The sequence below is a fragment of the Alnus glutinosa genome, chromosome 1, assembly GCF_958979055.1.
Source record: "Alnus glutinosa chromosome 1, dhAlnGlut1.1, whole genome shotgun sequence".
NCBI classification, from domain to species: Eukaryota; Viridiplantae; Streptophyta; class Magnoliopsida; order Fagales; family Betulaceae; genus Alnus; species Alnus glutinosa.
In genome coordinates, this window is record NC_084886.1 from 14,569,119 (window position 1) to 14,640,015 (window position 70,897).

Sequence of the window (70,897 nt, forward strand, 5' to 3'; positions counted from 1 at the left end):
GGCTAGGACTGATCCGAGAGGCTCCTTCTCGGCTAGGACTGATCCGAGAGTTTTTTCCTGCAAAAGAAACAACATCAACGGGTTCCCGGTCCCTAGACCGGGGACACTCCGATGCTTAAGTCAGCTTTATTCATTTATTCTGAATATACTTATTCCCAAAATCTGGGAAATTTTCTGTCTAGTCTGAATTAAAAATAAAAGTCTAGTTCTTTGCAAATATAAATACTAAAAAATAAAAGCAAGCCTGAAATTCCCGAGAGTCCTTTTTATGGGATCACGGGCAGATACTGTTGTTGCCTCGGCTCTCTATGCTGTGGGCTTCTGCTTCTTCGGTCCTCTCTTCTTTCTATGTCATCTCGGGGAGCATTCTCTTGATGCCTCTCGTCTAGCTGAGGACGGTCTCGGGGATAGTAATCCCGTGGCTGTTGATCTCGGGGCTGATAGTCCTGATGATTCCGAGGCCTGTTATTTCCTTGATGGTTCCGTCGCTCTCCCAAGAACCGAACCAACTTGCCATTCTTTATGAATTCTTCTATTAACAACCTTAGGGTTACGCACCCCTCGGTATAATGACCTGCTTGTTTATGGAAATCACAATACTTCCCTGCATTCCTATAAGGAGGATTACCTGGTATCTTTTGCGGTTCCCGAAACGCCGGATCTCTCTTGATCTCCATGAGGACTTCTGATATCTCGGCATTGAGAGGTGTAAAGTTGTAATCTTTGAACTTCTTTACCTGCCTCTGCTCTTCCCAATCAGCTTTCTTGAGTTCTTTCCTTTTCTTTTCTGGGGCTGTCTCTCGGGGTAGTCTAGAACTGGCCATAGACTTCAGCGTCTCTTCCTGATTGATGAATTCTTCTACCTTATCCATGAGGCCCTGCAAGGTACTCGGTTGCTTCCGGATCAACTTCTTCATCAAAGGCTCCTCGGGTGAAATTCCCTGATAAATGGAAGCAAAAATCATATCCTCGGTCGGATCTTCGACCGTAGCCTTCTCTCGGTTGAACCGAGCCATAAACTCCTTAAGACTCTCATTGCCCTGCTGGTGCAATGATAGCAAATATCCCGAAGGCTTCTTCCTTGTCCGGAAAGTCAAGAACTCCGTTAGGAATATCTTGGACAATTCCTTGAACTGATCAACGGAATTCGGGGGCAGCTTCCTGAACCAGTCTCGGGCATTCCCCGAAAGAGTAAGAGGGAAGGCCCGACATGCTACTTCATCGGGTGTCCCGTGAAGGTCTAGATGAGCTTTGAAATTCTCTAGGTGATCCAAGGGATCTCTGTCTCCTGCATAACTTAGAATTTGGGGTACCTTAAACTTCTCAGGAAGCCGATAGTCTGCTACCCGTTTGGTGAAAGGTGAGTCTGTACCCATCAAAAGCTTGTCCACCATTACGGATCTGCTTTTGTCCTTTCTTTCCATCTCCATGTACGTGCACCTTCTCTCCAGCTCGGCAATAACTCTGCTCAGATCTCATTGACGGTCATCCTCCCTCCGAGGATTAATGTTGCTATTGTGATCTTCTTCCTCACGCTCATCCCTGTTCATCTCGGGATTGGGCTGTCTCGTCCTCATGCGTAACAATTCTGCATTTAAGTCTTCAATCTGGGCTTCCAACGCTGCTATGCGATCTTGATCTCCACCCCCCGGGGGAGGGTTCGGTGGAGGCTGCAAATTATTCTGAATAGCCGGTTCCTGTGGGGCCACGGGCTGTCGATTGGTCTGGCTTCCGGAACGTGTGTTCATCACCATGCTGGATCTTCTTTTTCTTTTATGAGGAACGAATAATCGTTTCCCACAGACGGCGCCAAACTGTTGGTACAGTTTCCGGTATGGTGTGAATCTGCACGTTCCTTTGATGTTCTTCACGCTTCTAAATAACTCTGCAAAACAACAAAACCTAGGGACCCTTCCGGGGGTCCCGTTCCGATGCCTAAATTAGCTTATGTAAGAAAAATAATGCTCTGTGTATTAAAACTGAGTCTTTGTTTATACCTGGGGTATAGGCCTATTTATAGGCATAGAGGTGGAGTCAAACCTGGATTAGGACTCCTGCTCCTTATTGATCTAGAACTGCTGTCCGAGTTCTAATTGGACTTCAATCCTTTACTAGACTTCTAATTGGATATCTTCTTAGACTTCCAATCTGATATCTTCTTAGACTTCTGATCTGATATCTTCTTAGACTTCTGATCTGATATCTTCTTAGACTTCTGATATGATCATTATCCTTATCTGTTTGGACCTATTTGACTTTTGAATCTTCTCTTTGGATTGGGTTGAGTGAGATTTATCCCCAACAGAACTCAAACAAACATATATAATCGAATAAGGGGCCATCCGCCCAGTTCTAGCCGCAGGAGACCAAGAAATGGAGAAAGACCTAGAAACACGAAATTTTCTAGCACTCTTTCAAAAATGGGGAGCGTGTAACTACTAACAATTATTTAAAGAGAGATAAAAGAAATAGAAGAAACACAGATTTTAGGTGATTTGGTTTATGGCCTATATCCAAAAGTCAAAACCTTTTGTTGACTACATTTTTCCTTGATATATTTAATTGTATACAAGACTAATCTATTTATAGAAAAAGAATCTAAACATTACAAGTATCTTCTATTTCTACACTAACAATAATTTATCACTTTGTAACTCTTGTTTCTTGAATATATATAATTTTTGTCTCTTGAATGCTTGTAACTCTTGTCTCTTGAATTCTTATAACTCTTATCTCTATAGAGTGCAATTTTATTTTTTTTCCTTTAACCTTAATTTGCATTTCTCTACTTTTGTTTGTTTGTAACTCTCTATTAGAAATTGTCTCTATAAGGAATTGTCTCATTAACGTTGAGATTATTAGCGATAAATTATAAGTTGGCGCTAATAGTCAACTCTAATGACGTGTCATTAGCTGTGACACTGATGGGTCAACGCTATTGACCCTATATAATATATATATTGAAATAAAAATACTTTAAGGACAACATTTGGTATCTAATGACCCTTCATAATAAAATAAAATAAAATAATAGCCTAATAAAAACATATGTTTCTATTGTGCGAAAGAAAAAGCATTTGAAATGGGGAATAACTTCAATTCGGTCCTGACTGAAAGTTGGATTTTTTTGCCTGCCAATGAGAATTTGACACGTAAGCTTAAAACAAAAAAGGCGCAATTCTGCCAATGAGATGCAATACACCCGATTAGCTTCAATTCTGCTATAGCCTCCTCATATTCTCCAGTTCTTCTCTCCCTGACTCCTCATCTGAGACGAACGCTCCCTCCACCCAAGATGAACACTGCCGCCACCCACGCCGGGAATTCTGAGAAAGACCGATCATTGGAGAGAGAGAGCCACTGTGAGAGAGAGGATGCAGATCGAGAGAGAGATTGAAACTGAGAGACCAAAAATGCAGAAGAAGAAGAAGAAGAAGATGGTTCCGGCCAAGAGGATGGTTTTTGAGGTAAATCCAGCCATTTCTCATGATCTTCAACAGACGATGATTTGGGGCGGACGGACGAATTTGGGGCGGATGAGATTTGGGGCTGATTAGGGATGGACAGACGGAATTTGAGGTGGATTAGGGGTGCCCACGCCAGGACTTCGGCGGCGTGCTCCAATTCTGGCGGACATGCGGTAATTTTGGGTGGATTTGGGGCGAACGGGATTCAGGCAGATTGGGCAGTGGCTTTTCTTTTCTTTGTTTAGAACGTAAGCTACTTCATAAGCGGGAATCAGAATGGGAGAGAGGGATTGGGTGCTTCACCAATATTTCATTTTTTTGTCTTTAGATGATGTGTCAAGTGACTATTGGTGGGCAGAAACCCACTACTTTTTGTCAAGACCGTATAGAAGGGGCATTCTTTGAAATGACCTAGTCAACTGACAAACACATTAAATTGTAATTTGAAAATTTTAAGGATTTATCAGATATTCTGATGTCTCCAACTCTGCCCCCAATGAAACTGCCAATCAACAGTTGTTGCCTCCACCCATGTGCCTCTCACTGCATTTGTATTTATTAAAACAATTAATAGTACTGTATATTCAATTTGTACTCACATTATTAATTTTCAACTTGGGAGTTTTTGTATACTTCACCTGTTGCCCACTTTACCATATATACGTACGTCATTCGTTAGTTGCACCCATTTGATTCCTTCTAGAACATCGCGTCACCATTGGTTAACTAAAAGAAGAGGTACTTATGATTGGATAAATATAATTACCCAGTAAACACAGTCAGCAGAAGCATCTAAATAAAACGAGGGATGATTCTTCAAAACCTAAATATATATACAACTTTATGTGTGTGTGTGTGTGTGTGTGTGTGTGTGTGTGTGTGTGTGTGTGTGTGTGTGTGTGTGTGTGTGTGTGTGTGAGATAAGGTGGTTCTCCACTTTATTTTATTGAGATATGATTTTTTGTCAACTTTTTACATAACTAAAAACACAACTATCTTATGTTTCGAAAAATTATAGGATAGTTGTGATATTTTTTTATTTATTTTTTTTCAAAAATCATATGATTCTCTGCCACATAGAATAGTTGTGCTTTTAGTTTTATGAAAAGTTAGCAAGGAATAATATCTTTATTTTATTTTTTAAAAAAAAAAAAAAAAAACTCTAAAATTAGTGAGGGACCATCTTACCACATAAATAATATGGTAAAAAATTGTATATTTAAGCGATGGAGAATCATATCTCAAATAAAATATACTCAAATCTATTAGACAACTAGTATTAATTAACTTCTTTTAAATTTTATTTAAATTTATAGAATTCTATTCAAATAAACTTTATAATAGCTTTCTTTATTCTTTATCTACAATAGTTTTTTTTACTCTGAAATACAATTTTTTAGATTTAGAGATATATTAGAATATTGCTATGGCGTAAATGAGTTTTGGTGAGAGATGGAGAATGAAAAAGAAACAAATAAAGAGAGAGAGAGAGATGCATATGCACTATTCACAAATGCATTTTGCATTTGATTTGCATAATCAGATGGAGGGACTTTTTAGTAAATTAGTTGGTCATTTTAGCACAAAGGTGAAAATGATTGAGCCAATTAAAATGCTTTAAGTCAACTACTAACTTAGACCAAGACATGGTTGTTTGAGTTGGACTTGAAAAGTTGAGTATCAAATGCGAACTAATTAAGAAGGGGCATGTTAACCATGCAGCATCAGAGAACTTAGAGAAGTGGGCAATTTTTTAAACTATACATATATTGGGATGAATAAACTATATTCTTTTGTAAAGTAGAAAAAAGATAAACAAATGAATACTGCTATATATATATATATATATACTTCATACAATGAATGTATCAAAATGTAATACATGTTATGATTCTCCTTATAGCGCGACAACTAATTAATTATATATGCCCAGATCTTCTAGACACCATCAACGGTGACATGCATGCAGTCCACTACCATTGCAGCAAGAAATGCTTCAAAAAAGTATACATTAGCCACCGACAAGTACCTCCTTAATGACGGAAACATTCTTCAAATAAAATAAAAAAAGAAGGCTTTCTTTCAGCTTTATGATGATTTCTAAAACGTTCGGGTTGATGTGATTGTGATGTGAACAAAAAGCTTGAACCGTGTGGAAAATTTGGACGAACAGTCGGGGAAGTTTCTTTGGCCGAGCCCTCAACCTTTGACTGCAGAACCAAACCACGTACCTTTTTGAAAGAAAATAAAAAAACACTCACAGAGTCACAGTGCCTTTCTTACCTAAGTGCCTTTCTTTTCCTACATATTGTCAACACGCAAGTGTCGATGATGTCGGCTCTGCTTTTAGTGTGTTATCTTTTAGGATTTCGTACGTAGACTTATCTGCAAAGATGTATCTGATTGGGGCCCAGTACTGGACTTTCTTTTAAAATTGAAGAAAATTTGTATTTGGATGAATGTTGTTCAAACCGGAGTAGCGTGGGAGACAGAAAAGATGTGTGAATAATTTAAATGACAGTTTTTGAGTTGAATTTGAATATTGTTTTCACTTATGGTATGAGTTATGAGGTTTGACTTTGTATTTAGATGATTTAAAATTAAAGAAATTTTGTCATGAAGTTTCCTTTAAAATTGGAGAAAATTTGTATTTGGATGATTTTTGTTCAAACTCGAGTAGTTGGGGAGACAGAAAAGATGTGTGAATGCTTTAAAGGTCAGTTTAGGCGTTGAATTCGGATATTATTTTGATTCATTGTGCGAATTACGAAGTTTGATGTTGTGAAAAATTTGTATTTGGATGATTTAAAATTGAGGAAAATTTGTATTTGGATGATTTTTGTTCACACTGGAGTAGCGGGGGAGAAAGAAAAGATGTGTGAATACTTTAAAGGTCCGTTTAGGTATTGAATTCGATTATTATTTTAATTCATTGCGCGAATTAAGAAGTTTGACTTTATAAGATAAAATTTAAAAAATTTAAATAAAATATGATTTATTTTTTAAAAAAATTAGAATATTATTCTACTTTTTATTCGAACCAAACATACCATAGGCTAGGATATTGGGCATATCAGTGTCGAAAAATCATTTTCGAATTTCGACCAAAATAGCCAGTAAAATCGGGTAATTATCCGACATTTTTTCGTGGAAGCCTAATTTCAAAATCTTCAGATAAATCGGATAAGACAGGTAATTCGGTAATTATTTGGTCAAAAATCGGTAATGGTGTTTTGGGCGAGGGCGGGCTGGGAGAAAAATGAGCTAAAAAAGATTTAGAAAAAAAAAAAAAATCAAGACCCTAACAAAGTGATAAACATATAAATATATATATATATAAGACGAGCGGTTGGGTGAGCCAGCGAGGGCAACATTGCAGATAGGCATGGACGAAGGGAGGGAGATGGCAAATCTAATGTTAGGTTAGTTGAGGGAAATGGCAAATCGATGAATTGTTTGTTTAGCAGGTTTGGGTGGGTGGGTGGGTGGGGGGGGAATTGAGTGAGTACTATATATAGAGTACCTAAACAACATTGTTTTACTCATTATCAAAACGGCGACGGTTTGGTAACAAGTTAAACGACGTCATCTAGAGACTGACAGGTCGGTAATCGACAAAAAACTTTTTTACCGATTACCAAACAACTAAATTTTTGAAAAAAAATTATTTATTCTGATTTTTTTTTTTTAATTATTATTATTATACGGTAGGCTGTCAAAAGCAATTCGATGGCAGTCAATAAATTTTGAGTGTGCGGTAATCGAATAATTTGCCCATCACAAGAATGGTTAACATAGGCTCCGTTTGAAATTCCTCTTTCCCTCCTCTTTCCTTATTTTTATTTCTCCCAAAAAACATCAACTTCAAAACATTCTTAACTTTTTTCATTTTTTTATATCACATTAACACTTTTTTTTTATTACTTTTTAAATAAAAAACTCACTACAATACAATTTTTTTTTCACTTTTCCATATAAGTTATTTCAACTTTATATCATATTAATCATATATTTAATCATTCAAAAAAAAAAATTAAGGGAAAGAGAATTTTCAAACGGGGTCAAATCTACGTTATGAATGCAAGTGGTTAGGGGTGTAAACCCGGAGTGGATTCCCGGGTATTGGGTATAAATCAGGAACTGGCTCCGGGATCCCTGGTTTTTTCATTTTCAACACCTGACCGCGGACCCAGGTACCTCGATTAATCGGGGTACCCCCCCAGGTAAAACCGATTATCTGGGCCGGGTGGTATTTAAAAAAATAAAAAAATAAAAAATTAGGCTTATTTTTAGTATTGGACCTACTTTTTTGAACCTCATTTAAACTTTTTTTAGGCTTTATTTAAAAGTTTTAGCCCATTTTTTTAAGGTATTGGACCTAATTCAATCAAGAAATTTCAATTACTATAACAAGAGAAAAATTTTCTCATTTGTGCTGCAGATTTGAACGTAAAAACTTCACATCCATACATAATTACATATTAAAAACATAAAAGTTCATAAACATATGACATATTAAAAAAGTTCAAACCCAAAAGTCCATAAACATACTAAAAAGGTTCATAACCAAAAGCCCATAAAGAATTAAACATATTGAAAAAGTTCAAACCTGAAAGTCCATAAACAAATTAAAAAAATTCATAACCAAAAGTCCATAAACATATTAAAAAAGTTCAAACCCAAAAGTCCATAAACATATTAAAAAGGCTCATAACCAAAAGTTCATAAACATATATTAAACATATCCTAGCATAGTTCGGTTTCTGGCTTTTTGTAGCTCTGCTCTCAATCATCTTTAACTACAACTGAAGAAAAAAAATGAATTAATTAAATGAATAAATAACTAAAATGAATTAATAATAATGAAAACTAAAATGAATTTATAAACATTTACCATGTTCATCAAATATTTCAATAAAATTCTTATTGTCCAAGTCTTCATTACCCTTTAACCTGTCTTGTATGAAAATCAAGGCCTCAACTGTCAATGGAGATAATAAACTCCTAAAGGGGTCCAATATACGTCCACCATTTCTGAATGTAGACTCAGATGCAATTGTAGAAATATGAATAACCAATATATCACGGGCTATCTCTGCGAGGATAGGATATTTGGGTGCATTAACCCTCCACCAAAGTAAGAAGTCAAATTCAATTGTTGATGCTTCACACCCATCCAAAAAATAACGATCCACCTCCGACATACACTTCGAGTTGTTCTATTCCTCAAGGTGTTGGATGAAACCCTTTATATATTTCGTCTCTGTGAGTGTATCTTTATCATCATCAACACTAACATCCATAAAAATAACAATTGAACTTTCCACACCCGCATCAAAGTTAGACAATCGCCTCTCATATAACTTGTTGTATTGCTCCCACAAACGGTTCAAGAGGTCTTTCACATTTGTCTCGATTTGTTTCGCCCACTCAAGGCTACTGCATTTTACCAAGTAATATTGTAATGCCTTCAACTTGGTAAGCGAGTCAAGAACATGAGCAACATACAACAATAAGTTAACATTTTTCATAGTCCCCCAATACTTTTCATAAATTTTTTTCATATCCCAACTCACTGCATTAAGGATAGGATTACAACTCATACACCCATCAGATAATGGCTTTATAATAATACAAAGTTGAATGAAATATGCATTGGAGGTGACATGAATTGAACTAGAAAACTTCAATGTGACTTCATAAAAAGGTTTTAAAAAAGTCACAAATTCCCTAGCATTTTCCCACTCGTCATAGCTAGGAACAACAAAATGATTACTATCTTCCTCCCCAAGTCGAATAAAAGCTTTTTGGTACTTTTCAGCCACACTCAACATTAAGTATGTAGAATTCCATCTTGTTTGAACATCTAGAGACACTGTCTAAAAAGGTTTAAAAAAAGTCACAAATTCCCTTGGAGGTGACATGAATTGAACTAGAAAACTTCAATGTGACTTCATAAAAAGGTTTAAAAAAAGTCACAAATTCCCTAGCATTTTCCCACTCGTCATAGCTAGGAACAACAAAAGGATTACTATCTTCCTCCCCAAGTCGAATAAAAGCTTTTTGGTACTTTTCAGCCACACTCAACATTAAGTATGTAGAATTCCATCTTGTTTGAACATCTAGAGACACTGTCTTCGTACATTGAATTTTTTCACACTTTATGCATTCTTTAAACTTTGCCATTCGATATCTGCGGTGAAGACCTCACAAATTTCACTGTGTTCCTAATATTAGAAACACAATCACCCAATCATTTTAAGCCTTCATTTACAATAAGATTTAATATATGAGCAACACACCTCATGTGAAGGAATTCATCTCCTAAAATAGAATCTCTTTTGTCCTTCAACTTCCTTCTCATATAATCAATCGCCACACCATTGGCTGTCGCATTATCAGCTATAATAGTGAACACTGATTCAATCTCCGATTCTATCAATGTATTCTCCAACATTCTTTCAATATTTTCATTCGTATGACTTGAAATCAAGTTAAACTTAATTACTTTCTTATGCATTCTCCAATTAGAATCTATGTAGCTAACGGTAACAACCATGCAATTCAAATTTTGAAGAGATGTCCATATATCAGTAGTGATGCAAATTCTTTTGCCCTTTAAGGAAGCCTTCAATTTAAGTTTTTCTTCCTTATAAAGTTTCATGCAATCTTTTTGTAGAGTAATGCGACATGGTAAATTGAACCTTGGTTCAATTCCATTCATCAATTCTTTAAACCCACAACTCTCCACATGCCTAAAGACAGTTCCTCCTTAATGAAATATTGAACAATTAACTTCCTTATTTTAATCAGATCATACTTTCACAAATGCCAGTTGGTTGGTATTGCAACTACTACTCTCTGACATTTTTTTAAATGAGTGTTCTAAGAGAGATTAACATTTTGGTACATTGGATTTTTCCGAATTTCTAAGTGGAGAGGTTGGACAGTTAGAGATAAGGTGGGTCATTAAAGCCGGAGTGCCATATTTTCGGTGACACCCTAACATCCAATTGCAATAATTGCAGGTTGTCTTAGGGTTTTCCTTGTCAATTGGTTCCACTTTTTGTAAAGTGCAACCATACTTTTGACCGATTCACAACTTGTGATTTTCTTTTTTAAGGATCCAATTCTGTTTGCAATGAAGGCGAGGAGGTTTCAACATTTGTAGTTGAAGGCTTGTCATGTGACTCATTGATATTTTTCATAATAGGCATAGTTGGAGCATAAAAACAGTTTTACATTTAATAGTACTGACCAAACAATTAATAGCCATAATAATATAAAACAATATTGCTCAAACCCAAAAGCCTACACGATAGAGTATGCATATACTTATGAAGTTAAGGCACAAACAAATACAAATCACAGCAGGATAAAAAAGAAAATTGTAGAGGAAAATAAGTGAAAGGTTAGACACATTTTTAGAAAGGTGTCAGCATAAAATCTAGCCTCCTTCAACAATCAATCCACCTATTCATATAAGAAGACATTTGCACATTTGACCAAACTTATGTCAAACTAAATAATTGACAAAGAGAATCCTCTGACAAGGGGCATAATAAGCTCAAAATTCTCACAGACATAACAGGAATACACAAACTTCACGACAAGAACCCAAACAAACACAAACTTATCTCAATGTTTAGCCACATTGATTCTCATCCAAACAAACACCCATCATCAATATTAAATTGACATCGACAATATCGTCTATATTGATTCTCATAAGCTACAAATAAATGAAACAACAAAATTTGATCTGTGTAACCAAGTTTAGAAAAAGAATTGAAAAAAGAAAGATGCTAAAAACGAAAAAATGCACATCATACAAAACCTGATCTATATTACAAAATATTACAAGGCTACTAGGCTAGTCGTGAGTCGTCAAATAATTATCGAAGGACTATTAAAATTGGGAAATAATGAAATATCATACTTAAAAAAAATTAGAGAAAAAAACCTTAGAGAAGACTGGAGAAGAGTGATTTGGCGAAGTCGGCAACGAGTGGCAAAGGAGAACTGGAGGAGTGATTCGGTGAAGTAAGCGAACGAGCGAACATGAAGAGTCAAGAGTGAGCGCCGAGCGGCTGTGGGCCGAACCATCGTTGGCTGAACATCGTGAAGCCGTGAAGGAGACGATTTCTGCAGGAGCTTCAATGGGCTGAATGAGGCAACGAGTGGGAGGCACTTGGAGCGGCTCAGCGGCGGCACAATATGCACATAGGGAGTTAGGGTAAAACGTAAAAGACTAAAAGTAAGGAGTTAGGGCAACAGCTACTAAAAAGACGAAAAAACCCATTCATAAGCCATGTGCAATTTTAGGGTAAAAGGGTAGGGGTAAATTTTTTTATTTTTTTTCATTAACTAAGCTACCTGGAGCCGGGTGTCCGGGTATAACCAGGATTTTCTAACATCAATACTCGGCTCTGGTCCCCAGGTACTAGCTGGGCTTTTCGGTTTTCAAGTTTTCTGGAGCCGGTTATACCCGGTCCGGATTTATACCCCTACAAGTGGTCAAGAAATTCAAAGGTGGCTTGGGATTGATGAGATTAAAAGTCAAAGGCCTATAAAATCATTTTCTAAACTCCTAACCCCTAGCCCTACCTTTGATTGTTTTCTCTTTTGACAACTCGTGTTTCTTGATGATTGGCTTTGTCTTCTTACTATAATTTAGCTGTTACAATTGTTAATGTAGTACAAACATATTCAACACATATTATTTTGTTTGTTTTTCCAAAAAAAAAATCTCTCCAAAAGCACACTGTCACCCTTCGGGTAGATCAATTATCAACCAACAATATTGATCATGATATGTTGCTGATTGCTTGGCGTACAATTAAAACCATAATACTTAAGATCTTGATAATGCTACAATGAGACACCCCCTAGTCTATATAAAAAGATTAATACTATTTCTTTTTTTTTTTTTAACAGCGCATGTACAATCTTAATGATGTCACCCTCTATTTCCACTTGGTAATATCTAATTCCCTAGCAAAAACTGTCTCCCTTAAAACTGCGGTAGATTAATGCTATTTAATAGATCGATGTACGATTGCCACATAAATTAGGATGATGTTGTACTAAAAATCAGTCATTAAATAAGCATTTAAAAAGATTTAGAATTAATTTTCAACACCTCATCATCCTAATTATATGACAATTACTCTACTAAATAACAAGACTATTATAGAATTTGGCATCATACATTTTGCCTCATCCATCATGGTCGCCCACCATCTTGACATGCGAATATGCAAAGCCCCCTATCATTCATCATAGAGAGCCAACCATTCTGCAATTTCGTTTTTGTATTAGCCCGCGGTCCCCATACGTGTCTGTTACATAAAAAATAAATAAATAAAAGCGCACAATAATCGAGGAGCTTCAACAATTTTCTCGACAATCTTCTCGTATGAACCCGAGAGAAATTCACCAACTACGTAGTCTGAGCTCAGACTCGACCATTAAAAAAGTAAAAGCTGAGCACCATTTTCATTGAATTCGGAAGCCTTTCGTGTTCCCCACAACACCACCCTCATTAAAACCCACCTGGGTTTCTTCTCTACTGCTCCTTTCGCCTTTCTCTTCAGCAATTGGAAAGTGGGTTTTCTGATTCTCTCTTGTTGAGCTCTTTAAGACTCATCCTTCCGAACAACTTCATTTATGCTATCTTTTCTACTTTATCTGTCTGAGTTTTTGTATATATTCAAGATCTAAGCAAACCCATTTGTTTGTATTTTCCTTAAATCATCTTGTCATGGATCTTGTAAGCAAAAGCTACACGATCCATGACTCACAAGCTCTTTCTCCAATCACAAGTTCCGGAAGCTCTATCCTTCGGCCTACCATGCATTCCTCGGACACCAGTTTCCCCATTATAGCCATTGCCGTGATAGGAATCCTGGCCACAGCTTTCTTGCTTGTTGGCTACTACGTCTTTGTCATCAAATGCTGCCTCAGCTGGCATCGTATTGATCTTCTGCGACGGTTTTCGCTCTCGAGACGCCGGGAAGAGCCTCTGATTGTCTACTCCCCGGGGATAGAGACTCGAGGGCTCGACGAGTCTGTGATCCGATCAATCCCAATAATGCAGTTCAAGAAAGAAGGCAACAGAGACTTCGGCGAAAGAAGCTTTTGCGAATGTGCCGTTTGCTTGAACGAATTTCAAGAGGACGAGAAGCTGAGAATAATACCAAGCTGTAGCCATGTATTTCACATCGATTGCATCGACGTTTGGCTTCAAAGCAATGCTAATTGCCCGCTTTGTAGAACAAGCATTTCTGCCATTTCCCGGTTCCAAACTGATCTGGTATTTGCTCCGAGCTCTACCCCTGAAGATCCGACACCGTATACGGATAATCTCATTGGCGGCGATGACGACTTCGTGGTGATTGAATTGGGTAACGATTATTCTCCCAATCAAACATTGCTTGGATTAACCCAACAAAGATCAGTGAATTCAAGAGAAACATCGACGATTTCCATTAGTCCTTCGCCGAGGAAGTTTGAGCAGAAGAAGTCAAGGAAGTTTGATAAGGTTACAAGCATGGGTGACGAATGCATTGATACTAGAGGCAAAGATGATCTTTTTGCCATCCAACCCATCAGGAGGTCTTTCTCGATGGACTCATCCACGGACCGGCAGCTCTACTTAGCCATTCAAGAGGTTTTAAGGCAAAACAGGCAAGTCAATGACAATGAGGTCAGCCCCATTGAAGGCTGCAGTAGTAGAGTGCGAAGATCATTTTTCTCTTTTGGCCATGGTAGTAGATCCAGAAGTTCCATTCTACCAGTTTCTTTGCAGCCATAGAACGTACCTCTTTGCTTTTTGTTTTTTGTTTCTTTTGGCATTTCGTTAGTGTATTTTTTTTTTTTTTTTTTTTTTGTGATTTAATTTAGAGATTTCGGATGTATTATTGAGAGGATATAGTATTTTTTTTCTTTAAAAATTAGAAACATATTCAACGGAAATTTGAAAGAAAGTAGCTTTATTTGATGATTATTTGAGATTGTGATGGCATGGGGATAGGCCCGTTATGTGCTCCAAATGACTTACAGCCATGATTATGAGCATCATTGCTGAAATCACCACCTTTTTTTAAGTACTTTTTTCAGTTTAATTATTTTTCTACTTTGATTCAATTTAAATTTCGGTCATTTTCTACTGACTTGACACCAACTATTTAATGAAAAAAAAAAAATCTACAACTTAAAATCGGTTCACTCTATTCCTCATGTCTCTTTCTAAAAAAAAGAGTGATTGAAAGACAGACCCAAAAATACCAAGGTCAATGTTCTAGCATTTTTCATTTTAAAAAGCTTGTTGAATAAAAAAAGTTGAAAAACAAATGTTTAAATTACCAAATGCCAACCCAAAGGGTCAAAAAGGTGAAATGACCCAAAAAAAAAAAAAAAAAGATTGCCGAACAGGGAGCTCATTTTCAAGCTTCTTAAAACGAAATTTTGGACTTTTTATTAGAGTAAAAATAAAAAATAAGAATATTTTTACTAAACGGACAACTTCTTGTTTAAATAAAATACTTTTGATGTATTAAAAATAATTTAAGCTTCTTTACGCAATCTGGGTCTTTAGATAAACAAAGAAAAAAGAGAAGATGACAAAGAATGACAATGTTGGAGCATTGGGCGGGGGAGAAATTAAAAGGGAGAGGCCCGCCATTGCCGTTGCCATTGACCAAACTATAACTAGCGAGGAGCATCCGAGGGATAGAATAAAGTTTTCCATTGATTGGGGAGGAGGAAAAGAAAGGTCCTTTTCCATTGAAACAATCATACAGGCTACACCTAGGCCACCAACTTCTTGTTTCAATAATGTTGTTGTTACGGAGGAATAATTGTTTGGTCGACATACACGGTTGGTAATGCTTCTTGATCAATAACCCATTATTTTTCAGCGGCCAATATTAATCATCGATCTATTTATCGATGATTAAAAACATAATCATATCTAATTTAGGTACGTACGTACTCCTATTCCAAATTTTTTGTAATTATATATAGTAGAAAGGTAATGAACAATTCTTTTTAGGCTGGCCATTGACTTATTTTATGTGATTGGCTTATAATTCGAATCATGGAAATTACCTCTTATTACTATAAGTCTATGTCTTCTCAATTATTAAAATGTATCTACGCTTAAGTCTTTTATTTATTTATTTATTGTTTCTCTTATATTGATTTCAAATTCGTAGTTTCGAAAGTATACCCTAGCCTTAAAGTCATCTTAGTAGTTAATTCTTAGACCGATGACTTAAGTCTATAGATGGTGATTGGTGCGTGGCCTTCGGTTAGTTGGCTTTGGTGGCCTTGCTGATTGGTTCTTGAATGAATGACACCTAAGATGGACCAAGATTTTAGATAACCATCATCAGCTTCATTCTCTTTCCAACATTTTTAGGGTTTTATATTTTTACTTTTTCTTTGGCGAGGCATTAATTTCTTCCTCCTTGTGCAGCTGTTCCAGGGAAAAGGGATCTCTTCTCTCCTCAGTCACTTCTCTTTTCTCTAGCTCATCTTTGTTAGAGAATATATTCTCCAATTATGATTAAATATGGTATGAGAATATATGAGATTGATTTGATTATTATTAGATTTGATGGTAGATTTGATTACCATATTTATCTACAACAATTCTCATATAAATAGGAGTCTCATGTACTTAATGGAAATGAGAAAACCTTCAATCCGGACCATCTGTAAAATAACATTTATACAACCTCTAATAAGAATTTGACACATCATTTAAAAGATACTAAATATACTAGCTAGAGCCTAAAGCACCGGGTCATCACTCTTTTTATTTTCTTCTATCCTTAGTGAAACCAACCCACCTCTCCGAGCCAATGCCGCCGCTGGAATCCACAGAGTCACGCCGAAGTACGCCGAGGTCCACAGTCGGAATCCGCTCGGTTTCAATCATAATCACTTATGTAAATGTGGGCTAAAAGAATTTCCTAATTTCTATTGGTATTCTCCTATACACAATCTATCAATAATAAGGACAGAAATTAATAGTTCCACATATTCAAATTAAGCAATTGAGAAACCAGTTAACAAGAAGATGATTCTCAACTCAAAAGAATACAAATAAACAAATCCGATTCACAAAAAGCAATTAACTTAGATCACATATTTCTGCTTTGAGTTAATAAAACCCGGCCAAAAACCCACAGCACAAGAACGCCACAAACTGCCAACAACCAAACCTTCAAAAAAAAATTTGCCCAACTAGCCACAAGACTAACTTAAACGATCACAGCTAGCATAGCACAAGAAAAATGACATAAAGAAATTCGTTCAAAATGAAAAATTCAAAACCATTAGCCGCTCAAGCTTCATATATGGAAATTGCATGCATCAGATCAACCGTCTGGACGACAGATGTTATGGTCCGAATGCGCCAAGCCTTGATATGAAAATTGCTTGCAGCAAAAGTGCAACCGTCCGGATGCTAGGGCAACACCGTCTAGACGCAACTCAATTCAGGAAAGAATTTCAACGAATTTTGGAAAGCCAATTGCTCAGTTGCTCGTCCGGACGCCTTATGTCTACTGTCTTGGCGGGGCCTAGATATTTCAAGTCAGACGCTCATTTGAACCTGTAGCCTATAAATAGAGGCCCCTAGGCTTAAGAATTGTAAGAATTCGATATTGAATTTTGTAGTGCTTAGAGAGTTATATTTTGTAGTTATTGTGCTGAGTTAGTCTTTCTCAAAACCATTGCCAAGTGTTGTTGCTGTGCTGAATTGAAGTCTATCTTAGGGGTTGGCCCTAAGGTAAATGATTCCATTGAAGACCCCTTCAAGTAGGTGACTTGATTGAGAGGCGTTCGTGTTGGGTTACACGTCAGAGTTTAAGGTACGACCACTGCATTAGGTTATGTGAGTGCTACTTCTTTGTAACTAGCTTTGTCTTCTGAATAATGGATATCCTGGGTTTGGCTGCCCTGAAGTGGTTTTTCTCTTAGTTGAGTTTCCACTTCGTCAACAAAATATCTGTCTCTTTATTTTCCGCATTTTGATATTTTGTTGCATACTATTGCACACACTTGTTAAATTAGAAAGTCGTCTAAAGTTTTGGGTTCATGATGTGTCTCAAGAGGGATAATGATGAAGGAATGAGCTTCAGTACTCACTTCCTTGTCATTGGACAAACTTGTATCTATTGGGGGCTCAATTAGCTCTATGTGCTCAACTTGCTCATCTTTTTGTTCCTCCTCATTATCATCCACAATTTCCTCACTCTTAAGTATGGCGGGGACGGTAGACTTAGGGCGTCCGGATGGACAACTGTGCGAACGACTTTTCAAATTCGCTGAAATTCTTTCCTAATTTGAGCTGCGTCCGGACAGTGTTGCCCTAGCGTCCGGACGGTCGCACTTTAGCTGCACACAATTTCTATATATGAAGCTTGACCGTCTAGACCATGAAGACAGACGTCCGGACGATTGAACTTTGAATGCACGACTTGCCTTATAAATGAGCGTGTCCGGATGGGAATACACATCGTTCCGACGGTTGCAGCTGTCTTCCTATATCTGTGTTTTGGAAATAAATCCCATAGCTAATCGAACACTGAACGGCGTTCAGACGTGCTGCTGAGACGTTTGGACGGATGCAAGCTGGAACAGTTCAAAGCTTCTCGACACAAAGGAAGGTCCAAACGGAAAGTTTTTGTCGTCTGGACGGATGATACTTGGACAGTTGAGCGTTCGGACGGTATAACACATCGTCTGGACGGTTGCAAGGGAACTAAACTAACTTCTTTGAATTCTGCACAGAGTCTCCTTGAAGCTCAAACTGAAGTGTCGACTCCGAATAAAACAACATCCCTGTATAATAAGCATCATTACATAGAGGTGATTTTGTCCAACAGAATGTAGCCAATTACATACCAACAGGTTTCGTGTCAGAGTAATAGGAATGATCACTGCATTGGGGTATGTGAGTGTTACTTTCTATGTACTAGCTTTGTCTTTTGAATAGTGAAAATCCTGAGTTTGGCTTCCCCGGAGTGGTTTTCCTTTTAACTGAGTTTCCACTTCGTCAACAAAATATTTGTCTCTTTTAAATTCTCCAATTTAAATATTTTGTTGCACACTATCACACACTTGGTAAATTAGAAGTCAATTTTATTTTTCAATTAGTATTAGAGCTTGGTACACTCCGTTTAAAAGATTTATTTCATGAGTGTGATCCTTATTAGAGTTGAGGAGAGAGAGAGTTTTTAGTTATTTTCTTAGTTTTAGTTTTTGGTGCATTTCTTTGATGTACTCTTTCCCTTATGTTTTCCAGAGAGCTTAGATTTAGTGTATTCTAGTTCTATAACTCACTTTAATTTTGTTTTTATTCAAGTAAATGTTGAATTTAGTTGATGCAATTGTTCTAAATATTTTCCAGCAACTTCTTTCTTCTTCTTTTTCTTATTTGTTTCATTTTATGTTTGATACAACCATGGAATCCAAAAATTCCAGAGAGTTTAGCTAGTTTCTTTAATGCTTTTCTTTAGATTTTCCTTTCCTTAATTCTTGGGCTTTCGTGTCATTAGTTCTTAGATTAGTTCTTTTATTAAATTAAGTTGTTTTACCTAATTTTAGTTTGAATTGTAGTCTTTAAACCTCTTAGGGAAATGGGTTCTTCTTCTTCTATAAGAGAATCTCATATCTCCCTAAGTAACTAAACTAGTTATAGGGTTTTGATGAAACTCTTTCCAATTGCCATGGTTTGATTGTGTTATTCTTGGGTTTCCATACATGTGTGATGATTACATAGCCTAGATATGGTTATGTAAACAAGCACCTGTTGTTTGTACTTCCCCTTCAACTTCGAGAACTCTACATATTGAAGTTGATAGGTTGTCTGCACATCTTCTTCATCGCTGTTCTCATAGTAGTAAGATTGCGAGTCCTCCTTTTCTTCATATAAGGCCACGAAGGCCAAGATTTTTTCTTCCTCAGGAGTTTCTTCTTCCTTCTCGGACTCATCGCTAAGAGTAGCATTAAAGGCTTTCCCTTTTAGTTTCTTCAAATTTGCACACTCAATCTTGATGTGCCCGAAGTCTGAACATTCAAAGCATTGGGGACCCCTTGGATCCTTTTTCTCAGCTTATTTTGGCTCAGCTGTGTGGGGAGCCTTCTTTAATCTGTCAGAGAATTTCTTCTTGAATTTATTATTTTTCATAAATCACTCGGAGTTCTTTGCTAACATTGCCACTGCATCTTCATCAATGCTGGTCGCATGCTTATATTGCAATGTGCATCCGGACGGGTTAGTGAGCCGTCCGGACGAGGACCCCACAAGTTTTAAAACCCTAGCCCCGCATCTCAAGCATACCCCACTCGTTTTTCTCTTAAAATTTTGTCTTTTTGTGCTCTTTTATCATGGGTTAGTACAAAATCTCGACTTATTTTGTCCTCTTGTGCTTATTTCTCTCCATTCTAGGTATCTTTTTCACTCCTCTTTATTCTTTTCAGTATTTTGCTAACTGTTAGAATATTGACTCTTTTGGGAATATGTTTTGAGAATATGAATTGCATATTTGTGATATCTGCTGTGTTGGGACTTTGTGTTTCGGTATCATTTTGGATTGTATTGTGATATTTGCTTATTGTAACTTTTGGAAAAGTCATGTTTACTGCCGTTATAACGCCGAATTTTCTTTTGAAACTAATAAGAATCTAATCTTTTTGTGATTTTTTTTGTATGATTGTAACTTTGGATAATTTTGGGAGAAATTTTCCTTTTTTCATTCTTTTGGAAGTTTTGGAAGTGTTTTCGAAATGGGTCGTGACTTGTGAAGAATCACTCATCGAAAGTGCTAAATTTATCATCGCTTACCCAAAAAAAGACGTTACTATAATTATTCTATCGTCCCTTTTACGTTGGAAATGAAAAGATCTAAAAAAAAAAAAAAAAAACTCAATTATATAGAAAGTCGCGTAAAACCATGTTGGAAACTAGGTAGAGTCGGGGGTGTAGACGTGAAATATTATGTATACAAAGATTTTAAAGTCAATATACATATGAGAAAGTCGAATAGTTTCGTGCTACCTTTTCTAATTCTATTTCGCAAGGCAAATAAAACCTCCATATAATTTTTCTTGATATTAAGCTCTAGGAATAAGAATATGCAATCTGTATAGAATAGATTGCCAAAAGCATGGAATTTTTGCTGTATTATAATAACATTTTTTGTGTGGTGTTTTGTCATGCAGTCTTTGTTCAAGAACATGTGCTATGGGAAGGCTCATGAGGTTTTGTGATTGGTGGGTCGCAAGGGCGAGCGATGATCAAAGCCGACAATAGGTTCTAAAACAGTTGAGATTCACAAAGTTTTGGTTTATTACTCTAAAGTTTTTAGAGGCAAAGTCCTTCATGCCTCTTCATATACTTTTTGATGAGATGAGGGTTTAGGGTGTCTCAGGAAAGAATGTAGACCGGTAGGTTTAGGATTTTTAGATGAACAAATGAGGTGCTTTTCTCACCATAGGAGGAACTTGTGAGATACATTTTTGAGGTTTACAAGCTTCTTGAGTGGCAAACTAGTGATTTCCTGGTATCTCGAGTTGTGATTTTTCGGGGTCTTTGTTTGTAATATTAGTTCTAGTTCATCTAAAGAGTTGGTGGATGAAGAATTGATGGAGAGAACGCCAAGGAAAAGTGATGAAAAAGATATGGAATACTGAAAGGGCAAAAAAAAAAAAAAAAAAGCACGCCAGATCCATCCGGTTCACCTTCGCGCTTGTTGTCACCATTACAGATTGGGCGTGATTTTCGGCGCCGTCGTCGTAAGTATGCAACAACCCCTCATAGGTTAGGCCCTTCTCCCCGTCGATGAAATCGCCATAGGTCCGGAACACCTCGTCAAGAATGGCGTTGTGTTGGGTTATAGGATAAGGGCAACAAGGAGGACGCGTGTGAAGGAGAGAGGAGAGAGAGATGGTTTTTTTTTTATTAAAATAATAGGTTGGGAATCTATGGTAAGAGCACTAGCAGCAGTTACCCTATATTGGTTCCCTTCCCTATATTTAGAAAAAATTTCATGAAAAAATCAAAAAACCTCCCACAACAGATGCCCTATATTTATATGGGTATTTGATGAATGCCAAATATTGTATATTTGGACCTCTTAATTTGCATTAGTTAGACCTTTAGTTTTGTTATTTTTTGATTTTTTTGGTTAGTTTTGGTGTTTCAGTGTTTTGCAGGACTTTGAGATAAAATGCAGTCTTTTCTGTGGGACTTGCAAAGAAACAAGAGAAGGAATTGTTAGAGCCATCAAAGTACAGGTGTTAGGGTTGACGTGGCAGCATCTTTGGAGAATCAAGCACCTGAAAGGCGTACAAGGGCTCAAGCATCGATGTCGATCAATCGACCAAAATGTTTGATCGAGTGCATTTTCGATCGATCGACCAAGAAATTCGATCAAGCGCATTGTCGATCGATCGAGCGACAATCAGGGCTGATGTGGCGTGCACGAATTCCAATGCTCTGACGACTGTTGACAAGCCTATTAGGGTTTTCTAGGGTTAGAGGCGCCATTTTGTAAAAGTTTGCCTAAACCCTAGCATTCTTTTCTCATATTAGGGTTTAGAGAGGTAGATGTGTCATTTTGTAAAAGTTAGGTTTAACTTAATTTTCTGCTATAAATACGCCATGCTAGGCACCACTTAGAGCATCAATTTTTCTCTTCAGAGCACTTGTCTTAGCTTTTTTCTTTTGTAAGTTACTTTGTTCTTAGTTCTTTTAATTTAAATTTTTCCATTCTTATTTATTTTCTTTGTTATTTAATTCATCGCTTTAATTTAAAGTTATTTAATTTTCAGTTGTTCTTCTTTCTTTCTTTCTTTCTTTTTTTATTTTTTATTTTATTTTATTTATTACTTAAGGGTATATGAGTGCTACTGCTTTGTTGTAACGACTCACCCCCAATGACACAATATTGTCTGTTTTGGGCTCCCCAAACCAGACTTCCCAATAGGTCACCTATCCTGGGATTGCTCTCGCAGAAACACGCTTAATTGCGGAGTTCTGATAGGTTCATGGCCATCCCGGCTTTAAAACGCGTTGTGTCATAAATGGTGCATTTATACATATAAGCACATCCTCATTCCCAGGCGATGTGGGACGTCACATTTGTAACTAGCTTTGTCTTCTGAATAGTGGATATCCTGGGTCTTGCTGCCCCGAAGTGGTTTTTCTCTTAATTGAATTTCCACTTTGTTAACAAAATATTTGCATCATTTAAATTTCGCTTTTACAATATTTTGTTACACATTATACATACGCAAATTAGAAGTCACTTTAGTTTTCAATTTGTATAAGAGCTTGGTATACTCTGAGAAGATTAAATTCTTAATTGTGATTTTGTTTGACTTCTAATTTTTTTTTTTTTTAATGTCTATCAATTTTGATTTGATGGAAAAAGGTGAACTCCAAAGGATGTGTGTCGAATTGTTTAAACAATTTGAATATTTTAAAAATTCTACCATTGATCATTTACAAAGACTTAAAAATTTTGAAATTGAAAAAGATGTGTTTATCGGAAAAATTAAGTCTTTGGAAGATGCTCTAATGAATTCAAAACTTCCTTGGAACAAACCTTTTGATTCTAGCTTTATTTTACCACTTAAATCACATACATCAAAATGAATTCATTCAAGTAAATTCGAAGATGATCTATTAACACTTGGAAACGGTTTTCTAGTTAATTTTGTTTTAACACAAATTTCACAGTTGTGTCTATTATCATGCAAATTAGAAGGTGACAAACCTAATTTAACTATACGATTAACAGAATCATAATTCACATGACCTAATCTAGCATGCCATAATGAAAAAGAGTCAACAATATAAACAACTCTTAGGCATACTAATACGTCTAGCATAAAAACTATAATATTCTATATCATGAAAACATCACCCAATTTAAACAATGTTATGCATGCTCATGATTGTCTTTTCATTCATTGTGAGGCTTATCCTCCCTTTCATTCTTATGAGGTTAACCCTCTCTTTTCATTCTTATGAGGCTTACTTTTCCTTTTATTATTATGTTCATGCTTTATGCTGTACAATTCAAACTCTATACTCCTATTATTTGCAAATCATGCTTTCTTCAAATACGATAAACTAATCAACATGTAATTTTGTCATTCTATGTTGCATAATTTAAATCCCAACCGCAGCTCACATTAAAACACTCTAAATCAATTCAACACATTTCATTCATACATCATTTCATAACATCATTGATATATTTGAACATAATCGAAACTATTCAAATCAACCAAAACAAATATATTCAACATACAATTGGTTCGGATTTACAAAACAATTTACATATTTTGCAATTCTAATATACATAAAAATAATAGTTTCTCCATGAGTAAAATATCACCTTGGCTGCACTGGACTCATGACTCCAACATTTTTCCCGTGTCCTAGTTACTTGAACTCTACATTGGAGAACACGTTGAAGTCTCCAATCAAGACACGGTCTTGCAAACAATGGTAACGTTAGACTACACCATTGAACTCTATTCTCTATGACATATAGACTACCCGTAGTGTCTAAAAGCTTCAGCGTTGAAGACGCCCGGACGCTAGGTTAAGCTTCTCCAATTTCTATTCAGAGTTGGATTTTAGTCGACACTTATTTGGGAAGTTGTCTGCAAGATGTCAGAATGACATGGCAACTTGTCCGGACGATATCCAGCATCCCAGAATATTCTAGATGTAACGACCTACCTTTTACAAAAAGGCGTAAGTAAAAATTTCGATTTTCACGTATCGTTATGACATCAACAACGACGTCATTAGAGTATAAATTGACAGTGGAATACATTTTTCTTTTACAATAACACATCAAAGTTGACTGAATAACTTCAATATGTAAAATAATAACCATTTGTTCTGATATAATAAAATACATCCAAATAACAACATACGTACCACATGCGGCACAAACATTCCATAACCATTGTATATAACATCTACATACTAAGGTCTCGTCCATAACCTAGAAGCTCCTGCCTTCATTCCTACAAAACTTGCATGTGATTGTGGTCATGTTTTCGGTCAAGATTCCAATTTTCAATTTTCTAAGAAACAATCTGAGCATAAATTCCCTTGGCTATTACCAAATCTTTCTTCTATCTATGTTGTGCCATGACTCTATTTTATTTGTTATATAGGAGAATGGGGTTTGCCTTCGCCTCCAATGATTTTCATTGTTATGATCACATCATTGATTTTTTGTGTGACTATTATTACACGTTCGTTGTGGGCGGGGTGCGCTTATCTGATCTGAGAACTTTGTCTCTGCTCATGTACTGGCATATGGTGGGCTTGGTGAAGGGAAGTGTAGATTTGTTAGAGGTGGGTGAGTCAGTGGTGGGTTTGGGTGCCGACGGCACAGTAGCGTGGGGTGAGCGGATTGCATGGGTGGTTGGCTGCGGCGCTGGCACGGTGGTGCTGTTGGGGGATTTTTTTTATTTTGTTTTTTGAATGGAAGTTGTCTTGGGTGTTTGGAAGTTGGTAGGTTTTATGATTTGCTTTGGCGAGGTGTGGAAGATGATGGCGGTGGCTTTTGGCGAAATCCGGCAACGACGTTGGGCTGAGAGGAGGTGGTGGTTCTTTAGGGCTGATTGGGCTCTTGAATGAAAAAACTAGAAAGTCTTTTTTTTTTTTTTTCATAAGATTCGATGCCCTCATATGTGTTTATTGTATTTAGTCTTCTTAGATGATGTGTTAACTCCTTATTTAAAACTGTAAAACATCACTTTTACGACACATCCTTATAGAAAGGGGCTCTCATTGTAAATATATCAAGGAGTAAAAGCAAAATGTAGTTCTTTGAAATTTATCTTGTGGACATAGATCATATACTGAGCCATGTAAAATTCGTTGTGTTTATTTCTTTTATTTCTGTTTTGTCTTTATTTTTCTATTTGTTTATTTTTTTCAATCTTCATCTTTCTGGGTCTTCCCCCCCCCCCCCCCCCTCCTTTTCTCTACTTTTCGTTCCCCTAGCCTCCAAAAATTGCAGCACCAGCTCCACCCCCCTCTCTAGCCACCGCTTCCCCCTTTGCTACTCCGCATTATGCCTCCCTTGGAACTGATTTGGAGTCCATATCTTGGTCCTTTATAGCTAGATTTGCCCTCCTCCATCAGTCTTGGCCACCCACATGCCTCTCCTACATCTTCCTCGGCCTCTCCGCTTTTATCTACCGCCCTCTGCGTTTCCTCATGCCACCCTTTGTGTGGCTGCCAATGCCCCTCGTCACTGCCCTATGCCGCTAGTGTTGTTGTGTTTTAGCTTTTTGCTTTAGTTATGTTATTTATTTATATTTAGAGACCAGTGGTGTAATTATTCCTAATATTAAAATCTAAAAGTTGAGGTCTTCAAAACTAAATGAGCCAGAACATAAGAGATGAAATGTACCAAAAAGAGGGCATTTTACTAGGTGTAGACTTAATTAGTTTAGTGTTAATTTATGCTCTTTCTTTTTGAATATTTGTATTTATACTTTCCATTAATCTAAAAAACATATTACAAATATTTTGAAATGAAATTATATTAAAAATCCCCACAAGACTGTATTTCCTTAATTTCGTCCAAAAAATGAAGCTATATTGCCCAAAAAATAGTACTATTATTGAACTCACGTGGTTCTATCGCAAAGCTAGTTGTTGAAGTATCAAAAATATTTGCAAGCAATGTGGGAGACGTTTTCATTAATTTGAGGGGTCATCTCAAGAATAATTTCTTATAATTCCCTCAATTTTGTCAAACATTCATATATACCATATATGAATCTGCCCACACTTCCAAATAGGCAAATCTAGCCTCAATCTAAAAAAAAGTCAATCCTGAGAGAGCCATATGGGATAACATGTGCTCAAACGTATGGGCAAGGAAAACATATATGTCAGACGCTTTACAGATGTGTGTGGTATGAAGGGTGTTAGAAATATTCTATACAGCGGAATAAATCAAGATATGCATAATTTAAACTATGGACAAAAAAATTAGGATGCGGCTGTGGATAAGCTAAAGAAAATGATGGGCTTCGTTGAGATAGTCGGAGATAGGTTGGGTGAGGTGTTGGCTATATTATCGGCTCCAAAATATTATATCACTGATTTGGTTATAGTTGAAGCTTCAGCAGCTCTGAGGGTTGCTTGTTTTTGCCTTGAATTGGGAGTGCAAAGGGTAGAACTGGAAGGTAATACTTTTTAGATGGTGTAAGCGTTACAACAAGATGGCAAGAATTTGAGTTTGTATGGCAACCTCATTGAAGATGCTCGTGATGCTTTAAGAGGTCTACATAAATGGCACCGGCTTGTGAATTAAGCTCTTTTGTTTAATGAGGAAGTTGTCTTTATTAAGGATTTTTCACCGTGTATTTTGGATATTGTGTTTTTTGAGCACGATTCTTAAGCTTGATTCTTTTTTTCTTTTTTTTTTAAAAAAATAATAATAATTAAAAATAAAAAATTTGAGAAAAAAGAAAGAAAAATGCAATGCGCTTGTACAGAACATTTGTGTTTTTCTTTTTCCTAACCAATGCAAAGGGAGGGAGTAAGGGTTAAGGGTTGTAAAATGTAAAGCATGGTTTGTTGTTACCATATCATACTTTTTTCTTGGGAAGTTCCATAAAACCCAACTTCTGTGATTTTTAAATGATGAAAACATTGTATGGGGTTGTACTCTGCTAATGTGGCAACTCTCCAGGAAAGTCTGTTGTTAAGTGTAAGTGGGTTTACAAAATTAAGACTTGTTCTGATGGTACCGTTGACAGATACAAGGTTCGATGTTTTATTCATGAGTATGGTGTGGATTATGAGGAGACCTTTGCTCCAGTTGCTCATCTATCTTCTGTGTGTGCTCTATTGACAATTGCAGCCTCTCAATATTGGTCACTTTCTCAAATGGATGTAAAAAATACATTCCTTAATGGCGATCTAAGTGAGGAAGTCTATATGCAGTTATTTCCTGGACTCTCACTACAAAAAAAGGAAAGAAAAAAAAGCATTTATGGATGGTTTTTCTGAAACCGTCTATAAAAAATTTATTATGGACTGTTTTTTCCCCAGCCAAAATCACAACCATTCGTTTCTTTTGACAACCAAAAAATTTCCCAACCAAAAAAATAAAGGAATATGGGAGGTAGATGTTTTATTGGGTCTGAAAGCCAACAAGAACAACGATGATGACGGCGACAAATTTCACTCGCCCATTAATGCCGCCACCGACAACGACGTCTCTGGGGTCTACAGTTTGAGCGAGAGCATGTCAACTACAACCACCAAGAGAGACAAAGATGAGGAGGTCTGTTATGTGCATTCCTCCAGATCTGCCATCATCAAACAGATCATCCCCAGATATCGGTGCATTCCTTCCTGAACAACAGCATCGACGCGTCCCTAGTGGAAATCCTGGAAGCGGCAGGCTCAGCACTCACGACGTCCCGCACAAGGTTGAGGAGTACAACGCCGGCGATCATGCCACCGGCCATCCCGTCAAGAGGCCGCAGGCGACGCTGTCACGTTACTCCGTTGGCCGTCGACGCTGTCCTCTCCGTCGTCGACCAGGCCAAGCCTGATCTGATGTAACTACAGTGGCATGGGTTTGCTCAGAAAGAGAAAAACATAATTATCTAAAACATTTCGGGAAAAGAAATAAATAATTAAAAAAAAAAAGAAAAAGAAATATTAGTTAATGATATATATATAAAAGAAATACATCGAGACAAAAAAAGAAAAAAAAAAAGAAAAGAAAAGAAAAGAAAAAGAAGGACGGTTTGCCCAAACTGTCCAGAAATCCATTTCGTAACTTTTTATTTAGGACAGTTTTAAACCGTTTGAAATTGTTTCCAGATGATTTTTCTCAATTTTTGGACGGTTTAAAACTGTCCAGAATTTGCCCTTTTTTTTTTTTTTTTTGGTAGTGTCTCTTCTCCTTCGAACAAGGTCTGTCGTCTTTGTTGAGTTCTCTATGGCCTAAAACAAGCTCCTCGAGAATAGTTTGCTAAATTTAGTGTCATTGCCTCTAGCCTTGGTTATTCCATTAGCTCTTATGACTCTGCTTTGTTTTTTCGTCGCACGGATCGAGGCATCATTCTTCTTTTGTTATATGTTGATAACATGATTATCACTGGCAATGATTCCATTGTTATCCTGGAGCTCAAACTGTGTCTCAGTTTGCATTTTGAAGATGAAGGATCTTGGCACTCTCACCTATTTTCTTGGTCTTGAGATTTCTTCTTCTTGTGATAATTACTATTTGACACAAGCAAAGTATATCTCCGATCTACTTTCGCGGGCCAATCTCACAGACTGTAAAACCATCGACACACCAACTGAGCTCAATGTTTGCCTTAATCTCCATGATGGTGAGTCTCTTTGTGATTTCACTCTGTATCAGCATTTGGCTGGCAATCTTGTCTATCTTACTGTTAGTAGGCCTGATATCTCATATGTTGTCCATAAAGTGAGTCAGTTCATGGCTGCTCCCTGCTCCACTCACTTTTCTGCCGTCCTTGGCATCCTTCACTACCTCAAGGAGACATTATTTCATGGGCTCCACTTCTTTTCTCAGTTCTCTCTTCAGTTACATGCTTTTATTGATGTAGATTGGGTTGATGATTCTACAAACCGTCACTCCACTACTGATTATTGTTCCCTACTTGGCACCTCTCTTATTTCTTGGCAAAGTAAGAAACAGTCTATTTCTGCTCGATCTAACACCGAGGTAAAATATCATGCTTTAGCTGACACCACTTCAGAGCTCCTTTGGTTACGATGACTTCTACAAAATATGGGTGTACAACCAGTTGCAACTGCAATTATTTGGTTATAACCGCAACTGTGACTGGGGTACCCGGTTATTCCCATTTTAATAACCGCAACCGGTAGACCGGTTATGATTTTTACCAACCGCCGGTTATCTAGTTATTAAAAGCCGGTTATTAAAAGCCGGTTATTAATCAGATAATCGGTTTTCATATATTGTTAACTTTTTTGGGTTTTTTTTTTACTCCAATATTTGGCCTTGCAGAGGCAAGGCTCCTCGCTGAAGCCCTACAAGAACTTCCTCCTCGCTGAAGCACCACAAGAACTTCCTGTTCTTTGGCCATTGCGAGATCTGCCAGAGAGACCCAACGAGAATGAGACTCATCCAGCATGTGAAAGCCATAAAACCATTGGCCAAGCTTCCACCATTTAACGCACACTCGGCGCTTTGAAATCTTGCAACGTTGAAGTGCTTCAATGATATCATCGCCCTTGCCAATTATGATTTTAACATACCACATCATATATTCTATAATTCCCAAAACTTGCAAAATCCAAATTAGGATCCGGCTCATCCAAAGCCAAAGCTAGCAATAGTGAATCACATAACAAGATCTACTCAGGGATTGAAGCACAGATAATATATATATATATTTTAAAAAAACCGGTTACCGGTTATTTGATTATTAACTGGTTTTTTTAAATGCTATAACCGGTAACCACAACCGGTTATCCGGTTATTTTTTGTTTCCCCGGTTAGTGATTGTTGACGGCTATTAACGGTTACTGGTTATTTCCGATTAATAACCGTCCCGCTTGTACACTCCTAGTTGTGATGGTTTCTACAAGATATGGGTATCTCTTTTCCCTCAACTATTTTTGTCTACTGTGACAATATAAGTGCTATTCAGATTAACCATAATGACGTTTTTCATGAATGGACTAAACATATTGAAATTGATTGTCACTTTGTCCGTTATTATCTCATATTCAGGGCTCTCTACAGCTTCATTCTGTTTCGTCTCATGATCAACTTGCGGACCTCTTCACAAAGTCTCATCCTCCAGGGTGGTTCCACGATCTTGTGTCCAACCTCAAGATGGTCTATTGCACTCCATCTTGAGTTTAAGGGGGGCTATTAGATTATATGTTATATTATATTACGTGTATGTATATACCTTGTCCCACATTGGTTATTTGTATGTATATTTGTGATACTAGCCTATATATGTATAAACCCTCTCATGTACAGTATTATGTGTGATTCAATATACAATAAAGTATTATATGTGTCTTTTGAACATGTAAGAAACACGTTTTTTTTTTTTTTTTTAATCAGATGTTGAGTGACACATAACACTTATAGAGACTAAGTTGGAAATTTTTTCCTACAATCTAGTTTCTAGAAAATTTATGTCCCTATAAAAAATAAAAAAGGTGTAAATTTTGACTTGAGCCTCTCATATATGTTTTTTTTCTTCATTTTAATTCCTTGCCGCTATTATGATCCTACGGGGGTATCCCATAATAGTTTAGTGCAATTTAATAATACTTATATAAGTCCTTTGATATTTTTTCCTCATAAGTTGATTTTCAATGGAAAGTTGGATTTGAGAGTTGTATCATTTAGAATTAGAATCAACCACCATGTTATGGGGTTCGAATCATGGTAGAGCCGACCTATAAGATAAAGTAGGTCATAATGAGACATCGAATTTAAAAACATGGTGGTATGTTATAATCCTAAATATTCTATATCGATTTAGTGTAATTTTAACCGTGCAATCTTAAATAATAGTTACTTAAATTGCCGGTAATTTAGACAACTAATTACCATATATTCCAATCCAAACAAGCAAACATCATGATGCACGATCCAAACAAGCAAAAAAGCATATTGTGTCAAAACAATGTTGTGTCTGGATAAGAATCACAAATATAAAATAAATAAATAAATAAATATTTTTTCTGGGCCTAGATAAGAATTACATACTTTAAGCCTAGTGATGCGTGGACACTTGGAAAGATTATAATTAAACAGACAGCACTCCTTCGAGCTCTGGCAGTGGCAAAGGTTCCAACCTTCACCTTCAAAGTCTTTCCAGCCTTCTCAAACAGAACCAGAAACCCTTCGAAAGATGAAGATAATGGTGGCCGTAAAGCGAGTTGTCGACTACGCCGTGAAAATCAGAGTCAAGGCCGACAAAGTAAGCAATACACACAAACACATGCTTTTCTAACTTTCACTATTTTTTGTTTCCTTTTCTTGTGATTCCTACACTCGTGATATTCGGAGAATATTTCGTTTCATTTCTCAGACGGGCGTGGAGACCCAGAACGTGAAGATGTCGATGAACCCCTTCTGCGAGATAGCGCTCGAGGAGGCTCTGCGGATCAAGGAGTCGGGCCTGGCCTCGGAGGTCGTGGCAGTCAGTATGGGCCCAGCGCAGTGCGTGGACACTCTCAGAACCGGGCTCGCTATGGGCGCTGATCGGGGCATTCATGTGGAGGCCACTGGGGCTCTGTACCCGCTCTCTGTTGCCAAGCTTTTGAAGGCGCTTGTGGAGGTTGAGAAGCCCGGGCTTCTCATTCTGGGCAAGCAGGTTTGTCTAATTTTGAGTTTTGGAGAAATGGGTTGCTTTTGTTTTGTTTGAAACTACCGAGGTTCCGTAAGTAATTGTGTATGATGTGGTTCTTTTATAGGTTTGGCGAACGGGTTATTAAATTTGAGTTTTAGATAAATGGATTTTTGGTTTTGCTTGACGTTATGGATTTGTAAGTTATTGCAGAACATTGTCGGCTTGAGGTTGGTTTTAGGGATAAACTACGGTTGGGGGATTTTAGTTTTGGGCTGTTATTGTTTTTTTGTGTTGGAATTTCAATTTGATTGGTGGATTTTGAGATTTATTCTGAAGATTAAATTTCCATGTTCAATTCTGAATCAAATGGGAGGATTTTGAAGTAGGCATTGAACATTTTAACTATGTTGTTGAATTTGTTGGGTGTCATATCTGGGAAGGTCCTTATTATTCCCTCAATTTTGTTCATTTCTTTGAGGCTCCGTATTCATGTGGAAGAGTAACTCGTCATTTACAAATTCTTGTGAAGGCCATTGATGATGATTGCAATCAAACAGGGCAAATGGTCGCGGGGCTTCTTGGTTGGCCACAGGGGACCTTTGCTTCAAAGGTTAGTCTGAACTCTTTAAAAGTTCTACATGAAGAGTGTTCCATTATTTAGTGTAGTGAAAGTATAAGCTGCTACTCCACCAGGATAAACAAATTCATGCCTTCTTAATTTGTTGTTGGGGCTCTTTGAGACTGAACTGTATAGCAGCACATTTTTTTTTTTTTTTGTATTGCTGTCTGTTTGAGCATCAAATGGAAGGGTTAGACTTTAGATGAATATAAAAGAATTGGTGTTGTCCCCTAATTATTGCTGTCTGAAGTTTATTGTTTTTCATCTAAAATGGGCTAATTTCCTTGCAAGGGATTCTCCTGATGTTTCTGTTGTTCTCACTGTTTCTTCTGCTTCTTTTTTAGAAAATCTATCTTACTATGATTTACTGCTGCTATCTCGTAGGTTGTGCTGGACAAGGAGAACCAAGTAGCAACAGTGGATAGAGAAGTGGATGGTGGTCTTGAGACCTTGTCTTTAGACTTACCAGCTGTAATCACGTAAGTAACATATCCTCTCGTAATTTTGAGTTTAAACGCTTGCAATATGGTTGCTCCTAACAATAGTGACTATGGTCAGTAATTCTCTCTGTGCTTCCTTTTTTACATACCATTCCTTTACATACTTCTCTTTACCTTGTTGAGTCATTCTCTTGAATCTCAAAACTTATTTTTGAAGCATTTTTGGTGTTTTTGAATTTTGACGCTTGTTTGTTGTTGTTGTTGTTTTTTTTTTTTTTAAAACAAAATTAATGTATTTGTGATGTGTATTCAATTAAAACTCGCCTTTTGAATAAAGTTTTAAACCTTGGTTGTAAGGGCACTCACGATAGTTTTCCTAATTGAAGGGAACCAAGCTACTTTTTGTTTCCCTATTCAAATGCACTCCATAATGGCTTCTGTATTTTTTCTCTATACCATTTAAATATTCTTTGTTTATGATTTCTTTATTCCCAAAATCATCTAAACTTGTGGACGTCATACAAAATTATTATCATATTAGGTGACAGAGAAACCCATTCTCAACTCCACTCGGACCACATTGAGCATTTTAAATTTCTGATGATAACATTATGTCTACTTATGTTAGTCTTCAATTAATTTTTAATTTTGTGTGATACCATCAATTATTTACATAGGCAAATGACTGTTTGCACCACTTTCCCATAGGCAAATACCAATGCACAATCAAGAGTAGATTAGAATAGATCCATAGATTAGTAATTTAGTATATGATTAACAAAGTACTTAACAAACATAATAGAATCCTTGCACAATACAAAAATGATATGATTAATTCATTTAATAAATACATTCCAATGGTGATGACTATTTAGTTAAGATTTCCATTTGATGTGAATAAATATATCTAGTCCTACGCTTCTCAAGGATTTTTGTTCATTCCCTTGAATCCTAGCCGATACTAGTAGATTGTCTTCTTCAACGAAGAAGTTTCCACTCCTCTTAGTAGTGGATCTCATTCTAGCTTGGGGTGGAGTTTCATTGTGGCCTTGTTCCCCTTCTTATAAGAGCATAGTGAAGAAAGGGTCTTTGCTCATTTTTTAATCCATCCTTTGAACAACACAAGTAAGAAAAATCAATGATGGATATGAAATGAAGCCTATCATACAACGATCTTTAACTGTCCAAGCCACACATAAGGCAGTGATGGACAATCTAGCAACAAAGTTATCTTCTGAAACACAGCTATGCCAAATAATATTTTAAAAAAAAATTTGAAAACAGGAAATCTGCTGTCTATTAAAGAACCATTGAGTGCAGCTTCAGAACAGAAAGTGCAATTGCGAAGTACGAGCAATTACAGAGACAAGGAAAGAAAAAAGTATTAAGCTTCATATGACGTGATAAAGATTCAGCAATTCTGCGTGTAACAAACCAAATTGTTGAGAATCCAGCCACAACAAGCAAGCAAATTCAAATTTGTTTATAGAACCTTAAGACTATCTTGCTTGATAACAGTAAAATTCCCGCTCACTTCAGGGCATAGTGAACTACAAACATTCAATAGAACTCCAAACTTTCATTGGAATAGGTAAGATTTGCTGGGTTCAGAGACATGTAGGTATGTAGAATTAAGCTAACAAGTAAGCTCGGTCACAAGCTCCAGCTCAGACAAATTGAAAAATATGCTTAGATAGATACACAAACTCAGGTCAAACTTCAGTGGTTCAGTTCACTTAATCTAGATCCAAGCTCAACCAAGACAAACTGAACAACCTAACACGCGACTCAGTGTTGGTTGTGTTTGTCGTACAAAATTTGGGTGTTGCATCTGCAATGAAATTCTGACTCAAACTAACCATGAATACAATGGCAGAGGCCATTTTACAATTTTAGCTTAGCTTCAAAACCTAAAAGTGAAGCCAGAATCAATTTGTAAAGCCTCAAGTCCAAAGCTGCTTCAATACCTGAGAAAGCTACGGTGTAAATTATTACTTATCAAAAATACCTAAGAAAGCTGAAAGAATACATATGTATAAAAAAAACCCAAAGCTTCACAGAAATTTCCACATTTTACAGCATGTAGTGGCTTAATATATATATATATAATGAATAATGTGGTGGCTTAATTATAATCTAGTCCAAAATATTTGCACAGGGGAAGGGGGGTGGTAAAAGAAGTGATCTAAGTATAAGCTCTCGCCCAATAATTCTAGTACACGGGAGGGGACATCCCAAAGAGGTTATCTAGAAAGTTATTCTTGCCCTCTTAATATGGAGCATTTGGAGAGAAAGGAATCATCGTATTTTCGAGGATAGTGAGACAAACATGTTTTTTCTAAAATCTTCTTTTTTGAAATCTCTCTTGGGTTGGGTTCTTGTTAATGTTCCTAACTTTGTCTCTACAAATTTGGTTGATTTGATTAGCTTTTTTCATTGTAGCAGCTTATAGGGTCGAGTCCCTATTGTATACTTTTCGTGTACGAGGGTTTAACCTTTTTTTTTTTCCCCCTCAATAAGATCTGAATTATTCATTAAAAAAAAAAAAAAATTCTAGTAAAATCCTCAGCAGAGAATGTAAGCAGACATCCCAGTTTTAGTCATAAAATATCAATAAAAACTTTTTCACTTAAAACTTTTTTCACTTTTCCATACAAATTCTTTCTACTTTATATCACATCAATCACTTTTTGCTACTGCTCAATAAAAAAAAAATTAAAAATAAAAAATAAAATAAAAACTCAATAATCTTTACCAAACACACCCAATACTTATCAAAAATACCTAAGAAAGCTGAAAGAATTCGTATGTATAAAAAACCCAAAGCTTCACAGAAATTTCCACATTTTACAGCATGTAGTGGCTTAATTTTTTTTTTTAATGAATAATGTGGTGGCTTATTTATAATCTAGTCCAAAATATTGGCACAGGGGAAGAGGGGGGTGGGGGGAAAGAAGTGATCTAAGTATAAGCTCTCGCCCAATAATTTTCCCAGTTTTGGTTATAAAACATCAATAAAAACTTCCTTATGTATCACATATGTATTGTTGAGATTCTTTAAACTGCTTATAGTTGTAGGTACATTCACAGAAACCAATTTCAAACATCAGATCTAACAAGAAAAGTCTAGGATTTCCCCCTTGATAGTGAACACAGACAAAATAAATACATGATATACATATTCATGCCTCCTTAATGATAGAATCACCAAGTCCCATGCCAAACAGGTGTTCCATTCTGTTAAATGGTGTGTTAGATTTTAGGTCTTAATAAGGCCAGTCTGAAATGCAGAATTGAAAACAAATGCAGACAGTTATGCACCCCAGCATAGGTCAGCGCTCACATAAGCTGTGCAATTAATTAATTAATTAATTTTTTTTTTTTTTTCCAAAACTATTTCTCCAAAACTATTTCTCCAATGCTCTCTTTGTTTTGACCGAAAATAGTTTCCGGGAAGACGGTATTTGACAAAGGATAAAGTCAGGTAAATCCAGTGTGAATTTCATGGAAGAAAGCTATGGTCTGTTTTCGTGTGCAAACTTATCTCCGATTTTAGCCATTTGCAATCATGTTAAAATTACTGATTTTAGTGATTTGCCTCCATTCTACAACATGATGAAAATCAAAGGAAAGAAAATGAACAGGAAGATTGGAAAACTCACACTGTTGTTGCCGTTGATAGAGCAGATTTTGAGCCGTCAAGAACGGTTCACCCAATGGCACTGTCAGTGGAGGGAGGAGGGGAACCAAGCCAGGAATGTCTTGAAAGAGAGTGGAAGAGGGAGAGAGAAAAAGTTGCGAATAAAAAATAGAAAGACAAGGGAGAGAGAGCCTTTTTTTTTCTTTCTTTTTTGTGAAGAAAGAACACATTGGATGAGCTACAGTGCCAATCGAAATATGGGTTGGTATGTCGCTCAAATGGTAGTTTAGGGAATCTCTAGGGAAGCCAATGGAGTGAGATTTTTTTTTTTTCCTTATTGAGATATATTCAAGAATAACTGCGGTAGAAAGAAGCAGTAATGTATTTGTTAAAGTGCTCATATTCTTGTAACTACTTGAATTTTATTTCAAGTAGATACCTGTCTTTGCCTGAGTATCGCCCAGATCAAGTATCTTTTATGGTTAAGTTGTATTGGGAAGGTCGATTGCGTAACTCTTCTAGATCTTCCCAAACTACAATCGGCTTGTATTGGATAACTGTTTTCTGGGATGCAACTAATCTCCCCCAATAAGGGCAAAAAAAATAGAAAGTTATATTTAATTTCTATTGGGATACAACCACCATTGTAGCGGGCCTTTGTGGGAAGTGGCTTACATGTTTGTCTTGACTTCTGCTGTTGCATCATTATTATTCACATAATTATGATAGTGATGATCATACCAATTGTTGTCATCATCATCATGCAATTCTTATGATTTTTCATTATCATCATAATCGTTATCAAGTGTGTGTGGTTGCCGAAATCATCGTTCAAGTTCATGCTTCTCTTTTGGTTTGTAATATTCACTTTGGGATGACTGTTCAAGGTGCTATCTTTCCCATATGCAGAAAATATTGACTTCTTCTATTGCTAGCTTCTTACTATGTGTCATTTTTCCAGTAGTGAAACACAGAATCCTTAAGACATTGTGGTTTTGGTTATTAGGAAATGATTTTTTTTTTATGTTTCTTATGTGCATGCACATGTACATGTAAAATGATAAATTTATTTGTTCTCATGCAGCACTGATTTGAGATTGAATCAGCCGAGGTATGCAACACTCCCCAACATAATGAAAGCAAAGTCGAAGGTCATAAAGAAATTCACTCCACAGGAGTTAAACGTGGAAATCAAATCTGATTTAGAGGTTGTTCAAGTCACGGAACCTCCCAAGAGAAAAGCAGGTGTAATAGTCTCCTCGGTGGACGAGCTTCTTGACAAGCTGAAGAATGAAGCTCACGTCATTTGATTTTTTGATAGCTTCTTGATCAAAAGTCATGTACTGGGCATTTTTTTATTTTCTCACCAAATGTTAAATGCTGATTTTTCAACACCGAAATATACAGAAATGCAACTATAGAATAACTCTGAATGCCAGTTAAATAAAATTTGATTTTTCATATAATGAAAGTTAAATCAGTTTCATTTATTGTTGTCATCCTCTTCTTTGTTTATTGCTTCATCCAAAATTAGCTTCTTCTTCTTCTTCTTCTTCTTCTTCTTCTTCTTCTTCTTTTTTTTTTTTTTTTTTTTTTTTTTTTTTTTTTTTAAAAAAAAAATTTTAAACTTCACTTAATTCCTCTTAATTTTCATCGCTTTTGCAATTTTCATATAAAGTTAAAAAACTCCTAATTTAGTATATCGAATATTCTTCTTTTTTTTTTCTTTTTTTTCTTTTTTTTCTATCTCACACATTCGTTAGAATTTTCTGTTAAATCCTGGTAGAAGGCGTGGAAATTACCAAAATTCTACTGTATTTTTTTTAAAAAAAAATAAAAAATTATTATAATTTATGGGTAATTTTGTATTTTTATAAAGTTTACATGGATATAGAAGTTAATTTAACCTCAAATTGATATTGCATAAAATTAAAAGTTTGTTACATTAAATTGAGAGTTTTTAACTTTGGAGGATAAATTGTAAAAGCAGTAAAAGTTTAGGAGAGTTAAATGAAGTTTTTATTTTTTATTTTTATTTTTTAAGTGAAATGGGTAAAGGGGGATTACAGATTGAAATATGATACATTGACATCCCAAGACATAACTCCGAACTACTTTTGTCGTGTCAACTTTTACTTTTACTTTTTTCTCTTTTTTTTTTTAGAAAAAAAAAAAAATCTTAAAGCTAGTTAGGGGACCACCTTGTCACGTTGGTAAAGATAGTTAGGAGTTGTGTATTGGGATGTCAAAAAATATCTCTTACGGGTTAGAATTGTTTTATTAGCCGATAACCATAGTAGCATCTTACCCGCTGAGCATTAGTCCGGACGAGTGTAGACCGGCCCACAAGTACTCTCTCAAGTAAGGGCGTGCACGGGGCGGGGTAGGGTGGATTTCCGCCCTTTTTGCCCTCGCCCCCGCCCCACACCCCTGCGGGTTGACAATTTTCAACCCGCAAACCGCACAAAAAATAGGCAATCTGTGCGGGGCGGGGATTGCGGGTTTCGTAGGGCAGGGCGGGTATACACACAACAATGAAAAGTTCTTTCTCCACCCCTATTCAAATCTCTCACCCTTTTTGTCGTCTCTCTGTTCTCGTTGAAGAACACACAACGAAGAACCACAGAGGGAGAGAGAGAGAGAGAGAGAGAGAGAGAAGGCATTTGCAATAGAGAGAAAAACAGACACAAAAAATCAAATTAATTGGAGAGAACTGCTAGGTTTTCCAAACCCTGAATCCGAAATTCGAAGAAAAATCGAAACGGCGACGCCATTTCCGAGTCTCCAGCACCGAGACGGAGGTGGGGGCGTGGCGGTAGACTGCTACAAGCAATAGATCAAAAATCCAACTTAAAATGGAGATTCAATATATGCAGATAAAGATTCAATATAAACTATACATACAGATATTGCACAGGAAATAGATTGAGCACATAATACCTGCAAATGCAAACCCAAAGAAGATGGAGAGGTGAAGATTGAAGAAGGTTGATGAAGAGGCGAAGATGCAGAGAGAAGAACAGTGAAGTGCGGTGCTCGAACTCGAAGACGGAAGAAAGAAAACTGAAGTGAAGGCCGAAGGGGTAGTGTGCGTGCGGTGCTAGGGCTGGATAATTGGGTTAATGAGGGACTTAGGGAGTTAGGGACTAGGGTTTTCTATTTTTTTTTTTTAATTGTTTTCATTGATGCGAGGCGGGGCGGGGCGGGGATCCGAATTTTTTAAAACTCTAAACCTACAACCCGCCCCGCACAAATATATCATTTTTAGACCCTAAACCGCAAAAAAAATTTTGAAAATCCGATGTTTTGCGTGGCGGGGTGGGTTTTGCGGGTTTTGCACACCCTTACTTTCAAGACAGGTAGAAACCCTAGCATCATATCTGATTCCAATCCTACCAAGAAAAAAAAAATAAAATCTTATTCATAGGTGTGTTATTTACAAGTAGGATAATTAATTGGAGGCAAACAGAGAATTATTATATTATTAAAGTTCATTATAATTTAGCTAATTAGATTATTCGCATAATATAGTCATTGGATAGCAGATAAGTTGATTGTAGGTAAATACTCTGTTTGTTTTGATGTAAAATATTTTATGTCGTAAAATATATTCAATGAAATCATTTTTTATAAAAAATAATAATAATAATTTTTTTGAAAATATTTTTCGGCGTTTGGCTCGTACGAAAAAATCACCAACGATGAAAAATCACTGGTGGTGAGATTCGTAATTTGCCGAAAAGATTCAGACCAGTTTCGCCGGAATCTGGCCATTTGTTATGGATTCCGGCCAAATTAGCAGGAATTTGACGCAATCTCGCCAGATTTCCGACCAGCCGGATTTTGGCGGACCAGTGTCAAATTGCGGCACTGGCCGGATTTCAGCTTGTTTTGTCAGAATTTGGTGGCAATTGCCGGCGCTGGAATCTGGCGATTGAATACCAAAGTTTGGGGACCTTTGACGGTATATTCCGGTTACCAACAAACTCTAATGCTTGGTGGTAGCGGATTTCCATAAACGTGCCTGCAAAAATGAAGAATTTAAATCCAGAAAACAATTTACTTTAAAACCGTAAATCGTTTTCCAATAATTAAAGAAATTTTTACGGTCAAACTGAAAATAATTTTTTTACACCATCATTTTTAATTGTACCAAATATTAAAAAATACAAAAAAAATATTTTTTACGGGAGCAAACATATTTATATGATCCTGGCATAATTCCACAGCGATAGAGGCCAGCAGTATCACATCTTCTCCACAAAAGCGACTCGTAGCAGAGTTGTCACTTACTGGTGGGCTTGTTCCTGGGCCGATATGGGCCTGCTTCAGCAGTTAGCCTCAATCCGGTAGAGCAGTTGGGCCACGTGCGGTAGATTTGAAATCTAAAATAAAGACGCCGCGGCGACTGCGAGCAACCCTCAATCGCGAATTCGCGATAGATTCCATCCACGTGGTGCAACTTTATTGGGGCGTTCTTTTATTTCGATCCCCGCACGTTCCCTACTTTTCTGCGAAAAATTTCCATCCTAATACTTTTCAAATCGCCATTAAAATGTTATAGTTCTCAATTCCAATTCCAATTCCCAAACAAAATGGATCCGTCGTTAGAGGACGGTAGCTGCTGGGATTTTCTCGATTACAGCTTCATCGACGACAACCCTTCCCCGGAGTTCTGTTTGCCTAATCAAAGGTAATCCAATTCCCTTTTCTCTCTCCTTAGGGCTATTTTTTCTCCTTCAATTCCATATTGCATTATTGCTAAATGGAATAATCTGAGTTTCATTTTAGGATTTAGATTGTAAGAAAGAGATCTGAGATTGTTTCACTTAAGAATTTACAGTCTATTTTATTATATATGGTTGCAGTGGTAGCGCTGAAATTGATTTATCGTCTGGGCGAGACAGGGACGGCAGCGAAAGAGAGTGCTCGCGAAAGAGGTATTACTTGATAGGGTTTTTACGTACACAAATTGCATTATTTTAGCTCCAAATTATTTTCCTGGCTTCAATTTGTGGTGTTTGCCTTTTGATCTCATACATAATATAAGCCTAATATTGTACAAATTAAAGTGTTCTGTAGTTGTTCGTTTGTCATCTACGGTATTCTATAAACGTGCGGTATTCTATAAACGTGCGGCTCTGTCATTAAACCTTAGTCGATAATAGATAGCTCTGCAGTTTCTTGTATTATATTCCTTTACCTCATGACGTTTACTTTTCAATTTGTTACGTTCATCCATTTGAAGAATTCGTTCCAACCAAGAATTTGATGCATTAGCACATCTGTTTTCTTGCTCCCCTTTTGTGGACTCACACTAATCCTCCCGTTTTGGACTCGCGCGTGTAAACTCTGCTTTGAACTCAGAAAGATGGGCGTGTATATGGTGCCAACGAGGCTAAGAAGAAGATAGCATTAAGAAGAGAGCAACTACGAGGGATGAAAGCAGAAGATTGAATATGAATAAAAGGAGGCTACAAAATTCAAGATGAGAGCTGCTAGCAAGCAGAAGCGCAGAACTAGGCAAGCAAGTCGAGTATAAGCAATAGCCTCTTCTTTCTGGTCTACATCAAGTGGATTGAATGCCCCACAATCAGAATCAAAGAGGATGGGTCAAGGGGATGTTAGGGATGAAACCAGAGTGGATCTGCAGCAAAATTTGGGGACACAGGAAGGAAGACATGGACCAGAAGTGACACAAAGTGGGTGGAAGAATACATTACGTTCGTGGCCCATGGGTACCTTATGCAGCCAATCGAAGTCAGCTTAAATGCTCTATACCGCAGCCTTTCTCCCGTAGTTGCATTTGAACCAGTCATTCAACAAAAAGGGGCAGCTTGAAAGCAGAAAACTTTTTTTTTTTTTTTGATAAGTAATTAAAACTTTTTCACTTTTTTTTTTTTTTTAGCTCGAAAGCAGAAAACTATGGAGCTCGAAAGGTTTACGAGACTTTCTGTTTTTTCTAGGCCTGCTTTTGTCTCTGGTTTGATGGTTGCAAGTGCTAAAAATCTGGTACATTCCGTTTTGAAGACGATTAGACGAACAAATCATATAGTAGTTAGCCCTCTGCCCCATCTTACTAATAAAGAAGGGCTTGGCCTGGCTATATTTCAGCTCGCTAAGTGTAGCCTCATTTGATCTTTCTTGAATGTTATAGAATCTGTGCCCTGTTTTCTGAAACCAAGGTTCATTTTTGGATCTGATCGTTAATTAAGGGTATAGGCTGGGTGCTTTAACCATTCAACCATAGATGCAAAAAGACTCAGTGAGTGAACTAGGTTTTGTTATTCCTTCTCGAGCTTCTATCTGATGTTATAGAGTGAAATCACTAGCTGCAGCTTCTGCATTTTGGTGCCCCTTGGCATTTGTCACCGCTAATCTGGGTTTATGATTCATTTTCTGATGAATTTGCCTAGGCACAAAGTGGCAGTGGAAAATTGCCTATGCAGTGTAATTTTGCCCAGCCGAATGTTCAGTTTCATGCAATGTATCTGACACCCCAAAAGCGGAAAAAAAAAAGAAAAAGAAAAAGAAAAGGAGTAGATAGTTTATAGTTGGCTGATGATATCAAGTGCCCATGTAATTCTTGCATTAAAGGTGATCCATTATTCGTGCATAGTAATATAATTTTGAATTTCTACTTGTAAAAGAGAAAAAAAAATTGAATTTCTGTATGTTGTATTGATAGTTTGATCTGCTGTGCTCTTGCATTTCCATGATAATTCTGTTACATTGATTACTTTTAGGCGGCGCAATGATTCATGCAGCAGGCCGATATCTAAAGCTTGTCGTGAGAGATTGCGAAGGGAGAAATTGAATGACAGGCATGCAACTTTTTCATCAGATTCTGTGTTTTTTCATGGTTTTTGTTTTCAGCATTCAATATATGCAGTTTATTTTTTTCCTTCCCTTTTTTTTGGTTCATCCAGAAAAGAATTCCAGCATTTCTAATCGACTTTTAAGCAATTTCCATTTATAGTCAAATTACATTTTGCATTAGAATGGTCTTCTGTTTCAGAATGTGCAATTTTTATTCTAAAGGGTTTTAAAGTCCTCGTACTTCTCAACTGTCTAAATTCTATAGGTTCCATAGACCTGAAAAGATATGTGATGTTTACAGTACTTTCAGTAAAAATTCTGCCGATTTGTAGAAGTCATGAGATTTTTGCACCTTATTTTCCCATGAATAATGAACATTTGACTAGTTTGTTACTTTTATTCTCTTGCTCTCTCTCTCTCTCCCTCTCTCTCAATGAGGTTATAATGAAATGCCAGGTTTTCTTTATGACTCATGCAGGTTTCTAGACTTGAATTCTACTTTGGATCCTGGGAGACCTGTGAAAATTGACAAGCACGCCATACTTGATGATACCATCAGATTACTGAACCAACTAAAATCTGAATCTCAAGAGCTTAAAGAAACAAATGAAAAACTACTAGAAGAAGTAAAAAGTCTAAAGGTTAGTCATATACAAAGCATTTTACTGCATAATAAAGGTTAACACATTCCTTTTGACAGCTTGTGCTTTGCACATGCTCATGATACCGTTTTACTTGATACCGCGCTTTTTCCTGATCCCATGTTCCTAAGTTTGTCGCTCATGTTTTTAAATTTTATATGTTTCTTTATTGAGGACATTGCGTAGTTTATTCAGGTACTTTTTGGCCTGATGATTATATCTATAGAAATGATTCTTTCTATGATAAATTTTCAATATATTATTAAGTGCTGTTTAATGCATGCATCTGAATGTGGGAAGAAGTCATCAGTTGGCATATACTTTACATCAAAGAAACGTTATGTTCAGAGTATAGTTCAGGTACAGACTTCCTTTTGAGAGAAGAATTAACTTTAGATACTATGGATACCAGTTTAAGGTGCTAGAAGGGAGAGTACGAGGTTCAAAGCAAAAGAAATGAAAATATCTTCCTCTTCTTTTTTTTTTTTTCTTTTCTTCTTTTTTTTTTTTTTTTTTTGCTGGAAAATGGTGGAATGGTATATATATATATATATATATATATATATATATATATATATATATATATATATATATATATATATATATATATATATATATATATATATATATATATATATATATATATATATATTTTTTTTTTTTTTTTTTCTGATCCGAAATTGGTGACTTATAGCATTGCCTATCAATTATCAAGTTGTATTTGTGCCTTTGTTGGTTGTGCTAATTGTTGATTATCATGTCCCTCTCATACTTGAGGGCTTTAGTAACTGAGTTAATGATTCATCTTTTGCTACGTTTAACTTTTACCAATATGAGCTCCCTTTCCAGAGATTCCACTTACGAAGAGCGATGATTTTATTGTGGGAAATATCTAGCAAACCCCGTTGTTCAAATTCTTTTGATAGCTAATATTGCTGTTCTGACTTTTGTTTTGCGTTGTATCTACCTAGATGCTGGTTTTAGCGTGTGATTTTTTGTGTCCATCAATTCCGAATAGGGCCATGGCATCTGTGGTGTTGGCAACACTGCATAACTAACTATTAATGAATAAATGATGCAGGCAGTTCTATTTTAATTTAGTTTTATCTAATTTTAAGAGTCAAGAGTATTTCTATCTATTTATTTTTGGACATCGATTGTGCTTTTGGTCCATTAGATCTTATATTCTGTGTTCTATATTTATATTTACGTTTTTGGGATTTTATTTGTTTATTTTTTTAGTTATTTGGTTTGGGCTTAGTAGTCAAAACCCATAGAGTCAAAGTCTTACTAGGAGTTCAAGGTCTATTAGAGTTAGGTTTAGTTTTCTATAAATATAATTGTAATGCTATTAATCTGATAGAGAAGTTTTAAGACTGCTGTAGCAATTATGGTCTTAATGCTTGTGTGATGCTATCTTTCTGTAAAAGGTGATGCCGAGGAAGCTTTAGGGGTGATATTTAGGATCTCTAGGTGTGAGGCTTAGGAATATTTTCTTCTTTTTCCTTTTTCTTCTTGTCTTCCAGTAATTTTTCTTAAATTACCATACCTGTTTTTGCTTTGATTCTTGTCTTTCAAAGCAAAATCTCAAAAGCCCTATCCCCTATACCACTAATTCATCAAATAGTTTTTAAATTAACCGAGTATTCAATTTTAAAGTTCTCGGATACTGTTCATAGCATCCAGAACAGCAGTTCAAAACTTGAGTTTCCTCGTAGTTTGACATTCAAACCCTGCCCTATGCCTTACCCTGTTAGAAACCTTGTTCCCTACTTTTACCCATCTTTAGCATCATAAAACCCAATCCTAGCTGTTCTTAAACCCTAAAATAAGTTGTGTCAGAAACTCTTACATCAAATTTGGTATCTCAGGCTCTCAGCCTTTGTATTGCATCAATTACTTAACTTGGTCAGTTTGTATTGCTATTGCCAATTACAATCTTACTACTATTGCTACTATTATACATATATATATATATATATATATATATATATATATATATATATATATATTCATTAACTGCTGTTGTTGCTGGTTTATCTTCGAGAAAATGATGGGGATAGGATATTTGGGAATTGCACGCTAGCTTAGTGAAAATAAAAAACCAGGTAGTTCAAAATTGTCTATTCCATGCTGACATAATTACTTTACACCTTTTGAAGCAAAGGAATGTTTGGACGAGCTGTATGATAGAGGAAAAGTTAAGAGGAATAAAAATATGTTGAGTCCCTGCTTTTGTAGCATTCTGAAATTCAATGTTCATAGTTTTTTCATAATCATAATAAGGGTACGTTTGGGATTGCGATTTTATAGACAATAAGTGCGATTTTAAACCAAATCGCAGAACATATATCGTTTGGGAACTGCGTTTTTAAAAATTGTGATTTGAAAACGCAAAAAATCTGCCTTTTCAAATTGCAGATAAGATGGTGCTTTTTTGAAAACGCAGGATTTTAAAGGTAAATTCGCGATTTTAAAGGCTAAACTGCGATTTTGTCAAACGCTTAACTGCGTTTTTAAAAATCACTTTTTTCAAATCGCACATTTTAAAATCGTTATTTTAAATCGCACTTTTTGAAATCGCAAACCCAAACGGACCCTAAGTTGATCGAATTATGTGGGGATCTAATTTTGTTGCTTGTTAGAGTGTATGAGTAAAGTGTTGAGTTGCTTAAACTCTTCCTTTCGGATGAAATTGCTTAGTAGTGGCAGTTTTAAAATTCTTTTCTGGTGCAACAGGCAGAGAAGAATGAACTTCGTGAAGAGAAACTCACACTGAAGACGGATAAGGAAAGGATGGAGAAGCAAGTGAAAGCTATGGCCATGCCACATGCTGGGTTTATGCCGGGGCATCCAGGCGCATATCATGCTGGACCAAACAAGATGGCAGTTTTTCCAAGCTATGGGTTTGTCCCAATGTGGCAGTACTTGCCTCCAGGTGCCCGTGATACATCTCATGATCATGAGCTCAGGCCCCCTGCTGCGTAATTTTTTTTTTTTTTTTAATGCCAACTTTTCTATCATTTAGCATTTTTGTTAATTGCCTTGCCGACATGTATATATAGCTGCTGTTTCAGTAGGGCTGATTTTGAAATTCAACTATTAGCAAATACGTGCAGCATTGGCGAAGTGTGTAGCTTGGTGGCCGTTATCTTCTAAATTCAATCATTTGAATCAATTGTCTCTATGATTTAAGTGCACATCAAACAATTCTTTCTCCCAGAAACTTTTCAGTGCTATATATGCGAATTTTCTATTTTCTTGCCAAAGATAGAGATGCTTCAAAGCCTCTGATATGGGGTGCTACACTTCCCAAACTTTTTTTTTTTTTTTCGAAAGTTGATTTCCAAGTGATGTGTTACCATCCCATGAGATGTTAATGCATCATTTGGGAATCAACTTTTAGACCAAAAAAAAAAAAAAAAAAAAAAAGGTTTAAAAATTGTTAAAATCATTGAACCATATATATGTGGATGTAGATCAACTTAGACTTACATAAAGAAAAAAGTTGGATGTAGAAGATTCTGTGATTTATAGGAATTTGAGGGAAGGTTACATAAAGATATTCAATTTTCATCTCTCAATCTGAGTTACTTAGCTTAATTTGCTGAATAAACTCGCATAGTGCAGGGGATTATTTTCTCAGCCCTTCCGTTATCTTTGAAGCAAAAGTTGATTTTGGAATTCCTCCCTTGACTTTCTCTGTCCTTCAATTGGGTTTCTTTCGTTATTTTCATAGGTGTTGCATCATGATGACACCTTTCTCTATGCTTATGATCAGAGGAGAGTGATTTAATTTTTAAGGTTCGCACTTCGATCCTTCCTTGTGAGCTGAAGTAACCATCAGCGTGTCGTCATCCTTTTGCTCTTTGTAAGTGGAATAATTTTGTTCTTGCGAATCGTTGTGAACTTGTGGGTCACCATCTTTACCCCACAGCAGCATATATAGGCCAATGATGACGATTACTGCCCCTAGTATGCTGAACAAGTCGATCATATCAATTATCAAAGTACTAGAATAGAATATACAAATGGCTACTTCTGTCTTATCTTTTTCTTCTTTCCTTCTGTTTAATTATGTGCATATGGATAGAACGATGAAAAAATTACCTGCCCATGTACAGTTTTTCGCCAAGGACAAAGTATGCCAGAATTGCTACTAATATTGTTGAAAGAGGATTAAACATGGTCACAAAAACTGGTCCTTTTTCTTCCGTGCACCACAGTTGAACGAAGATAATCAAACCAGAAACTACAACTCCCTGCCATGCATGTCAAATCCATGATCAAAACATAGTCATAATTTTGAATTTTGAATCTCTACCAGATCATAATCAAAACATAATCATACTTACACCGTATATGGTGGACCAGAAGTCAATATTGAATCCTATGGCCCAAGCAGCTCGTTTATGTTCTATGATCAGTGTGAACACAGCTGATTGTGCTCCTCCAATAAAGCTCATCCATGCAGTCAGTGACAGTTGAGCAGGATATCTTTTTAATGTAAATGCCTAAAATTTTCAGAAGATAATAGTTCTTTGATTATATACTCTGCAAGAAACTAATTAATCCAATAAGCTATATATACATAGTTGTGAGAGAGTAATTAGGGTTAAAAACCTGCATAATGTACCATATGGACCATGTTATGCAGCTTGCAACAGTAAGAAGAGAACCCTTTAACCAGTTCTCGTGGGTGGCAGTTTTCCCTTGAGCATGGATTGGAGGGTGCCATAGATTTCTCATCAGAGGCCCCTTGTATAGAGTCATGGTCATTACACCAGCCAGGGAAATCAACGTCCCAAAAACTTTCCCCATCCCTCGACGGCTTCGGAGATCAAGAACCTCCAACCTGCATGAATTAGATAATTAACTTTTAAATATTTAAACTGAAGGAAATAGTGATAAATATTCTCTTAAAAGAATACCAGTAAATTAAGAAGCAATATATATATTCCAACCTGAATACAACTGCTATTACAAAAGTCATGGAAGCTATGGTGTTAACCATTGATGCAACGAAGGTTGGGGAGGTATATCTCAAACTTGCAAAGTACATGTTCAGAGTCAAACCCACCCTGCAATCATTTGATCAAAGACAGTTGGCTTGTTAAATCACCCCACTTATTATAAAAGTTTAATTAAGCCGATAGGAATGATTAAATTTAATCAATACTTTAACATTCACTCACGTGTGGACTCAAACTCTTGGCCTCTTTAACAAGTGAGGCCCAACACGTACGTGAAATATTTAATTAAAATGAAAAGTAAACTGTGGACTCAGAGTTCGAACTCGATCAAGACCTCTAACTCTGATGCCATGCTAAATCATCACTTATTCTAAAAACTTAAACTTTTTAGATAAATGGTGAATATTATATTAATGAGTCTATTATTGTTTACCATGTAAATTTGAAGCATATATGCATGCCTATAATTTTTTACGTACCCAAGGAGAGAGAGGACAAAAATTTCCAATAGAAGAGCGAATGTCAGCTTCGGCCTGATGTTTCTGCAGGAGAGGATTAAAGATCAATAGCTACGGCATTATGTATCAAGAGTAATGCTGTTTAACAGACTGTTTTATACTACTGTCATACAACTCGATGAAGTGACAGTAAAAATCAATATTTTGATAAACATTTATAAACATAAAATCAATGGTTGATTTTCATTGTCACATCATCCTAATTGCATAACAATTGTATAACAATTTACTAAAAATAGTGCGCATTTTCGTGTGAACTGGAAAAGAATAATATATATATACCTCTCAAGAAAATAGGCAAAAGGGAGCATCACTACACCAGCTACAATATGTCGGTAAGTAATATAGACATGAGGATTCATTCCATGATTGAAAGAAGCTTCAGTGATAAAATATAGAAAAGTATAGCCCAACTGAGCCAGAGCCATGAGGAGGTGTGGCTTGAACTTGGAGTAAGTGCTCCCAAGGGAACAGGAAGAGCCATTTGTTAGTGCCATGAGCTCTCCTAGCCTTGTTCTTAATTCTTCCGATCCACTTAATTTGTTTTTTCACGATCGAGCTGATGAAGAAAGAAGCACTGAAGGCACATGTAAATATAGATCGAAGAAGATGACGAAAGAGGTGGCCTTGGCTAGCTTGATTCTAGCTCGTTGCATGTTGTCCGCATCGTGTTCGATCTCGATTAAATTCCCTTTGATATACTGACGATCGATTCCCGCATATATATAATTAAGTTTCAGATTTTATATGGACGGAAATGAAATATTCTCATGCATGCTGCTAAAAATCCAACAATCTAAAGCATAATTAATATATATATATATATAAATAATATCACGATAGATTTGCATGAAAGTGGCAGATTTTTGGCAAAGTGACGTTAGATTCTTGTGACAATTGGAACTAAAAGTTAAGTGCTTCTTGACTCGGCATGCATGATCAGGTGATCGATCACTACATATATATATATATATATATATATATATATATATATATATATCCTGGGCTCCTACCTAGAAGAGTCGGCTCTGATATATATATATATATATATATATGTTAGCAAATTTTTTGGAGCTGACGATTTGGAATCCCGGAGAACAGCACGCGCCAAAGCTCCCAAGTGTGTCGAAATCCAATGAGTATTCCTCAAGTGATCTGCAAAACAAAAGGGGTCGTCGGGGTGTCCCGGCAACGCCTCCTCCGACGAGCAAGTTAGAATTGGTGTAAAAAACTTCCTTAAGAAGAAATCTGTCTGTCTTTTTTTTAGGAAGAAGATACCTCTTTTTTTTTTTAGCCCAAACCTTTTATATGTCTGCCCTTAATAAATGTCCCTTAATAAATGTCCTTCGCGTCAACATTTATTACTCGAATATGCTTTTCTTTTCCTTCATCAATTCGAGCCCATTAATCCAGGCGCTTATACCGAATCATCCTACTTTCTCTAATCGGCGGCGGGCAACCATCGATTAATAAGACAAAATTATTAATTAGGGAGAATCTTCCGCTCCATCTCAGACATCTTCTCTCTTAACCGTAGACACCAGCTCATCTCTCTATTATTTTATTAAATGGCGGGAAATTCCTTAACACTTACCCCCCGAATTCTTTCTCCATCTTATTGAAGGGGAAGAGAATTCTAACACCTTGCCAGGGATTGTCTCTTCCAGCCATTTAATTCGGGGGCGCCCAGGCTTCCACGGTGGGCCCCAAGGAGAGGACATTTGATTTCACCCTTCTCTATCGTGACCAGCCTACCGGGAAAGGACTGGAAACGTTCCTACACTGAACAGGCGCGTTCTTTCAGGGATCAGAGACCTTAACGGGCGGCGTAATGATGACGACAGTAAGGCCTTTCGAGTTCCGCGCCGGTTACAGAATTAATTCGCGGCCATCAATCAAACAGTCGCGCACCCCTCCGTTTTCCAGAAGTTGTCGACTTTGCTATAAATATCTCCCCTCGACTTCAACTCTGTTCACTTCTTCCGGCGCTCATTCCGTCTTCACCCTCTTCCTTTCTCGGCTCTTTTTCTTCATTACCTCCACCGAATTCTACATGGCCTCCTCCCGCAGTGACCCAGCGTCCAGGAGTCTTGTGGATGCCCCCGGAGAGCCTGTTCCTTTGGCCGTTGTCTCCCCTCCCACCGTCAGACCTGGGGTCGCTCTTTTGGTGCCGCCGGAAGATCGGTTAGAGTCGACCTGGTTAGCATGCCACGAGGCGACTCTTCGGAGGGCCTATGACATCGGACCGTCGGTCAACCTCTTCTTTCAAGAACCCGAATCGCGGGGGATAGCCGGGGGTGAAGTCACCTTAACAGAGCGCATGTTCATGGCAGGGGTTCGACTTCCGTTCCCGAAAATCGTTCGCGAGGTTTGCGCGTTCCTCGGGGTGGCCCCCGGCCAGATCGCTCCGAACGGCTGGAGGTACGTGGTGGCGTCCTCTATCCTGGGGCGGCGGGTCCTCGGCACCGAGATGGACGCCGCTCAATTTTTCAGTATATACCGCCCGTCTACCAAGGACGGCGCTGTTGAGTTGCGGGTGCGCCAAGATCCGATATTCATCTACCTCGACCAACGCAAGTACGGGAACAATAAAGGTTGGAGAGAGCAGTTTTTTCGGGTTTCCGGAGAATGGGAATGTTCCTCCCAGTCAGTGATTCCGGACTCCCAGCGGGTGCCTAGAGAGTGGAGGTCACTAGTCGACGACTTGCGGATCCTTCCTACACTGAGCATCGCTAAAATCAAGGAGGTCAACACCATGATCTCCTTCTTGGCCAGGGCGGTTCAGTCGTCGATCGATTACGAAAAACTTGTTTCAATCCAAAGTCTGAATGACTGCTTTGGGTATCAAATCCCATAGCAAAAAGTAATTTTAGACAAGCGGGGAGCCCCAATGGTTGGGTGGTCCATCACGACCGGCAGGCCCATTCCGGGCAAGGTTCCGAGGAAGGTTGCCCAAAAGGGGAGTACATCAGGGAGGCAGGCCAACCAGTCTCCCCGGAGAACACGCTCTTCGAAGGTTCATCAACCACAGGCCCCGGCCTCCCGAGTTCCTCAGGCCCTTCCGGACAAGTCATCTTCTGGTTCATCGATCGGCTCCGATGATTCAATCATGAGGGAGATTGACGAGGTGCCCGAGGTTCCATCCTCGGAGGAGGAGGGGAATTCTTCTCCAGCTGTAAAGGTTCTTCCTCGTGATCCTCGGACGAGCCCTTCCTTCGCCGGTTCGGGCGCCCGTTCGCCTCCCATTTCTTTTGAAGACGTCGCCGAGGACGTGGCCACCGCTGCAGTCATCAAGGTGGTAGAGGACTCTCCTACCTCTCCAAGTGATCTCAACCCTCCTCCCCAACCTGCTGACGATCCGGTTATTCAACCTGGGGCGCCCCTACCTCAGCAGAAAGGGAAGAGGGTCGCTCCGGGGGCCGAGGAAGGCCCCGAATCCAAAAAACTTCGAGCTCAACGGGATAGCAGCTTTATGCTCGGCCGGATATTGGCCATGGCCAAAGTTTACACTCCTCCTGGCAACCAGAATCCTCCCACCACCGCCTCTCTTCTTGCACTTACCATGTCGGTGGCTTCTCCGGTCGAACCTGTGGCTCACCCGGAGGCTGAAGGGAGCCCCGGAGTCAACATTATCGGGGGAGACGAAATTCCTGGCAGGGGGTCACCAATTCAGTCACCATTGAGGGCGGAGCCGGATACATTCTCTCAGGAGTTCAATAAACTGCAAGAAGAGGTGGCCTCCGACAGGGAGGCGCTCGGGCAGGTCTCTCCAACGCCCGCTTTTTCCATCGGACCTGAGTCTTCGACCCCAATTCCGGTCCCCACATCACCCCAAGCTTCTACTTCCGTTCTCCCTTCCGACTCTGCAACTGCTGGACGACGACAGGACTTTCAGATCCACGGACTGGCAGGGTGTCCCCTGGAAGCTCTGAACTCCTTAGTCACCCCGGACTACAGCCCCCTATTCGGGGAGCTCCCAGTGGAGGGCTATGCCGAGCAGCTTACCGGGAAGATTCTTCAGGTATTCGATTCTAACACTCCTTATTTTTGGTTCATCTCCTTCCCCGTTCGAATACTGACACCTTATTTTTACTTAGTTCGCCGTGGACGTTGCCACATCCTGGAAGAGTCTTCGGGAACCCGAGCAAGACCAACGCGAGGCCATTCAGTCCTTACAGGCTCGTGTAAAAGAATTGGAAGAGGAATCCCGGGGTCAGAGGAGGGCTTTGGCTGAGTCCGAGAAGCACCGGTTGAGGCTCCAAAAACTATCCGAACTCCAGGAAAGCACGCTACAGAGCACTTTGACCAGCTGTGAAAGAATGGTCCACGATATGGAGATCCTCGAAGGCAATCTGTCCGAAGCCCAAGCTCGGCTGAAAGGCGCTCTTTCCGAGAAGGCCAAGCTCGAGGCCACGTTGGGGGTAGAGCTTCAGTCTTCGGGCTCCTTGCGGGCAACTGTTCAATCCTTACAAGCCGAGAATTCGGAGTTGAAATCTGAGCTGCAATCCACTCGAGCGGCGAGAGACCGAGCTTTGATCGACAATGAAAAGCTTGCCGAGGAAAGAAATCAAGCATTGTCCGAGAAGGGGATAGCCCTCACTGCTAGGGACAGGGTTACGTCGGAGCTCGAACAAGCCATCGCTGACAAGAAGCAAGCTCTCGACGAACAGACTAGTGCGTACCAGGAAAGGAGAGAAGCTGTGGAGAGGATGGAGGAGCTCCACCTTCAAGTGGTTGAACTTACCAGGGAGCTTTCCCAAGTCCCGGAGCTCCGAGATACGTCATGGGCCGTAGGCTTCAATTGGGGCTTCGAACACTTAAGGGGTGTTGCCAGAAGTGCTCCTCCCGGCGACGAGTCCTTCAAGGATCTCGACATTAGCACCATCCAGATCCCGGACGAGGCCTTGGAGACCATGGCCAAGCTAGGGGTCGATCAGTTCCCTCATGTAACCGATTGGAGCCCGAAGACCTCGAAACCCTCTCCGGCCGGAAACTCAGAGTCGGGGTCCACTTCCTCTTCATCTAGAGAAGAGGCTCCTTCCTCCAGCCGCCCCGGCCACCCCGGATAACTCCTTTCTTCTTTTGAAAATACCGATGTACTGTTTTGCTTTATTATTTTAATGAAAAAGAGAGATTCGTATATTTCATTTATGACTGTCATTAATGAACATCTTGTCTGGTCTCACTCCATTGATGGCTACCGGCCCAAATTAATTTTCAATCTAAATTCTCAGCGTTAGGTATACCTGCCATTAGTGGAATAGTGAACGCATTTAACCAACTCCGCCCCTATATATGTATGCACCTCTAGGTCTTCCGTCCATCATATTTTCCTCTCAAGCTCTCGCACTTGCTTTTTCTCATTTGGGGTCGCGTCGCGGTTCCAGCACTCAGGCATGGAGTCAGGAGTGCCCCAATTCCAGCACTTAGACCAACTTGGATGCGTGATCTTCGGCTTTATCTAGCAAGGGAGGCGCGATCTCCGGCTTTACGCCGGAGATATCCCATTGCTTGCCATGCTCAGTTGGGAGTCGCCTGCTTCAAGGTCCCCTCCGGCGTTCAGTGGACCCGCCGGCATCAGGGTCCACTCCGGCGCTCAGTGGACCCCATCGTCCGGCTTCCCGCCACTCTCCCACTATGCATTGGCCACCTATGCCTTTGAACCGGTGGGTTCCTGTCTGCTATGAACATCGCCCCCCGACAACGCCTTCATGGGGAGGAAGCGGAAGAGGTCGGTGACCTGTTGACACCCGATTCACCCTCATGTATGCCCGTTCAAATATTCTGCAACATGTAACTGTGTATTTTATCAATAAATATGTTCTTTCCTCTTTTTAAATATCTCCTTTGGACGTTGTTCCCATACTGCCCCACTTTCCCCTCCAAATCTATGCGTTGCTGCGAAGTAGGAACGGATAGATTTGTTATGTAGAACGGTTAAGTTGGAGTAATCATAAACCAAGCAGTTTTCGTCTATTCGTTCGTGAGGGTTGTTTCCGTAGCCCCCTGTCCGGAGACAGGGGGTCTACCTATCCGTCCCTTCATAGGGGCGGGCTCTGTTACCCCCCTGTCCGGAGACAGGGGGTCCACCCGTCCATCCCCTCGTAGGGGCGGGCTCCTTCTTCCCCCCTGTCTCGGACAGGGGGTCCACCCGTCCATCCCCTCGTAGGGGCGGGCTCTTTCTTCCCCCTGTCCGGAGACGGGGGGTCCACCCATCCATCCCCTCGTGGGGGCGGGCTCCGTTACCCCCCTGTCCGGAGACAGGGGGTCCACCCGTCCATCCCCTCGTAGGGGCGGGCTCCTTCTTCCCCCCTGTCCGAAGACAGGGGGTCCACCCGTCCATCCCCTCGCAGGGGCGGGCTCCTTTACCCCCCTGTCTGGAGACAGGGGGTCCACCCGTCCATCCCCTCGCAGGGGCGGGCTCCTTTACCCCCCTGTCTGGAGACAGGGGGTCCACCCGTCCATCCCCTCGTAGGGGCGGGCTCCTTCTTCCCCCTGTCCGGAGACAGGGGGTCCACCCGTCCATCCCCTCGTAGGGGCGGGCTCCCTCTTCCCCCCTGTCCGAAGACAGGGGGTCCACCCGTCCATCCCCTCGTAGGGGCGGGCTCCTTCTTCCCCCTATCCGGAGACGGGGGGTCAACCCGTCCATCCCCTCGTGGGGGCGGGCTCCGTTACCCCCCTGTCCGGAGACAGGGGGTCCACCCGTCCATCCCCTCGTAGGGGCGGGCTCCTTCTTCCCCCCTGTCCGAAGACAGGGCGGGCTCCTTTACCCCCCTGTCCGGAGACAGGGGGTCCACCCGTCCATCCCCTCGTAGGGGCGGGCTCCTTCTTCCCCCTGTCCGGAGACAGGGGGTCCACCCGTCCATCCCCTCGTAGGGGCGGGCTCCTTCTTCCCCCTGTCCGGAGACAGGGGGTCCACCCGTCCATCCCCTCGCAGGGGCGGGCTCCTTTACCCCCCTGTCCGGAGACAGGGGGTCCACCCGTCTATCCCCTCATAGGGGCAGGCTCCTTTACCCCCCTGTCCGGAGACAGGGGGTCCAAATGTTTTAAGAGTTGATACAACAAGAGCTTCACTTTACAAGACAAGAATTTCAAAAATAATACTTTTTTAGGTGTTCTACATTCCAAGCCCTTGGGACGGCTTTCCCTTGCTCCGTAACCAAGCGATAGGCCCCGTTTCCACAGGAGCTAACAACCCTGTACGGTCCTTCCCAGTTCGGTCCCAGCTTACCATCAGTAGGCTCTTGAGTCATCAGGTTGACCTTCCGCAAGACCCAATCGCCAACTTGAAGCTCTCTGGGTCTAACCTTCTTATCATAATACTTGGCCACACGGCGCTGATAGGCCGTACATGCTGTGCGAGCGTCTTCCCGGCGTTCCTGTAACAAATCCAAATGCAGATTCATTCCTTCTTCGTTCAACCCCGGATTGTAGTGGGCCACTCTGAAACTTGGTGACCCCACCTCAACGGGTACTACTGCTTCCATCCCATAGGTGAGGGCAAACGGGGTCTCCCCCGTTGCAGTTCTGACCGTAGTCCGGTAAGACCAGAGCACTTCTGGGAGATATTCGACCCATGCTCCCTTCCTCTGGCCGAGTTTTTTCTTTAACGTTTGGATCAATGTTTTGTTGGTGGCTTCCACCTGGCCGTTCGACTTAGGGAAGACAGGGGTGGAGAAACTCTTCCGTATGCCCAGCTCGGAACACCATTCACGGAAGCGGGCGCAATCGAACTGTTTGCCATTATCGGTCACCATGGCATAAGGTATCCCAAATCTGCACACTATCGACTTCCATAGGAACTTAATAACATTCTCGGTTGTGATCGTGGCGAGTGCCTCGGCCTCCGCCCACTTAGTGAAATAATCCACTGCAACAAGCACAAACTTTTTGTTACCCTTTCCCGTTGGTAGGGGACCGACAATGTCGACCCCCCACTTGGCGAATGGCCAGGGAGAGGTAATTGAGTGAAGGTATTCCGGGGAGCTCCTGGGGATACGGCAGAATCTCTGGCACGCATCACAGCTTCTTAGTAATTCCGCTGTATCTTTACTCATCGTCGGCCAGTAATATCCTGCCCTGACAACCTTGTTCATCAGAGCCTTAGCTCCTGAATGGTTTCCGCATACTCCGTGATGCACTTCCCTCAACACATAATTCGCATCTTCATTCGGTAGGCATTTTAGTAAGGGAAAAGAATACCCCCGTCGGTATAAAATTCCTCCGAATAAAACATAACGTGCTGAGTGCCGGACAATTTTCTGAGCATCTTCCTTGGCCGGCGGGAGCTCACCCGTTCTCAAATACCGTACAATTTCTGTAGCCCATTCAGGGTCTGCCTCGCCTATTTGCATCAGTTCTTCTGTCACAAATACTGTGGGGTGAGTTTTGGTCAGGAACTTGTAGCCGCGTACTGACACTGCGGGGTCTGACCCTGACCCTACTCGCGAGAGAGCGTCTGCCAACTCATTCTTCTCCCGGGGAATCTTAACTATGACGATCCTGTCAAAGTACGAGTAGAACTGATGTACTTTTCTGAGGCATTCGGACATCCTTGTTTCCTGTGTGGCATAACTTCCGTTTATCTGCTCAACAATCACTCGCGAATCACTCCGAATCCCTATATCCATTATTCCCATTTGCCGCGCGATCTCCATGGCCGAGAGCACAGCTTCATACTCAGCCTCGTTATTAGTGGCAGGGAAATCAAACTTCAGAGCGTACTTGAGCTCTTCTCGGTCGGGCCCCCGGAACACCACTCCGGCTCCGCTTCTTCCCCCCGCTGAGGAACCATCAACGTAGGCAACCCAAGCCGGTCCCTTCGTCGGCCCTTCCTCATCCGGACCTTCACCCATCTCTACTACAAAATCAGCCAAGGCCTGTGCCTTTGTCGCTGTTCGATGATGGTACTCGATATCAAACTCCCCCAAGTCGATTGCCCAATTGACTAGCCTTCCCGACAAATCGGGTTTCTGCAGCACCTTCCGAAGGGGGTACTCAGTGAGAACCCGTATCGCATGGGCTTGAAAGTAGGGCCTTAATCTTCGCGCTGAAATTACCAGAGCATACGCTAGTTTCTCAATCCGGGGATACCGCTCTTCCGCCCCATGCAATACCTTACTAGTGAAGTACACTGGCCTCTGCTTGCCCGATTCTTCCCTCACTAATACCGAGCTGACTCCAGTTCGGGACACTGCAAGATACAAATAGAGGATCTCCCCCTCCACTGGGCGACTCAGGAGTGGGGGATTGGACAAATAGGTCTTCAGCTCCGCAAAGGCCTTCTCACATTCCTCCGTCCAGCTGAAAGCCCTCTTCAACACCCTAAAGAAAGGCAAGCATTTGTCTGACGACCGGGAAACAAAGCGGTTCAAAGCGGCTAACCTTCCCGTCAGTCGTTGCAGTTGCTTCATCGTCCGGGGGGAGGGCATTTCCAAAATGGCCTTCACCTTATCGGGATTCGCTTCGATTCCCCTATATGACACCAGAAACCCCAAGAACTTTCCAGAGTCGACCCCGAAGGCACACTTCTGCGGGTTCAGCTTCATTCGGTACCTCCTCAAGCTTTCAAATGCTTCCGTCAGATCGGCAATATGGCCTCCAATAGACAGGCTTTTGACAAGCATATCGTCAACATAAACCTCCATATTCCGCCCGATTTGCGTTTGGAACATTTTGTTCACCAGCCTTTGGTATGTAGCACCAGCATTTTTTAATCCGAAGGGCATTACCGTATAACAATATAGCCCTCGATCAGTCGTGAACGACGTCTTCTCCTGGTCGGACTCCGCCATGCGTATTTGGTTGTAACCGGAAAATGCATCCATGAAACTTAATACTTCGTGACCAGCCGTTGAGTCGACGAGCTGGTCTATCCTGGGGAGCGGAAAGCTGTCTTTCGGACAAGCTTTGTTGAGGTCAGTGAAGTCTACACACATCCTCCACTTCCCATACCAACACTACATTGGCCAACCATTCCGGATAATCAACTTCCCGGATAAATCCTGCTCTTATCAACTTTTGCACTTCGTCTGCAATTGCCTGATTGCGCTCTGAGGCGAAAGTCCTCCTCCGCTGCTTCACCCGTCTACAGTTCCGGTCAACATTCAGCCGGTGTTCGATAACCGAGGGGTCTATTCCAGGCATCTCATCATGCTCCCAAGCAAAGACGTCCAGGTGGTCCCGCAAAAATTTCACCAACCTCTCTTTCTCGTCTGTTGGAAGCTGTGCGCCTACCCGGAGTTTCCTACCTTGGGGTCCGACCTCCACCTCCTCGAGATCCCCGGTCGGGCTCCTCGCCTGTAATTGCTATTTAGCCACAGGACCTGTCCCCTGACCGGGGAGTGCCTGGCGGGAAGAACCCCCCAGAGAAACATTGTAGCACTTGCGGGCTGCCTTCTGCTCCCCTCGGACTTCTCCCACCCCGTCGTCCGTCGGGAATTTCATTTTGAGATGGGGTATCGATGTGACCGCTTTCAACTCAGCCTGAGCCGTCCTCCCGAATATAGCATTGTATGCGGAGGGCTGATCGACAATAAGGAACCTTACCGGAATCGTCTTCTCTGTCGGGGAACTGCCCACTGTAACTTGAAGCTCAATTGACCCCAGTGGCATCACCCTTTCCCCCGCGAACCCCACCAGGGGAAATCTGAAGGCAGAGAGCTTATCTTCACTAATTTTCATCAAGTCGAAGGCCGACTTATAGAGAATGTCCGCTGAACTACCATTATCCACCAAGACCCGATGAATCCTATGATTTCCTATAACCATGGTTACCACCAGGGCGTCTGAGTGGGGTAAGTATACCCCCTCATAATCCTCATCCGAAAAGGTGATGGCTAACTTCTCGCGCCTCGCTGCTTTTTCCGGCCTTGTAATCGCGTAGATGGACACTTCTCGCATTTCCTTCGCGTAAGACTTGCAAGCGGAATAAGTCTCGCCTCCCCCTCCAAAGCCTCCAGCTATAGTCTGGATTTCGGGGAAGCACCCCGAGTCCTGCGGCCTCCCGCGGCTTCTGCTCCGCTCGCGCTCTGGCGACTTCTCCACTCAGACATCTCTGCGGGGCTGCTGAGGCGGTCTTCTTTCTCGATAGTATTGCTGCTTTCCCGGGCGCGCATCACGTCCGGATAATCCCTGATTCCCGGCAAATTTGTACGTAGGGCGCTTCTCCGAGGTGCCCTCTCGTCTCTCCACGAAACGCTTCAACTTGCCATCAGCTATATACTTTTCTATCACCTCTTTCAGAGAAATGCAATTGTCTGTATAGTGACCAAAAGAGCCATGGTAGTGGCAGTATTTATGCCGGTTGTGCAGAGGTGGATTGCCCTTTATTGGTGAGGGTTCCCTGTAACTCGGGTCCTTCCTGATTTCCATGAGAATCTCCTTCACCGGAGCATTCACAGGCGTCCAGTGATAACCTTCAACTCTCCTGGCGGGCCTGCGCTCTGCAACCTCCCTTCCTTCCGGGGCCGCCCTCGACTTTGATCTCCTGTCCGGTAACGGGTTTTCCTTTCCTGGCCCCTCAGCCCCTCGGAACGCAAGGAGGGTTTCTTCCTGGTTCACAAACTCTTCCGCTCGATCATAAAATTCCTGCAAACTGTCTGCCGGTCTTCTTGCTAAGTCCGCCATGAGGGCACCATCCTTCTTGATTCCTTGATAAATGGCACAGTGGATAAATTGCTCATTCTGGGTCTCCGCGGCCAACCTCTCCTGGTTGAAGCGGAGCAAGTAACTTCTCAATGACTCCTGGGGGCCTTGCTTAATGGTCATTAGTTGTTGAGCCGGCTTTTTCCGGACAACGCCTGCCATGAACTGTGACGCAAACTTCCTGGCGAGATCTTCAAAATTTGAGATCGAACGGGGAGACAAAGTTCTGAACCATTCTCGAGCTCCCCCAGCCAAAGTAAGGGGAAAAGCTCGGCACGCAACCTCGTCCGGAGTGGCATGCAGCACCACGTGTGCCCGAAAACTGGCCAAATGTTCAATAGGGTCCCCCAACCCTGTATATACGGGTATTTCGGGCATTTTGAACTTACTTGGGAGTTGGCATGACATTATACGATCAGTGAAGGGGGACACAGTGGTAGAAAACAAGCTATCGGTCAACAGAGCTTTCCCCTTAGCTCCCGACTGCGTAGATCCCATCAAGTAATCACACTGTTGCTCCAATTTAGTCAGTTTTCGAGCCCACTCTTTTTTCACCTTCTTATTCTTCCCCATAATGTCAACAAGTTCGGTATCACTGTCAGACTCGTCCTCACCTCCAACCACTTCTTCCGAACGCCCATCTTCACCCTCAAGATTCACCTGATCACCCTGTTGGGGGTCTCCTTGAACTTTTGGCCGCTTCGTGCGATCTCGCTCCTGCAGCTCCCTTTCGAGTTGCGCCACTTTCTCATTCAAGCGGGCTATCTCAGCTTGGGGGTCGTGTGAAGTCCCTGGTCTCTCGTGCACATTTTCTTCAACCATGCTTCTTCGAGTTAACCGCGTACTTACCATAGAAGATTCCAAGTATTCTGGTATTCACAGGAACACGTGACCACGTCGTTCCCACAGACGGCGCCAAAATGTTAGCAAATTTTTTGGAGCTGACGATTTGGAATCCCGGAGAACAGCACGCGCCAAAGCTCCCAAGTGTGTCGAAATCCAATGAGTATTCCTCAAGTGATCTGCAAAACAAAAGGGGTCGTCGGGGTGTCCCGGCAACGCCTCCTCCGACGAGCAAGTTAGAATTGGTGTAAAAAACTTCCTTAAGAAGAAATCTGTCTGTCTTTTTTTTAGGAAGAAGATACCTCTTTTTTTTTTTAGCCCAAACCTTTTATATGTCTGCCCTTAATAAATGTCCCTTAATAAATGTCCTTCGCGTCAACATTTATTACTCGAATATGCTTTTCTTTTCCTTCATCAATTCGAGCCCATTAATCCAGGCGCTTATACCGAATCATCCTACTTTCTCTAATCGGCGGCGGGCAACCATCGATTAATAAGACAAAATTATTAATTAGGGAGAATCTTCCGCTCCATCTCAGACATCTTCTCTCTTAACCGTAGACACCAGCTCATCTCTCTATTATTTTATTAAATGGCGGGAAATTCCTTAACAATATATATATATATATATATATACGTGTTCACTGGGTGTAATGATTGAATAATATATATGATCACTCGATCTATTTATAATTAGTTGATGAAATATTAATGGGCGCATAATGTTGGGACTCTTTTTATTTAACTAATTTTTCTTTTTGGGCATCCAAAATAATATTATCATGTGATTATTAGTATATAATACGAGTGTGCTTTGTAAGTCTTAAGTAAAATTCAGCATATATATATATATATATATACATTAACCCGGCCATATATATATATGCCTGATGGGCAACTTCAATTCGTATATTTTAGAATTAGCCAGAATTATTATATCCTCTTTTATAAAGACAAGTTGCATGTCAAAATTTTCATGCTATAACCACGTACAATATTCCTCTTAAATTATAAAATTATTTCATTGGTGAATTTAACTTTTGCATTATTATTCCAGAACCTGCACTTTATATGAAATCTGCATACAATTTGTCTCTGAGTAGATTCAATTCCTTTGCTACTTTCTTCGCTGGAGGAATCATTTATATCTATATATCCATCGATCAGAACAATCACGTTGCGTCATAGAATTTAATAGGAATTCTTTTCAGATTGTTTTAATTTGCAAAGTAGAATACTTTTATTCATTCTTAATGGAATCAATTTTTGAGTTAACGTGAGATATTTAATTAACTCTTGATCCTACACCTTCGATCGATCTACGGCATCAATTAATTAATATTAGAGGGGCCGGGCGGAGATATCCGTGCATTTATATGGACGTCGTTGGTTTGGGGCTCACTGCATGCTAATCAAAATCCAAATGCTTATGGTGATCAAGGTGGCGGAGATTTTGCTTTTGGTCGGTCAGGGCTAGCTCGATAAATTTTGAGGTCTAAGGTGACAAGTTTAAGTGAGACAATTTTCTTATATTTAAATATTTACATTATATATTTTTTATTTAATATTTCAATTAGAGCACTTTTTTCTATTTGTAAAATGTATTTTAAAACTTATTAGAAATAGAATGACTTATCACTCAATTCAAATACATGAAATAATAAGACTTAAAGAAAAATAAAGAGAAAATTGGAAATAAGTTATATATATAACTATTGATTTGTAATAGAACACAATGCGAAAGAAAATTGTTGAATATTGAAGATTCACCGAGGGTATAATTCTATATATCTATTATGCACAACTCAAATAATGAGAATTTATGCACTTTGAAGACTTTTCATATTTTTCTACACATTCAATTCAAATAAACGTTGGAGAAAAAATTATGCATGTTGGACTAATTTCATGAATGTAAAAATGGGGACTTTTACAAAGAGTATATAAGTGAGACTTTCCAAGTATTTATGGATTTTTTTGAGACTTTCAATTTGTAATTACTTTTACCATGATTGAAGGCCTTAATTAAAAACTATTTATTAAATTTTTACTATATTAGAGTCCTAAAATTTGTTTTGGAAATAACCTTAATTTATTGTACAATTATTAAGTGTGGGCCTTAATTAAAGAGTATTTTATTAAATTTTTACCATATTAGAGTCTTAAATATTTTTTTGAGCCTTAATAATAATTATTATTTTTAAATCATATATGTATATTTATTGTATAATTATTAGTTAGGGACTTAAGCCACCGCCTAAGTCACCTAAGCTTTGATGTTAGACATATATGTTTGATGTAAGGTGCAATATTAATTCGCAATCATCATTGTCAACCAACTCACGAAGAAGAAGATTCTGATGTAGACAATTAACGAAGATGAGGCATAAGGTGATCGATTCCAAATGAGGGGGAAAAATAGGGATTTTGAAGAATATAAGTTGACAGCGATATTCCCATCGGGGAGACTTGTACAAGTGAGCGATTATTTAACAGTCTAATAATCGTTAACCGCTAATTGCATAAATGCTTTTTGTAGGCGATAAAAAAAAATTACTAACTGTTTACGGCGGGGTAGTTAACGGTTTTAGGAATAGGCGAAGGAAAAAAAATGGAGACGATTAATAACTGCTAACTGTCTACCTTATATATATAACAACAACAACAACAACAGCAATAATAATAATATACAAAAAGACATTGTTTTGGTGTGTTTGATATATCTTATAGGGTGTTTATTTTGGGTTTAATGAAATTGATCTTAATTCATAAATAATAATATTCTTGAACTTTGTTACATTTTAAAGCCTTCTACTTATTTAAAAAAGCCCAAAACTAATCTAAAATAGGCCATAAAAAAGGCTCAATGAAGGTCTAAAACACCAAAATAGATCAATTTCTAAAAAGCGATTAGAAGTTTAAATAACCGCTAATTGATAGTTATTTTAAAACTGCTAACCGCCTAAGACAGAGTGGTTGCGGTTATGACAATTTGATTATTGCTTAAGGCGGTTGTAGTTGGTAGTTAGAAGCAATAACTACTACCCACAATCGCTTGTACACCCCTAATTCTCATATTCAATGAATATGTATATTGAAGATTTCTTGGATTAGATCTTGAAATTCGAATGATTTTTTAAAATGATGAAGATTCTCGGAGGAGTGTATAGTAACACTCGTGGCTTTTCGATTAAAAAGCAAGGTTGCAGTTAGGTAGGATCAATTACAAAAGAGAATGAAGAAGTTATGTAGCATTAAGAAAAAGCGCTGTCGGACCATGAGCTGTCATTCCGCCTAAACCAATTGGTGTTAAAGAGGACAAATAAAAGTCTTTTATGGACCTCAACATCACGCCTAATAGACCTGTTTTTAGAGTGGTCATAAGGAGCGATATTATGTCCTAACCATCCCTGATCATAATATGGAGGAAGATGCATCAATTGTTGGTGGATAAATTTTTACTCCCGGAGTATAAGCAATATCTTTTAAAAATGTAATAGAATTGTGGGAAAGGTGGTAAGTCTATTTTTAGTATACCACTTAATTTTCTAGATTGTTGGCTTGTAATAATTTGAATGGGTTTGAATCATAAAGGATTGCTAGATATCTTAATGGGTTAAGGCCTAGTATTATGAATAAAATTGGTTTGCAAGTTCTTTGGTCCATGGAAAAAACTCATAATATGGGGTTAAAGCGGAGATGTTGAAAATATATATATATATATATATGAGTGGAGGTACGGATTACTCTCAAAGGGAGCACCTTGGAGTCATCATCTACCTTATTTTTTGAGAGAGGCATCATAAAATAGCCACCCCAAATCGGTAAAGGTCACTGTTGTAATACTCTCGAACAAAACTCTTGATAAAATTATAAAAGAAAATTCAATAACATGTATGATGAATAATAATTAAAGGAAAATATTAAATTCATGAAAATAATATTTGAGAGTAAAGAAATTACTTAATTTTTTTTTTTTTAAAAAAAAGAACCAGTAAAATAGAAGCCCTAAAAAGGCAAAAAAAAAAAAAAAAAAAAAATTTACGTAGAAAAATACTTAAAATACCAAAATTCAAGTGCACCTATCAATCGACGCACAAAAGTGACCGATCAATGCCACGTCAATAACCTTATAAAAAAAACCACTGATAGGTTGGTACGACCAATTAAACTACATCAGATTGCATGCGAAAATAATACACTCAAAACTTAAAACAAACACAAAAACCCTAGCAACTTCATTTCTTCCGTCTATCCAGTAGCAGAGATAGAGAGAAAAATGTGCCATTTTTATGGTGCTTTAAGGCTAAGGAAGGAGAAGCCACACTACCAAGGATAAGATCCAAAACTCTAACCTATATTTCATGTTATTTAAGTTTAATTTTCGTTAATAAGGTAATTAACATGTCAAAAGTATAGATCAAGCTAGAAAATGAGCCTTTTATTGAGAAAGAATGGCTAGATAACTTATGGTCAGGATTAGAACAGTGAAATACCATTCACACTCAACCCTTTTATGGGTCATTGTTGTTTAAGAATGTTAATGGGTGGGAAACTTTATAAGTTTAAGGGTTTTGAGGTAAAGTTAAGATTTTGAGACCCAAATATATTCAAGGCTAGTAAAGCGGGTGACTTTAGAACCCTAGGACTCATAAAAGACAAGTAGGTGGTAAGAAGTTGGGAGCTTGAATGGAGAAATATCCAAAAAGGATTTAGATTCAATTACCGATAGAACAGTGCCATTCACCAATCAGTCGATGCTTATGGACCACTAGATTGGTCTTTAGATAGAGATCGAACGGTGAAGGTCAAAAGGTAAAAATTAGGGCTTCAAGTGATAACTAGGGTTTTCTACGCCTAATAAAGAGTGGAATTGAATTGCTATTCCATTTGTTTGGTTAGTTTATTATTTATGGGAATAGCTATTATATAAGAATATCTATTTCTCAAATTCTTTCCCAAGAAGAGAGTAATAGCTATTTCTTTCCTGTTAGGAATAGCACATCAATTGACATTGACACAAAAGCCAACCACCTCTCTCTTGTCACACACTCTGTGATATATGAGCACCAACCAGAGCCACCTGCTCCACCTACTACTCTCGTGCTGAAGCTTGACGGCTCGGGTGAGGCACCTTAGCATAGCCTCTATGGGGTTGTCCTCCGAGAAATACCTCCTCCCACTTTACCGTGCCATCTCAATCACTTCTTATGCCGCCGGCCCGCCGCCACTTCTAGGATGCCAAGGTCGCCGCCTGCATTAGCGATAAGCTCACTCTTCGCCATTGTTGTCGATCTCTACGAAGAGCTCTCTCACCTTGTCCACCTCCGTAAGATTGTGCTTCCCATCTTTGATGCAGTGTAACACACTGACATGACAGGCGATGGAGTCGAGAAGTTGGGAATGAGCTGGTAAATTAGTATTGTATGAGAAAGGTGTTTTAATAAATTTGTTTACAATCTGATTTCATTCACCAGTATATTACACTGTACCAAATTACATATTTATGGTTCTATTTTAGTGTTACAATCAAACTAATGAATATGAATAGCTATTCCATTTTAGCTTCTTTTATTTTGAGCAATGGTTTTTCTTTTTTCAAATGAAATAGTCATTTCATGTACCAATTGCACACTTAGCCAGCAATAGTTTCTCAACTAATCTGTGTCTAACAACCATGCATACCTGATTTTAATTTTAATATTTACAAGGTCAAATGTGAATTAGAATCTCAACCCCCAATTCGAGCATTTGGATCCCCTCCGATTCAAATGAACTGTAGGGGATCCAATTAATGTTATTTGAGGAGTAAATTTGTCTATAAAAATATAAAAGAATAATTTTATCCCTAAAATAAAACTAACTGAATCTCTCTCCGGTTCAAATGAACCAGAGAGGATCGTTGTCCCCAATTCGATGGGATCTATTAACTGTTGTCCTACCTGCCCGTGGGGCCTAAAAGCAACAACAACAGACCAGCTTTGCTGGTTCCACATTGAGGGTGTTTCCATGTCAACGTGATTGACATAATTCTCACAATCCCCTGCCCACTCATGACCACAAACTGTCATTGCCTTTTCCTTCAAAACAAAGGATCCTAGTGTTTTCATTTCTTATTGTTTTCTGAGCAAGGAACCCTTTCTTTTTGAAAAGGCAGTGGTCCCCCTTTTGTATATAAATTATAAATCAAGCATCCGGGTGCCATTCATTACCCACTAATTCCCACTATAATGATGAGTTAAGGGTGAATCATTAATTTAACCATGTCACGCGATCAACAGAAGAACAAAACCACCGACAGGCTGTCTTACTATGCTTATGACAGTATATTTTAGCTTACTCATGCACACAAACATTATCATGAAAAAGTTAAAAAAAAAAAAAAGAAGGTAATTTGATTGACAAATAGTATGACTCATTTCCTCAACAAGATATATTTCCATTTTTTTTAATTTAATTCCACAAGAATACAAACTGTACCTTTCCCCAACCCACCTGGGGAAAAAAAAATGAAGGAACTGAAGTAATTGTAAAGCATTGCAACGTTGTTTTGCTTGTTTCCTTTTCTATCAACATCACGAAAAGATCAAAATTTCTGTAAGACAGATGGGTTGAGTGGCCTATATACAATGAAAAGGTCTAACCCGCAGCCAAAAGCCAAAGCATAATTAGAGATGAAATTGCAACTGTTACCCAGCTCATGTAGGCCAAGGCAACTGACATCTGGTACTTCTGGCATTCTTCTCCTAACTTGCAGCTTCCCAAGTCGCCAAAGTACAACACCGTGATGCCAGCTGAGGCAGAAGCTGCTGCAAGAGACAGTGTTGCAGTCACCTGTTGAATTTAAAAATCAATCGAGTTATAAATGAAAACCACTATAAACACAAGTCTTTTGGAAGAAATGAAACAATTAAGTTTGATCAAAGTTTCATAGAGGCTGACCCAGTCCCCGACCACAAAGAGGCTAACTAAAACAGGATTATGCAGGACCTTCTTTCTCACCAAGGCATATGCATCTAACACAGCAAGCACAAAGCTCCAGATGACTTGTAAACCCATTGAAGCAATCAGGTAGCTGCAACAAGAAAAAGAAAAGAAAAGAGAGAGAGCATAAAATTGTGCATTTCCCTCTGTAAATAATGGCATTTAAAAAAGTAAAAACCTGCATAAATTGCAAAGCTTGAGTAATAGTGAATCAATTATGTGCAAGTACTACATCTCTATGTTTTGTACCCAGACAAGCAGATGATGCTACAATGGAGTAATAGTGAACCAAGATTTTGTAAACTCAAGTGTCTATGATCTTATATAAATTTCAAGATTGACATCTTTGCTGCTATTAATGAGCCGCCAAAATCCATTTGCACGATTATATGGGTGGCTAAGAACAGAAAGGGTAGGGCTTAGATAGAAACGCTTTGTGGGAACTTACAGGTAGCAATAATAGGAGACAAGATAAGAGAAAAAATCAGATCATATGTGAATAGCAAAGGTAAAGAGATATCTCAAGGCACAACATAAAAGCATATGCCGTTCCATGGTGTCAATTTTGACCATAGTTTCCAGACACATTTTGAAAGCATGTATAGTGGCTATAGCATTTAATCAAAAAGCACCTTGCGTATACCATACCATGGCTTAATGGGTAAAGATTCGACATCAAAAGTGTATAAATATTCCATTACCAATGGAATCTCAAATACACTGAAACGTAAATCGTAATTATTACACTTTGTCTCAACCAGATTTCAAGTTCCAATAAAATATAGAACAAATTAAAAAGTTGAGCTTAACAAAGCACACAGGTTTTATCATATGCTCAATGGAAACTTGCTCCAAAGCGAATAATTCCTTTGAGAACAGAGCAGACACACAGCCAAATAAGTAAAATGGATATTGATTGAAACTTCCATATCTTCTGAAGCAAAATATATGCAAAGTGGCCAAGCTAGATTGCCTTGATGGAGAGAAGCATATAGTAATCTAGGGTATTCTCCTCTCAGCCTGAGTAAAATGCCTAAGAATGCAAAACACTAGTAACTAACTCCCCTTCTATTTGGTAACACTGCACAAGCACTCTATAGAAGGGCCTGACTGAAAATGCTGAGAACTCTTTGCTGATCGCTATCAAATGAGTCAGAAATGGTATGAATCAACTATTTAGGAAGGAGGATACATTGAATGTCGAACTCCTCTAAGACGGAAAACAAATGGCAAGCATAGATTGATGAAAGTACGTTCATGGCCATGATACACATAATTCGCAAAATTATTATTTACTAAGATGCATTTCAGTAAAAGGTAGTCAGTTCAGTCATGTAAGAAGCAGGATGGATTGCTAATGTAAACTAGATGTAAGGCTTTGTACCCAGTAGAATTCATTGCTGGAGTTACTGTAAACAACTGCAAGTGCCAAAGGCTGAAGGCTGAAGGACATGCTCAACTTGTTTTTAATTGAAAACATTCTTCATAATTGCCAACGAAATGAAGCTCACTAGAGAGTTTTAACTTTGTTGCTTGCAAGAATCATCATGATGCCAATAATTATGGGTGACATTAATTCCAACAACATCTGCAGAGCTAATTCGTGCAGATATACATTGGTCCTCTGATAAAAATGTTTCTCTAAATAACAATTTCCCACGCATGAAATGGTAAATTTCAAAACCCCAAGCAAGTCAATATAATTCTGGTGGACGGATTACTCATGATTAATTTGGGCACAACTCAGAGATTAACATATGGGTCTGAAGCTGAAGAGGCATTACAATGATATTGATATACTAGGCTTTGAACAGGAGATTAACAACAGGAAAAAAAAAAAGAAAAAAAAAAGAATGAATGAATAAAAAAGAAATTACAGAGTTGGGGAAGGAAAAAATACCAGAAA

At 38.9% G+C, this 70,897-nt stretch overlaps 7 protein-coding genes across 7 annotated transcripts in view; 5 read left to right on the forward strand and 2 right to left on the reverse strand.

The window, feature by feature from the left end:
• Positions 1-12,913: 12,913 nt before the first annotated feature.
• On the forward strand, positions 12,914-14,455 carry LOC133858570 (RING-H2 finger protein ATL1-like). The gene has a single exon (XM_062294048.1). It carries the CDS (start codon positions 13,231-13,233, stop codon positions 14,281-14,283), a length of 1,053 nt encoding a protein of 350 aa, XP_062150032.1. The 5' UTR covers positions 12,914-13,230; the 3' UTR covers positions 14,284-14,455.
• Positions 14,456-28,657: 14,202 nt separating this feature from the next.
• LOC133875521 (uncharacterized mitochondrial protein AtMg00810-like) lies at positions 28,658-29,722 on the forward strand. The gene is made up of 2 exons (XM_062313720.1): positions 28,658-29,248; positions 29,555-29,722. The coding sequence occupies exons 1-2, from the start codon at positions 28,658-28,660 to the stop codon at positions 29,720-29,722; spliced, it is 759 nt and encodes a 252-aa protein (XP_062169704.1).
• A 1,573-nt stretch (positions 29,723-31,295) lies between these two features.
• LOC133873953 (electron transfer flavoprotein subunit beta, mitochondrial) lies at positions 31,296-38,057 on the forward strand. Its single transcript, XM_062311767.1, has 5 exons — positions 31,296-31,496; positions 31,608-31,892; positions 32,398-32,478; positions 32,872-32,966; positions 37,652-38,057. Exons 1-5 carry the CDS (start codon positions 31,428-31,430, stop codon positions 37,875-37,877), a joined length of 756 nt encoding a protein of 251 aa, XP_062167751.1. The 5' UTR covers positions 31,296-31,427; the 3' UTR covers positions 37,878-38,057.
• Positions 38,058-41,019: 2,962 nt separating this feature from the next.
• On the forward strand, positions 41,020-47,253 carry LOC133873963 (transcription factor bHLH104-like). The gene is made up of 5 exons (XM_062311777.1): positions 41,020-41,260; positions 41,436-41,507; positions 43,314-43,391; positions 43,865-44,027; positions 46,767-47,253. Exons 1-5 carry the CDS (start codon positions 41,163-41,165, stop codon positions 47,013-47,015), a joined length of 660 nt encoding a protein of 219 aa, XP_062167761.1. The 5' UTR covers positions 41,020-41,162; the 3' UTR covers positions 47,016-47,253.
• Positions 47,254-47,540: 287 nt separating this feature from the next.
• Positions 47,541-50,178, reverse strand: LOC133858571 (WAT1-related protein At4g08300-like). The gene is made up of 7 exons (XM_062294049.1): positions 49,801-50,178; positions 49,480-49,542; positions 48,992-49,108; positions 48,651-48,882; positions 48,383-48,541; positions 48,138-48,289; positions 47,541-48,007 (listed from the first exon to the last, which is right to left on the reverse strand). The coding sequence occupies exons 1-7, from the start codon at positions 50,013-50,015 to the stop codon at positions 47,827-47,829; spliced, it is 1,119 nt and encodes a 372-aa protein (XP_062150033.1). The 5' UTR covers positions 50,016-50,178; the 3' UTR covers positions 47,541-47,826.
• A 2,230-nt stretch (positions 50,179-52,408) lies between these two features.
• On the forward strand, positions 52,409-54,587 carry LOC133875613 (uncharacterized). Its single transcript, XM_062313836.1, has 2 exons — positions 52,409-53,539; positions 53,616-54,587. The coding sequence occupies exons 1-2, from the start codon at positions 52,409-52,411 to the stop codon at positions 54,585-54,587; spliced, it is 2,103 nt and encodes a 700-aa protein (XP_062169820.1).
• A 13,835-nt stretch (positions 54,588-68,422) lies between these two features.
• LOC133873972 (CASP-like protein 5B3) overlaps positions 68,423-70,897 on the reverse strand; it is a 2,870-nt gene continuing 395 nt past the window's right edge. The window contains exons 1-3 of the mRNA XM_062311786.1: positions 70,892-70,897; positions 68,950-69,082; positions 68,423-68,841 (exon numbers count right to left, since the gene is read on the reverse strand). The exon at positions 70,892-70,897 is cut by the window's right edge and continues 395 nt beyond it. Coding sequence (XP_062167770.1) covers positions 68,647-68,841; positions 68,950-69,082; positions 70,892-70,897 — 334 coding nt within the window. The 3' untranslated portion in view covers positions 68,423-68,646. The remainder of the gene's footprint in view (positions 68,842-68,949; positions 69,083-70,891) is intronic.

Bases quoted from the DNA above. Each gene is read 5' to 3' on its own strand.
- LOC133875521 (XM_062313720.1), top strand. From the start codon at position 28,658: ATGATTCCATTGTTATCCTGGAGCTCAAACTGTGTCTCAGTTTGCATT. The intron at 29,249-29,554 runs GTAAAATATCAT...TTGGCCTTGCAG, and splicing joins CTGCTCGATCTAACACCGAG to AGGCAAGGCTCCTCGCTGAA.
- LOC133873963 (XM_062311777.1), top strand. From the start codon at position 41,163: ATGGATCCGTCGTTAGAGGACGGTAGCTGCTGGGATTTTCTCGATTAC. The intron at 43,392-43,864 runs GCATGCAACTTT...TGACTCATGCAG, and splicing joins AGGGAGAAATTGAATGACAG to GTTTCTAGACTTGAATTCTA. The intron at 44,028-46,766 runs GTTAGTCATATA...CTGGTGCAACAG, and splicing joins AAGAAGTAAAAAGTCTAAAG to GCAGAGAAGAATGAACTTCG.
- LOC133875613 (XM_062313836.1), top strand. From the start codon at position 52,409: ATGGTTGGGTGGTCCATCACGACCGGCAGGCCCATTCCGGGCAAGGTT. The intron at 53,540-53,615 runs GTATTCGATTCT...ATTTTTACTTAG, and splicing joins TTACCGGGAAGATTCTTCAG to TTCGCCGTGGACGTTGCCAC.
- LOC133858571 (XM_062294049.1), bottom strand. From the start codon at position 50,015: ATGGCACTAACAAATGGCTCTTCCTGTTCCCTTGGGAGCACTTACTCC. The intron at 48,542-48,650 runs GTTTTTAACCCT...TGAAAATTTTAG, and splicing joins CCATATGGTACATTATGCAG to GCATTTACATTAAAAAGATA. The intron at 48,290-48,382 runs GTAAGTATGATT...CATGCATGGCAG, and splicing joins TCTGGTCCACCATATACGGT to GGAGTTGTAGTTTCTGGTTT.
- LOC133873953 (XM_062311767.1), top strand. From the start codon at position 31,428: ATGAAGATAATGGTGGCCGTAAAGCGAGTTGTCGACTACGCCGTGAAA. The intron at 31,497-31,607 runs GTAAGCAATACA...TTCATTTCTCAG, and splicing joins TCAGAGTCAAGGCCGACAAA to ACGGGCGTGGAGACCCAGAA. The intron at 32,479-32,871 runs GTTAGTCTGAAC...GCTATCTCGTAG, and splicing joins AGGGGACCTTTGCTTCAAAG to GTTGTGCTGGACAAGGAGAA.
- LOC133858570 (XM_062294048.1), top strand. From the start codon at position 13,231: ATGGATCTTGTAAGCAAAAGCTACACGATCCATGACTCACAAGCTCTT.